This window comes from Schistocerca piceifrons, chromosome 1, assembly GCF_021461385.2.
Source record: "Schistocerca piceifrons isolate TAMUIC-IGC-003096 chromosome 1, iqSchPice1.1, whole genome shotgun sequence".
NCBI classification, from domain to species: domain Eukaryota; kingdom Metazoa; phylum Arthropoda; class Insecta; order Orthoptera; family Acrididae; genus Schistocerca; species Schistocerca piceifrons.
The window spans coordinates 822454885-822526973 of NC_060138.1; positions in this window are offsets into that span (position 1 = coordinate 822454885).

Sequence of the window (72089 nt, forward strand, 5' to 3'; positions counted from 1 at the left end):
TCAGTGCCTTCTCAAGCTCCATGTTAACACGCCTAACAGCAGCATTAAGATGAGACTGATCATGACGCTGAAACGTTGCACGAAATGCACATTTGTACCACCAGGTTGAGTAGTTATCTTTTCCAGGTCAGCACCTACATCATACTCCCCGGCCCTATCGAAACTATTCCCGCTCCACTCACAACCACTACCTGATCCTCTTTCGTAAAATTCCTACATTACTTCACTAAGTTAATAGCCAACTCTACACTACGCTTCGCAATGCTGGTGACCTGGGACTCACTCCCAAACACTTCCTGCAAATGCTGACCTATACCTCTGCCACGTGAACTACCTAATCGCGGAATCTTCTTCTTTCTATTTGAAACTGCACCTAGACCTGCAGCAACGAAAGCTCCTCTCCACTAAATTCTGGCTGTTGGTCAAATCTATTGATGATACGCAAACTGCAATAGTCTGAATATCTTCTGCTTCTAGCAGCCTTGTTTCCAACTGTCAGTTCCCATTCCCTAGTGTCCTTCTCCGTCGCTCGTCCTATCTAGTTCGTCCTTTGCGTTCCGTAACTACACCTGATAGGCACAGATCTTATGCTCCTGCTACTCTGTTAACTTATTTCTGGTACAAATTCTGTATTTCTTGGAGATGATCTCACTAGAAAATACTGTGATCAAATGTCACACCGTAATCCGCTAGTTAAAAACCTACGACAGAGCTCACACTTCTCACTCATAGTAAATTGTTAACAGTTACTGAAGAAACGAAACGTCCAAGCTACCTGATTTTCGTTACTACATTAGAACGATTTAAAGAACTAACAACAGTGATCTCGAATTTCGCTCTCTACCAAGAAAGCTACTACTTTTATTAATACCACCAAACCACAACTGATACCAATATCACGAAAACTTCACTCTATTACGTACCTAAATCAAAAAATTCAGACGTCCACTAGAACACTCGACGAAATTAAACACAGTGAGCGAAAGTTTCCGAAAGATAATTCAATTTTTAGTTCACCACAAACTGCATGTGACACCGTTGAAGCCGGCCGGAGTGGCCGAGCGGTTCTAGGCGCTACAGTCTGGAACCACGCGACCGCTACAGTCGCGGGTTCGAATACTGCCTCGGGCATGGATGTGTGTGATGTCCTTAGGTTAGCTAGGTTTAAGCAGTTCTAAGTTCTAGGGGACTGATGACCGCAGATGTTAAGTCCCATAGTGCTCAGAGCCATTTGAACCATTTTTGATAATTAGTGATGCATTGGCTGAACGGGAATGGTCGATGCAGAGAAATGTCTCGCCGGATCCATCTGGTTTCGTGTGCATTTTGACAGGCTTGGAGCGCACCTTCGATATCGGCTGCAATGCGCGGCGAACATATATGACCTTCGAGATTCTTCAGTGAGTCTTGTGAAATAACTAGAGGATGTAAGGCTGCAGCACAAAGTAGTAGTCTCTCTGTGATCAGCAGATGTACCCCATGATCGACGTTGAATACGTAGCGCACACACACACACACACACACACACACACACACACACACACACACACACATACACATACACACACAAAAATATCCGTAGCGACGGTTCTATAGGTTTCAGCAGATAATTTGGTGAACAAAGATTTAGTAACGTGCTGCTTTATGGAAGATCGGCTCGTGACCTGTGAGTTTAGCGATCACCCGAGTTGTACAGAAAAAGTGTCCCTAATGTTTCCATCAAATGTGGAAACATGGTGTTTCTTGCCTATCAGACTCATAATCAGGACCAATTGGCTTGACACATCGGGTGTTCGGGTGATAGCATATTTGATAAAACTAGTTGTTCAGAGTTATTGGCCGTCACTACAATCTTTGCGTCATGTTATCCAGAAGGTTCCTTCGAGCGCTAAAAAACGAAAGAAGCGGCTTATGGTATGTATCTTCGAATAAGAAAACATGAAATTTCTTGATATCGCAAATAATAGTCAGTTCCTCATTTCATGTTTGGCTGCACTCATCTACACCACTGTCAGTGTTTTCGATGTGTACTCAGTTCTTTTCCGTGCCCTCGGAGGACTTATTGGAAGCTTAGTTCCTTTCCAAATCACTTATTGACAGCGTAGTTCCTTTTCCATATCGCAAAGCGTTTATCACTAACATTAAAAAAAAATTCTGGCGTAAATGTTGCCTACTGTGTGGCTGGTCCCGGCGGAGGTTCGAGTCCTCCCTCGGGCATGGGTGTGTGTGTTTGCCCTTAGGATAATTTAGGTTAAGTAGTGTAAGCTTAGGGACTGATGACCGTAGCAGCTAAGTCCCATAAGATTTCACACACATTTGAACATTTTGAAATGTTGCCTAGTAGGTAGCTGGCTTCGAACACTTTGTTAGCTTTCATATTACTTATTAATGTCCTCGCTTAAACTAGATTCAGACTTTCTAAGAGCACTAGCCCGGACGTTTTCGTCGAAGGTTACATACACATCCCGAATTAAAGACGTGTTACGCTGTGAACACAGAAGCCTGCAGCGTCCTAAGACCCTGTAGGTTGGCGAGCCAGAATTTATGCAGGTGGTTCGCTTTCTTCTGACAGTGCTTCAAATATAGTTTATCGGCCTCTAAATGCTTTTGAAAATTAACGGACAAGAAACTACACAAGACATCAAACGTCAGGAGTCAAAATTATACGAATCTTTTTAATTTGTAAACCAGCGTTTAAATGTGACCACTAGAAGGCAGTAACAAATTAGGATGGACCTGAGTGTCACAAACTTTACTAGCCATACACAACACCAGAAACATTTAGAGATACGTATTCCAAGTTCCTACTGACTCAGCAAACGCAGAAAACTTAGTTGTTGACAACGGTGAAGTAGATACTAATTGTGTTGATGCTCTTGGCGAAACATTACCTCTTTCTGCTGTGCAATACAGCTAGATGCTCTGCTGTTTCTGTAGTACCTCAGTTTTTTGTTGTTCTTCTTGTTGTTTCTAATGTTGCAGCAATAGCTGCTATTGGCGTACTTCAACAAACTATGCATCCATGATGAATCGATAATACGTAAGTTATACGTCAATTACGTTATTTCAAGAAACTGTAATGCAGAAACTAGTTTCTACACTCTGGGATGCTGCTTGCATATCTTTTATCATTTATCTTTTAAAAGAAGGAAATGCTACTGTACTTCTATCATAACAAGATCTGTGTCACTTTTCTCTCTGTTCTCATTTTGGCTATTTTAAGTGTTACTCATGTAAAATGTTTACTTGAATAATTTTTGGGTCACATTTCTAAAACGTGTTTTATTTAATAAAACATCTGAAACGCTCATTCTCTACATGACTTTAAATAACCAAAACTGTAAGTTATTATCTCACAGGACGCCGTTTTCAAAAGGGGTACATCTGCCATTGTTAAATGACGAAACGTTTTCAGCTTCATATTGGCCTTTTCGTTAGTTATTCACTCATTAGAGAAAGAATCTATTTTTGTATGAGCTGAAGTTCGATCATAAAAACTTTTTGTTTACACTTGCACGATGTAAGAATTTTATGAAAATCTCACGGTCAAAAGCTCACTGAACAGTGCCGTGAGCCTTCCATCACGCATTGGCTTAATATTCAGCAATGGGAGAAAAGAAAACACTCAAATTTTTCCTTTGCACAAACTATTCAGACAATGAGAAAACAATCCCATCGCAGTTGGAACGTGCTTTCATGACGCAGCGAAATATGTGAGCGAAATGTTTGTATTAACGAGCGAGGTGGTGCGGTGGTTAGCACACCGGCTCCCATTCGGTTCAAATCCGCGTCCGGCCGTCCACATTTAGGTTTTCTGTGATTTCCATAAATCTCCCAAGGCAAATGCCGGGATGGTTCCTTTGAAAAGGGCAGGGCCGATTTCATTCACCGTCCATGATACAATCCGAGCTTGTGCTCTGTCTCTAATAATCTCGATGTCGACGGGACGTTAAACCCAGATTCCCTTCCTCCCTTCCTTCCTTCCTTCCTTCTTCCTTTTGAATTACTCGCATCTTTAAACGTCCCATGATTCGAGGACTTTCCTTTGATGTCATTTCCTCTAACTGGTACGCACATTTCAGTAACTCACAAGAGACAGCATCCAAATGTTTGTCATTTAGGGGTGATAGAAGCTAATGCCATATGTATCACCAGTCCATCATTTAGTAGGATACGCCCAAACGTTGCCATGCTCCAGCAAAGGACTAAGAATTTAGATGGAGCTGTAGGAAGCGTCAAGTCCGTGCGGGCTATAGAGTAAGCTTCACTATCGTACAGCAAGCAGGCATACTGTGCAAGTCGACAGTCCGGTGCCATGCAGTCCGATAATTCTGCACAGCATGATATCACTGAAATTCTGTCTTCCAGTTCGAAATTTTGCGCCATGAATTACTCAAACAGCAAACGGACGTTAAAGTGTAATCTCTCTCTCTCTCTCTCTCTCTCTCTTTGTGTGTGTGTGTGTGTGTGTGTGTGTGTGTGTGTGTGTCGGGAACTCTCTCTGTACCTTTTTGATGATTCAGTCTGTGAAGTACTACCAGAGAAAAACAATCATTGGGGACTGATTTTTTTTAATATGTCAGGTAGATAAAACTACGAAAACATTCATCGACCCACAACAGTATGAAGACGGTACAGTTGTCTATAAGTATGCCATAATGGTTAACAGCATTGGGATATTTTTTGTAACAGGCTGATATGAGTGTGAGCATAAAAGCTGAGCGAAAAGAGTTCTGGTGTCACGAGAACAAAGCTCGGCCAGTAACAGTGCGACTGTGTGAGCGCCAGGAGTTCATAACCCAGTGGAGGCGGTTAGGCTTTCACCACAGCCGAAACCACGGGCACGCCGTGAGAACGCCGAACGCCCTAGCAAGACAGGGGCGAAGCCAACTGGACCGTTCGCTTTCCTGCGGGCGCACTTCCGCCACGGAAAGTCGCAACCAGTTATGGAACGAAGACTTCTGGCTGGTCGTGCGGCGAATTTTCGTGACGAGTGCAGCAAAGCGGCCGGCCGTCACGCCTGGCGAGCAGTAATCCGCGGAGCTCGTGTTCCGGGCCCGAATCAGTGTGCTCAGCTAAGCGTTCACTCTAACACGTCCAGTACCCACACCTCACTTTCTCTTTCTCTTCCTTCACTCAATGTGTATGGTCCTTCACATCAGTAATCGTGATCTGTTGGGCGTATGACAAGACACGTCGAATTAAATCCTCGGCGTGTCATCTATATAGTTACAACACTTGCGAGTGCAATGGCCGCTGTCTCTTCAAATCGACTTTTTGTAGTGATACACTATAAGACCAAAAAAACGACGCACCACGAAAGAGTTAACCTAATGAAACGGAAATCGGTAAATTTGATGCACGTGTACAAACAAAGGATTAGAATTTCAGAAATACTGGACGATTTATTCAAGTGAAAGAGTTCCACAAATTAAGCAAGTCAATATCACGTTGGTGCACCTCTGGCTCTTATGCAAGCAGTTATTCGCCTTGGCAATGATTGATAGAGTTGTTGCATATCCTCCTGAGGGTATCGCGCCAAATGCTGTCCAATTGGAGCGTTAGATCATCAAAATCAAGAGCTGGTTGGTTGACCCTGTCCATAATGCTCCAAACGCTCTTAATTTGGGGGTGACCCGGCGATCTTTCTGGCCAAGGGTTTGGCAAGCACGAAGTCAAGGAGTAGAAGCTCTCGTCGAGTGCGGGCGATTATTATCTTGCTGAATGTCATGAGGGGCAAAAAAATATCGTCGATGTACCGATGTTTTGTAAGGGTGCTGCGGATGACAACAGGACACGACTTTCCTGGTCATCGGGGCTCAGTTCGAAGCGGGAATCATCACTGAAGACAATTCTACTCCAATCAATGATATTCCAGGCTGAAGAAGTATATGGAGACACCCCGGACAGCGGGTGGGATACCAACCTGACTATTGTCCGCCATAAGGCCCGACAGCCAGGAGTAATGGTCTGGGTTGTCATTCCCTTTTATAGAAGAATCTCTTTGGTTGTCATCCGCAACACCCTTACAGCACAGCGGAACGTCGACGATATCCTACGCCCTGTTTTGTTGACCTTCATGGCAAGCTCTCTTGGCCTTACATTTCAGTAACATAATGGCCGCCTGCACACGTCGAGATATTCTACTGTTTGTCTTCGTAGTTGCCCAGCAATGTCGCCACATCTCTCCTTAAGAACGTTTGGGGCATTACTGGCAGCCCCCCTCCCCCCCCCCCCCCCCCCCCGACCATCACGATATTTTGACGATCTAACACGCCAATTGGACATAATCCGACGCGATATCCCTCAGGCGAACTTCCAGCAATTCTGTCAACCAATGCGAAGCCTAATAAATATTTGCGTACGAGCCAGAGGTGGTCCATTGCGTATTAAAGTATATTACGGTGTTACAGATTACGGTGTGCACAGTGTAATAGCATATTGGTCCACCTATGACACTAAATACATTTCCAGTTCCTCGGGGACACAGGTAGGCGCACGAGATGTTGGCGAAAAGATCACGCAAATTACTGTAGATCAAGAGCATAAACTTTATGATCTCTCTGCTGCCTCTTGATGACATCTCAGATATTTTAAAAAGAACAGACAGGAAACCACAATGGGTGGACTGGTTGGCTGCGATGTACCGCCATATGGCTTCAGTTGCTTAATCGGAAAAGCTTTTTTTCCACATGATGTGTGAAAGTTGTGTCTCAAACGTATCTTTAGAGTTACTTAACTGTAACAGATGAGTGTATACGTTGTACTTGTATGATGACGAGAGTATGGAAAGAGTGAAACCCGATGCCGGCGCATACCATACTTCTTTCGAATAACACCAGAGGGGCTACCGAGCTTATGTCTACATCCGACGTACGGATCACGATCAACAGCTCACATGCATTCTCTCCTTCAGACACTGTAGAGAGGTTTAGAATTTAATCCACGACAATGGCTTTATGCCAGCACCTCTCATCGCCTTGGCTAAATACTGACGGTGAAAATTTCTTCTACCACCAGGATTCGAAGCAGGTATCTCTGAGACGAATGACACCACACACGCTTGTATTATTCACCTCGGCTATGGAGGAGGTTCTAAAACGCAGAAATTATGTGGTGTTCACATAGATGCTCGTATCATCGCAATACGGTTATGTATTTGTGGCGAGGACAGCAATCTTCCTGCGAATGTCATGTCTGATGGGAAATACAGTTACTGAAACATGTGGTCATTGATAATATAGGCCTCAGCACTGGTGATGCCTTCTCTAACAACTTCAGATATGTGGAAGAAACATATTAATGTGTGCCACAGCATAAAACTAAAACCATCGGCCTGTGTACACCTGCTCGTTCAGGTGCCGAGTAGGTGACTGGAAGATGCCATTATCAGTTTGAATCAGTTGGAAGTATGATTTATCTGCCCAAACAACACGTTTATCAGAGTGACGTGAATGAATGAAATTTTTATTGTTATTATTTCAGTAGCCCTACGTATTGCCCAGTAACATAACTTGATCTACAGGATAGTTAAGGAAAAAACCTGTCTGAAGCCATTTATATGGAAAAACTGGAATATTGTGACAGAGCAATTTTTTGGAATGGTTTACATTGGTCAACAATATTTCAGTTGCACTGCTAACAGCAGCTATTTTTACCTTATTTAAGGGTGCTGATTTCAGATCAGAGGACTGTTATTTTCTGCATTAAATCATAATGGAAATGGGTAAAGATCTGATTTAAGTCTACTGAATTTAGTTAGGTAACGCAAATTAAATAGGAACACAGTCTAAATCTACTCAGTGGAACATTTTGAAACACATACCATCATGAAGAAAGCTACAGTTAAATAGAAGTGAGATACCTAAAACAGTCCAATGAGGGTCTTCCGTTTGTGGACTACATCAGGAAAAGCTCGTTTAGTACTCCAGCGTAGTCTTCCATCACATCTCCCTTCATAGCGCTCTTCCGTCCTGACTGAACCGTTCGCCTTGCTCGTCACTGACGTCTCCTAAGTTGTCAGGGAATGTCAAGACGACTGTATAGGAAATGGAGTTCACACTCATATTTCATTCCAGGACACTAAATGTTGCAACGTGTCGGCTTTGAGACTCTCATTTTTTTATAACCAAGTAAGTTTCCCATCACCACCGCGAATTTATTGATGTTCATCTTTGTGATAAATTCTTTATCACGTACAAGTATCTGAATCTGGGGACCATTAAACATTCCTATCTCGATCTTCTCACGAAAAAAGCAAGAAGAGCACTGACCGTATGTTTGTAGCATTCACCGTCAACATATAGTGCTTAAACTGTTTAATCGAACACAGTTGGTATTTTTCTCGCTTTCAGTTGGATCCCTGAGAACATTTCGCATACCGTTTTGCAGACTCTCGCATATGGGCCACTCCTTCTGGTTCCGGCGTCTGTCCCACATGCAAAGACAGTAGGGGTACTTTGTAAACCGTCTCTATTGGCCTAGCAGCAAAGTAACCATTTTGAGATCCACTCACACTATTCAGTCGTGCATCTGTATTTTAGTAGGCTAATCACAGTCTTCGTGTCATTATGTTCCTCTCATAAAGACACAGTTCGGCGAATTGGAACAAGTGTATAGACATTTCCATACCCTTATATTGCAAATGGAGGGGACACGTAGTGCATCCAGGAATATTTTAGAACATGATCGTTCTGGTGTTCCAGAACTATGGTGTCGTTCGTCTTAGAGTCTCTGAGCATCGTTTGTTTCCTTTCTCATACTTTTCCCATGCATCTATGTCAGTCTATTGAATACCATGTATTTATTTCACTTTAAAGCATTCTATCAATGTTCTCGTTTTCTCACTTGCCTCTACCTGCTTACCTCCTTGCCCTCTGCTGGTCTTCCCTGCGTTTGTTTCTCTTATTTTAAGTACCACTTCCTTGCACGTCTGAGAAGTCGTTCTTGAGAAGACAAGATGCCTGGAATATTAGTTCGTATTACATTTATCGATTTCTTAGACTATAAATTAGTTTATACGATATTTACGTTATTGTGATGTTTTCCTAAATCCGCTGGAAGAATAAGAAACTCTTTATCCGGATTTAAATCTAGGAGAGATTCCTTCTTTTCTGTAAGACATCTGTAAGTCTCTGTTAGCAAGTTTTTCCTAAGCAACGTCTTAGCAAATTCCCTGCTGCGATGCAGACACACCTCGATAACAGTATATTTTCTGATGGCGGCGCATCGGATTTACGATCGCACGGTCATTGCTACTTCGACACACTTTCATTACACTCAGCATACCTCGCTCTGAACTATATCTTACTGAAGCTACTCAATCTCCCCAGTTTGTGATAATATTCGGGATAAAATCGCTAATTTAATGTAGAATGAAGATTCCGCAATTACAAATAATAGACAGGAGGAGAAAAAGGAGAGTTTCTGTCCTACCTTGAAATGTTGATCCTACTGTTATTAATTTTGCGGACAGAGAGCTGACTAAGAATAAAATAGCTATGTCTTCCAAAGTAGGAAACTATGAGGCTCCACCGCCTGGAGTCCTGGAGCCCTGGAGTACGAGCAGTAGATAAACTGCTAACATCGAACTTGGAATCCGTATTATACCTAAACCAGCTCTAGACAAAACATACGTGGAAAATTCTGATAGATTTTATTCATTTCTATTGCAAGGCTATTAAATTTCTTGGGTATTATTTCAAAGAAGGTTACAGTGCCATCAATATCTACACTCCAAGAGAGAGAGAGAGAGAAACACCACGAAGGAATTATACGAACCAAGGGAAATTGGTAGATGTGCTGTACTTGTGCAAACAAATGATTACAACTTCAGGAACACTGGATGATTTATTCAAGAGAAACAGCTTCGGAAATTGAGCAAATCAAAAAAGCGTTTATCCACCTCTGGCCCTTATTCGGCTTGGCATTGATTGACAGAGTTGTTGGATTATCCTCCTAAGAGATATCGCGCCAAATTCTATCCAATTGGCCCATGAGATCATCAAAATTTCGAGCTCGCTCGTTGGAGGGCACTGCCCATAATGGTTTTCAAGCGATTAGAGATCCGGCGACCTTGCTGGCCAAGGAAAGATTTGGCAAGCAGAAGACAAACAGTAGAAACTCTCACCGTGTGCGGGGGGCCACTATTTTACTGATACGTAAGTCCAGGATTGCTCGCCACGAAGGGCAACAAAAAGGGAAGTACAACACAGAGGACATATAGTTCTGTTGTAAGGGTGCCGCGGATGACAGCCAAATCAATACTGCTATGAAAAGAAACGCCACCTCAGACCACCATTCTTGTTTATTGTGAAGTGAAACATAATGTAAATATACACACACACACACACACACACACACACACACACACAAAGCCTTCCACATAGAATTAATTAATTAATTTCAGGCTTAGCCATAACAGTTTCCAAATCGTAATTCTTGCTTAAATAGTTTGTCTACATTAAGTTGTGTATGGTTGCAGATGACAAACTTCGAAAGAAAACAGGCACTATAAGAACATACTGTAACACCTCAGGAAAACCTCGTAATGTAGTACAAAGGTGTGAGCGCATAACTTTACATTCTCTTCAAAAAAATTGTAATTACGATTTTATAGCTAATATTTACGTGTGTACAAACAGTAAAGAATATTCTTTATGTTTAACAGCCATAAAATATAAGCCCATTGATCCTGCTGCAATTGTAGGGAAATATGTTTGTGATATAAAAACAAAATTGTGTTTTACTAAAGGCGGACATAACATATGAATAACTTTCAAGCTAAATAACAGCATTCAGAAACGAATATAGATAAACAACTTTATTAGTAAAATTAAAGACGGTATGGGTACGCTGAGTGACGTCACAAAATTTCTGCAGTTACATAACAGTTTTCTACCGATGAGATTTTGTTGTTCTTTGACTATAACTAATTGACTGCCGTGAGTTGCTACTTAGCTGAAAGGTATTTACTCATTGTGACATATCCATTTGAAATTACGCCATGAAAACATTGACCAATATTGTGCTGCTTTCCCCTTGAAACAAAACAATGCATTCTTACGTACCTTATTCACCATACAGGAAGTGATTATAATGACCGTAATTTTGCTCACCCAGTAAGCTGGTGACCACTAATTTTCTTTAATTAATTAACTAAACTTACAAAGCTTTTCAAATTTGACAACTAACTGCTCTAATTCCAGCCAGCTAAATGTTGTATTCAGAATGAGACTTTCACTCTCCAGTGGATTGTGTGTGCTGATATGAAAGTTTCTGGCAGACCAAGACTCGAACTCGGGACCTTTGCCTTTCGCGGGCAAGTGCTCTACCATCTGAGCTACCCAAGACGACTCACGACCCGCCCTGACAGCTGCAGTGCCGCCAGTACCTCGTCTCCTACCTTCCAAACTTCACAGAAACCCTTTTTCGAACCTAGCAGAACTAACACTCCTGGAAGAAAGGATATTGCGGAGACATGGTTTAGCCATAGCCTGGCGGACGTTTCCAGAACGAGATTTTCACTCTGCAGCGGAGGGTGTGCTGGTATGAAACTTCCTGGCAGATTAAAGCTGCGTGCCGGATCGAGACTCGAACTCGGGACCTTTGCCTTTCGCGGAAGTTTCCAATTTTGTATTCGTTTAACATTAACCGAGTTTTTACTTTTTGTCGCCATTGCTGTAAGTACAGAGCATTGGCGATTCGATTATAACTGCGCCTACATTTCATGGATTTCATTTATTCCTCGGAGTTGATGTCTTTTCCTACAACACTGAATCTTAGGTATACGTTTCATTTTAAGTCTTAATTAACTGGAAATGTAGAGGGTGGTTATAAGATATCTGCACTTTATACTTTTATCATCTTTGCAACCAGGATTGTTGCCTTATTTTAATTTCTAATCATTTTAAATTGACCCTTCTTCCCGACAAAACTTCGATTTCTTGCCATTTTCATTTAGGATCAAGTAGATGTATACCGCCATCTTGAATTTTTATATCGAAGAAGTGTGATCCCATCCTTTTCTTCGAAACTGGAGGGGATGTGTGACGTGCGCCTGCAAGGCCACCGGAAGTGAACTCGTTGGTGGCGGAAATCGGAATTTACGCAACAGAAATGTCACTAATACAGCTAATAATAAGAACAGACACCACTGAGTGACACTGAGTCAGCACTTCTCAGGCTCAAGTCCCCATATTCGTAGACAGACGGCAATTGAGAATGATGTAATTAATAACCTCTTTCAGAGGTATCTTCCAATGGCTGACTCACTCCAAATCACTCAAGTCTCTCCTACACGAATGATGCGTCAGTGAATAAATGCAACACACGAAGCGATCTATTAAGCGCGAGCTCTAATACCCAGTAATGTCGTCAGTAGCTCAGTTTAAACTGAACGTCGAATCTCGAATCCTCAGCAACAGAAAAAGGAAAACACATCCAACATTAGGTCGGCAAATATCGTTTTTAAAGGAAAAGTCGAGTTGCTGGACAAGCATCAGAATTCTGGAGCAATTTAAAAGAAGTAGCGGAGTGAAACTGTCTACTAACGCAGAAACCATGCTCCCCCGACAACAAGTTTTTTAGGGAAGTGCATTAAAAATTCTCCTTCTACAATGTTTCTTTTTACAATGCGTCAGTAAGATTTCATTTATAACCGTGATAGAATCATAGTACACACATCGAAAAAAGTTTTGCATCACCCCCGTTCCGAGAGTTCCGGAAATTGTACAGAAAATTGTAATACAGATCAACATAAACATAATTTCCGCCATTTTTATTGCTCTTCAACACCACACATTGCATGTTGTACCACCATACAGCGAGACGTTCAGAGATGGTGGTCCAGATTGCTGTACACACCGGTACCTCTAATACCCAGTGGCATGTCCTCTTGCATTGATGCATGCCTGTATTCGTCGTGACATACTATCCACGAGTTCATCAAGGCACTGTTGGTCCAGATTGTCCCCTCCTCAACGGTGATTCGGCGTAGATCCCTCAGGGTGGTTGGTAGGTCACGTCATCCATAAACAGCCCTTTTCAATCTATCCCAGGCACGTTCGATAGGGTTCATGTCTGGAGAACATGCTGGCCACTCTAGTCGAGCGATGTCGTTATCCTGAAGGAAGTCATTCACAAGATGTGCACGATGGGGGCGAGAACTATCGTCCATCAACACGAATGCGTCGCCAATATGCTGCCGATATGGTTGCACTATCGGTCGAAGGAAGGTGTTCACGTATCGTACAGCCGTTACGGCGCTTTCCATGGCCACCAGCGGCGTACGTCGGCCCACATAATGCCACCCAAAACAGCAGGGAACCTCTACCTTGCTGCAATCGCTGGACAGTGCGTCTAAGGTGTTCAGCCTGACCGGGTATTCTCCAAACACGTCTCCGATGATTGTCTGGTTGAATGCGTATGCAACACTCATCGCTGAAGAGAACGTGAGCCAATCCTGAGCGCTCCATTCGGCATGTTGTTGGGCTAATCTGTACCACGCTGCATGGTGTCGTGGTTGCAAAGATGGACCTCGCCATAGACGTCGGGAGTGTAATTGCGCATCATGCATCCTATTGCGCACGGTTTGGGCCGAAACACGACGTCCTGTGGCTGCACGAAAAGCATTATTCAACATGGTGGTGTTGCTGTCAAGGTTCCTCTGAGCCATAATCCGTAGGTAGCGGTCATCCACTGCAGTAGTAGCCCTTGTGCGGCCTGAGCGAGGCATGTCACCGACAGTTACTGTCTCTCTGTAGCTCCTCCATGTCCGAACAACATCGTTTTGGTTCACTCCGAGACGGTTGGACACTTCCCTTGTTGAGAGCCCTTCCTGGCACAAAGTAACAAGTGGACGCGATCGACCCGCGGTATTGACTGTCTAGGCCTGGTTGAACTACAGACAACACGAGCCGTGTACCTCCTTCCTGGTGGAATGACTGGAACTGATCGGCTGTCAGTCTCCCTCCGTCTAATAGGCGCTGCTCTTGCATGGTTGTTTACATCTTTGGGCGGGGTTAGTGACATCTCTGAATAGTCAAAGGGTCTGTGTCTGTGATACAATATCCACAGTCAACGTCTGTCTTCAGGAGTTCTGGGAAACGGAGTGATGCAAAACTTTTTTTGATGTGTGTATATTATATATTACGTGTACAGTAACACGTTTATGTTTTCGTCAGCGAAGTTTCGCTGAAGTAAAGCAACGTCCAAAATAAAACTGCTTTAAGGATAATGGCCATGTAATGAATTGATTAACAGCCACATTGTAGTTGATATGTAAGTCGTGAACAGATCACAATATTTAGATTCTGAACGTTCTGGAAAAAAAAACCGAGAACTGTTTGACGCACATATTGCATCTAGTATTTGCGTTTGAAATTACATAGTCTAGTACAAAAACAATTTTAAAATACTGCTTATTAAACAGACAACTTCATTGTACCGATTTCATTCAGGTTTCTTTTCTGTGTTTCTTATCTTCTCTTTATTTCTTTTTGTAAAGCTGCGCTAAACGGAAGTAAATGCATGACAAAATCACGAATTCAACGGTAATTACAATACGAAATGAAAAGAATAATCACGAACGTTTGCACAGTTGTATATCATCTTAACGTGAGTGGACACAAATAACAATGCATCGATATGTCAGAACTTTAACCTCGCATCACTACACAGCAACGTTTATCACGGATTTGCTCAAGTTAACACCACAGCTCGTTGCCACCTGATATACTCGTCAGCAAATCTCAAATCTCAAGATTATTAAAGTTAATGCCAAAAAAAAATTCTTTCTTCACCTCTCCCTTCAACAGGAATCCTCCATTCTGACCTCGAAAACTGCAGCTGGTTACACAACAATGCGCCATGATTTCGGTGGGAATTTCTAAAAATGTATAGCATGTCCCATAACACGTAACATGTAACAGGAGGGCCCAATATAGCCGGACGCGTTACGTGACACAACTTCAGCCACTCAAGAAACAGCACAGCGTGGCATAAGATGTTAAGAACCGTGTCTCGTCTTTTGTAATTTACGGGGGCCACCATAAATCGCGGAGACTTCGGTGTAATTATTGCATTTGAATAACCGTGTTGCTTCTGTTCGTATCATTGAGTATTTCTTTCAGTTGCCCTATGTGCTATACAGCAGCAGTTCTTTCTATGTATCGTCCAAGTTTCATCGAGCTATGTTATTTGGCAGTGACTGATCTTGCAGAAGTTACTTTCGTTCTTGTGTTTTATGCACCATTGTAATATCGGCGCCACATCCCTAGTCTGTCTCCTGATCGCTGGAGTGATTGGATATTGGAGAAATGCAAGGTGATGCTTCTTTAGGCAAAGGAAAAAAAAGCCTCCTCATATTGCTATTAGAAGGGAAACGCACTTCCATCAATGAATAATAGATCCCACGTTAAGCGGAAAACCAGTAAATTAAAAGTGAACTGTAAAGAAAAATGCTGTGACAGCCTCAGAGATTAATCGAGTGAAAGCTAAGCTGAGGTAACGGCGTAAAGGTCACGGTAACCACGGCACGCGTGTAGGGGAGGGTGCGACGTCCGTGCTGCCTGCTCACCACCACTTTCTACGACAGCTCACCCGTGACGCTGCGCACGTTCCGTTAGACGTTGGTTGGATACACGTGGCGCGTGCTGTGCCTGAACGTCTTTAGCCTCACTCAAACTGCAGCCAGTTCCAAATACGGCAAGCATAAAAAAAGGCTTATTTATTTGTCGCCTTTTCCGCGTTGAAAGTTTTGACTATGGTCCGTAAATTGAAAAGTGGTCGCTGCTCTTAGTCCAAGTATAGCAAACACAAGTAGAAATTTGCCTTCAAAGTCATATTCCATTGCATCAGGTGCAACACCTTTCACGAGTACTTCTAACCCATTTCAAACTGAAACTTATGCTGTCAAATTTTCGTTGTTACCCTTACACGGGGTAATGGAATTTCCGTGTTGCTTTATTGGGTCATGTCGATATCCCACAAAGATCAATATTGGGCCCGTTACTTTCCTCACTGTAGACTGAAGAGCCAAAGAAACTGGTACACCTGCCTTATATCGTGTTGGGGCCCCCGTGAGCACGCAGAAGCGCCGCAACACAACATGGCATGGACTTGACTAATGTATGAAGTAGTGTTGGAGGGATTTGACACCATGAATCCTGTAGCGCTCTCCGTAAATCTGTAAGAGTAAGAGGGGGTGGAGATCTCTTCTGAACAGCACGTTGCAAGGCATCTCAGATCTGCTCCCTTGCCACGTTTTGCGCGACTCCCCCCGTCGGAGGTTCGAGTCTTTTCTCGGGTATGGCTGTGTGTATTGTCCTTAGCGTAAGTTACCTGAAGTTAGATTAAGTAGTGTGTAAACCTAGGGACCGATGTCGTCAGCAGTTTGGTCCAACAGGAACTTACCACAAATTTCCAAAAAAATTCCAGATCTGCTCAATAATGTTCATGTCTGAGGAGTTTGGCGGTCTGCGGAAGAGTTTAAACTCTTCTGGAACCACTCTGCAGCAATTCTGGACGTGTGGGGTGTCGCATTGTCCTGCTGGAATTGCCCAAGTCACTCGGAATGCACATTTGATATGAATGGATGCAGGTGATCAGGCAGGATGCTTACGTACGTATCACCTGCCAGAGTCGTACACAGACGTATCAGGAGTCCCATACCATTCCATCTGCACACGCCCCACGCTACCACAGAGCCTCCACGAGTCCGAACAATCCCCTGCTGACGTGCAGGGTCCATGGATTCATGAGGTTGTCTCCATACCCGTACTCGTCCATTCCGACCAGGTAACATGTTTCCAATCATGTGCTGGTGTTGACGGGTCCACCCGAGGCGTAAAGCTTTGTGTCGTGCAGACATCAAGGGTATCCGAGTGGGCCTTCGGCTCCGAAAGTCCATATCGGTCATTTTTCGTTGAATGGTGCGCAGGCTTGTTGATGGCCCAGCAGGAATTTGCGGAAGAGTCGCATTTCTGTCACGATGAACGATTCTCTTCAGTCGTCGTTGGTCCCGTCCTTGCAGGATTTTTTTTCGGCCGCAGCAATGTCGGAGATTTGATGTTTTACCTAATTCCTAATATTCACGGTACACCCGTGAAATGGCCGTACGGGAAGATCCCCACTTCATCGTTACCTCGGAGATGCTGTGTCCGATTGCTCGTGTGCCGATTATAACACCAAGTTCAAATTAACTTAAATCCTGATAAGCCGTCACTGTAACAGCAGTAACCGATCTAATAATTACGCCAGATACTTGTTGTCTTATATAGATACTGCCGACCGCAACGCCGTATTCTGACTGTTTACATTTCTCTGTATTGGAATACGCATGCTTATATCAGATCCTTTTGCGCTTCAGAGTATGTTAATGATGTGTCGACTATTATCTCCAATTGCAACTGTCATTTATATGCTGATGACCTTGAGTTATACCTCAGTGCAAGTCCAACGAATCTGCACACTGCCATCCACAATGTAAATGCTGACTAACTCGCTTTATCAGAATGGACACACAATATAGGTTAGAAATTTTGCCCATCTGAGACGCAAGCAATCTTAGTCACTCAACAAAGACTTATTACTCCTCAGTTCAGAGAATCTCTTCCACCCTTAATCATGTAAACAGTATTTCTTCTCGAGTTTAAAAAGTAACTCGTTGAGTCACTAGTAATACCCATGCTCGATTATGGTGATCCTAATCCACAAGTAGGGGTAAGATACATACTGCCTACAAGAAAATTAAAGAGACCTTTGGAAAAAAGACAACTGCTTGTATGAATATCAAGAGCTCAGATGGAAACCCAGTTCCAAGCAAAAGAAGGGAAACCAGATAGGTGGAAGGAGTATATAGAGGGTCTATACAAGGTCGATGTTCTTGAAAACAATATTATGGAAATGGAAGAGGATGTAGACGAAAATGAAATGGGAGATATGATACTGCGTGAAGAGTTTGACAGAGCACTGAAAGACCTAAGTCGAAACAAGGCCCCAGGAATAGACAACATTCCATTAGAACTACTAATAGCCTTGGGAGAGCCAGCCATGACAAAACCCTACCATCTGGCGAGCAAGATGTATCAGACAGGCGAAATACTCTCAGACGTCAATAAGAATATAATAATTCTAATCCCAAAGAAAGCAGGTGTTGACAGATGTGAAAATTACCGAACTATCAGTTTAATAAGTCACGGCTGCAAAATACTAACACGAATTCTTTACAGACGAATGGAAAAACAGCTAGAAGACGACCTCGGGGAAGATCAGTTTCGATTCCGTAGAAATGTTGGAACACGTCTTATCTTAGAAGATAGAGTAAGGAAAGGCAAACCTAAGTTTCTAGCATTTGTAGACTTAGAGAAAGCTTTTGGCAATATTGACTGGAATACTCTTTTTCAAATCCTGAAGGTGGCAGGGATAAAACAAAGGGAGCGAAAGGCTATTTACAATTTGTACAGAAACCAGATGGCAGTTATAAGAGTCGAGGGACATGAAATGGAAGCAGTGATTCGAAAGGGAGTGAGACAGGGTTGTAGCCTCTCCCTGATATTATACAATCTGTATATTGAGCAAGCAGTAAATACAAAAAAAAAGAAAAATTCGGAGTAGGAATTAAATTCCATGGAGAAGAAATAAAAACTTTGAGGTTCACCGATGACACTGTAATTCTGTCAGAGACAGCAAAGGACTTGGAAGAGCAGTTGAACGGAATGGATAGTGTCTCTTGAAAGGAGGATATAAGACGAACATCAACAAAAGGAAAACGAGGATAATGGAAAGTAGTCGCATTAAGTCAGGTGATGCTGAGGGGATTAGATTAGGAAATGAGAAACTTAAAGTAGTAAATGAGTTTTGCTATTTTGGGAGCAAAATAACAGATGATGTAGAGTGGCAATGGCAAGGAAAGCGTTTCTCAAAAAGAGAAATTTATTAACATCGAGTATAGATTTTAAGTGTCAGGAAGCCGTTTCTGAAATTATTTGTATGGAGTGTAACCATCTATGGAAGTGAAACATGGACGATAGATAGTTTGCACAAGAAGAAAATAGAAGCTTTCGAAATGTGGTGCTACAGAAGGATGCTGAAGATTAGATGGGTAGATCACATAACTAATGAGGAGGTATTGAATAGAAATGGGGAGAAGAAAAATGGTTCAAATGGCTATGAGCACTATGGGACTTAACATCTGAGGTCATCAGTCCCCTAGAACCTGGAACTACTTAAACCTAACTAACCTAAGGACATCATACACATCCATGCCCGAGGCTGGATTCGAACCTGCGACCGTAGCGGTCGCGCCGTTCCAGACTGAAGCGCCTAGAACCGCTCGGCCACACCGGCAGACTGGGGAGAAGGTAAATTTGTGGCACAACTTGACTAGAAGAAGGGATCGGTAGGTAGGACATGTTCTGAGACATCAAGAGATCACCAATTTAGTATTGGAGGGCAGCGTGGAAGGCAAAAATCAGAGAGGGAGACCAAGAGATGAAGACACTAAGCGGATTCAGAAGGATGTAAGTTGCAGTAGGTACTGGGAGATGAAGAAGCTTGCACAGGATTGAGTAGCATGGAGAGCTGCATCAAACCAGTCTCTGGACTGAAGGCCACAACACAACAACCACTTCTTGCAGCTCACTCATCAACTCTCCCTCCTCTATCAATTTTCCCTCCTCCCCGTCTACAGAGTTCTGTGTTGAAATTTTCTTCTTTCCTAGAAACCTTTGTCACTTTCATTTCAATCCTCTCCTGTTTCATTTCCCTTCGACGTCTTCTAATACCACACAAAGCTTCAAAAGTGCTTAACTAATCAATATCATTCTTCATGCCTTGATTATTTATTATTAGTATCATTATTATTATTCTTCTTTCTTTCTTTTCTCAGACGTTATGTCTGGTCAAAAATGGAAAGTGACGTGGACCTTGATCAAGCGTGACTTCCTTTTAACTGTACAGTATATGTTATATTGCATTTAGGAACTTTCGGGTAATTGGACATGTATCAATAATTACGGATTTCTGTAGTTGTATATATAAGTTTGGATGTAGCTGTATTGCGTTGATGTACTGGTGGATATTGTGTGGTACGACTCCTGTAGTTGATAGTATAATTGGTATAATGTCAACTTTATCCCGATGCCACATGTCCTTGACTTTCTCAGCCAGTTGGATGTATTTTTCAATTTTTTCTCCTGTTTTCTTTTGTATATTTGTTGTATTGGGTATGGATATTTCTATTAGTTGTGTTAATTTCTTCTTTTTATTGGTGAGTATGATGTCAGGTTTGTTATGTGGCGTTGTTTTATCTGTTACAATGGTTCTGTTCTAGTATAATTTGTATTCATCATTCTCCAGTACATTTTGTGGTGCATACTTGTATGTGAGAACGTATTGTTTTATAAGTTTATGTTGTAAGGCAAACTGTTGATGTATTATTTTTGCTACATTGTCATGTCTTCTGGGGTATTCTGTATTTGCTAGTATTGTACATCCGCTTGTAATGTGATCTACTGTTTCTATTTGTTGTTTGCAAAGTCTGCATTTATCTGTTGTGGTATTGGGATCTTTAATAATATGCTTGCTGTAATATCTGGTGTTTATTGTTTGATCCTGTATTGCAATCATGAATCCTTCTGTCTCACTGTATATATTGCCTTTTCTTAGCGATGTGTTGGACGCATCTTGATCGATGTGTAGCTGTGTTAGAGGATATGGGTGCTTGCAGCGTAGTGTTTTCTTTTTCCAATTTACTTTCTTCGTATCTGTTGATGTTATGTGATCTAAAGGGTTGTAGAAGTGGTTATGAAATTGCAGTGGTGTAGCCGATGTATTTATATGAGTGATTGCTTTGTGTATTTTGCTAGTTTCTGCTCGTTCTAGAAAGAATTTTCTTAAATTGTCTACCTGTCCATAATGTAGGCTTTTTATGTCGATAAATCCCCTTCCTCCTTCCTTTCTGCTTAATGTGAATCTTTCTGTTGCTGAATGTATGCGATGTATTCTATATTTGTGGCATTGTGATCGTGTAAGTGTATTGTGTGCTTTTAGGTCTTTGTTACTCCATTTCACTACTCCAAATGAGTAAGTCAATATTGGTATAGCATAAGTATTTATAGCTTTTGTCTTGTTTCTTGCTGTCAATTCTGTTTTCAGTATTTTTGTTAGTCTTTGTCTATATTTTTTCTTTTAGTTCTTCTTTAATATTTGTATTATCTATTCCTATTTATTGTCTGTATCCTAGACATTTATAGGCATCTGTTTTTTCCATCGCTTCTATGCAGTCGCTGTGATTATCCAATATGTAATCTTCTTGTTTAGTGTGTTTTCCCTTGACTATGCTATTTTTCTTACATTTGTTTGTTCCAAAAGCCATATTTATATCATTGCTGAATACTTCTGTTATCTTTAGTAATTGGTTGAGTTGTTGATTTGTTGCTGCCAGTAGTTTTAGATCATCCATGTATAGCAAATGTGTGATTTTGTGTGGGTATATTCCAGTAATATTGTATCCATAATTTGTATTATTTAGCATGTTGGATAGTGGGTTCAGAGCAAGGCAGAACCAGAAAGGACTTAATGAGTCTCCTTGGTATATTCCATACTTAATCTGTATTGGCTGTGATGTGATATTATTTGAATTTGTTTGGATATTACGTGTGGTTTTCCAATTTTTCATTACTATGTTTAGGAACTGTACCAATTTAGGATCTGCTTTGTATATTTCCAGTATTTGTAGTAACCATGAGTGGGGTACACTATCAAAAGCTTTTCGGTAATCAATGTATGCGTAGTGTAGCGACCTTTGTTTAGTTTTAGCTTGATATGTCACCTCTGCATCTATTATCAGTTGCTCTTTACATCCTCGTGCTCCTTTGCAACAGCCTCTTTGTTCTTCATTTATAATTTTGTTCTGTGTTGTATGTGTCATTAATTTCTGTGTAATGACAGAAGTTAATATTTTGTATATTGTTGGTAGACATGTTATGGGGCGATATTTAGCTGGATTTGCTGTGTCTGCTTTATCTTTAGGTTTCAGATAAGTTATTCCACGTGTAAGTGTATCAGGAATGTGTATGGGTCTGCAATGTAACTGTTAAATACACTCCTGGAAATTGAAATAAGAACACCGTGAATTCATTGTCCCAGGAAGGGGAAACTTTATTGACGCATTCCTGGGGTCAGATACATCACATGATCAGACAGAACCACAGGCACATACACACAGGCAACAGAGCATGCACAATGTCGGCACTAGTACAGTGTATATCCACCTTTCGCAGCAATGCAGGCTGCTATTCTCCCATGGAGACGATCGTAGAGATGCTGGATGTAGTCCTGTGGAACGGCTTGCCATGCCATTTCCACCTGGCGCCTCAGTTGGACCAGCGTTCGTGCTGGACGTGCAGACCGCGTGAGACGACGCTTCATCCAGTCCCAAACATGCTCAATGGGGGACAGATCCGGAGATCTTGCTGGCCAGGGTAGTTGACTTACACCTTCTAGAGCACGTTGGGTGGCACGGGATACATGCGGACGTGCATTGTCCTGTTGGAACAGCAAGTTCCCTTGCCGGTCTAGGAATGGTAGAACGATGGGTTCGATGACGGTTTGGATGTACCGTGCACTATTCAGTGTCCCCTCAACGATCACCAGTGGTGTACGGTCAGTGTAGGAGATCGCTCCCCACACCATGATGCCGGGTGTTGGCCCTGTGTGCCTCGGTCGTATGCAGTCCTGATTGTGGCGCTCACCTGCACGGCGCCAAACACGCATACGACCATCATTGGCACCAAGGCAGAAGCGACTCTCATCGCTGAAGACGACACGTCTCCATTCGTCCCTCCATTCACGCCTGTCGCGACACCACTGGAGGCGGGCTGCACGATGTTGGGGCGTGAGCGGAAGACGGCCTAACGGTGTGCGGGACCGCAGCCCAGCTTCATGGAGACGGTTGCGAATGGTCCTCGCCGATACTCCAGGAGCAACAGTGTCCCTAATTTGCTGGGAAGTGGCGGCGCGGTCCCCTACGGCACTGCGTAGGATCCTACGGTCTTGGCGTGCATCCGTGCGTCGCTGCGGTCCGGTCCCAAGTCGACGGGCACGTGCACCTTCCGCTGACCACTGGCGACAACATCGATGTACTGTGGAGACCTCACGCCCCACGTGTTGAGCAATTCGGCGGTACGTCCACCCGGCCTCCCGCATGCCCACTATACGCCCTCGCTCAAAGTCCGTCAACTGCACATACGGTTCACGTCCACGCTGTCGCGGCATGCTACCAGTGTGCGATGGAGCTCCGTATGCCACGGCAAACTGGCTGACACTGACGGGGGCGGTGCACAAATGCTTCGCAGCTAGCGCCATTCGACGGCCAACACCGCGGTTCCTGGTGTGTCCGCTGTGCCGTGCGTGTGATCATTGCTTGTACAGCCCTCTCGCAGTGTCCGGAGCAAGTATGGTGGGTCTGACACACCGATGTCAATGTGTTCTTTTTTCCATTTCCAGGAGTGTAATTTAGTTAGATGTGAATGTGTTGAGGTGAACTTCTTTAGCCAGAAATTTGCTATTTTATCTTTTCCAGGGGCTTTCCAATTGTGAGTAGAATTAATTGCTTGTGTGACTTAATGTTGCAAAATTATCACTTCAGGCATTTGTGGTATCATCTTGTATGTATCTGTTTCTGCTTGTATCCACCGTGCATGCATGTTATGTTGTACCGGATTTGACCATATGTTGCTCCAGAAGTGTTCCATGTCTGTTATGTTTGGTGGATTGTCTATTTTAATGTGCGTGTTATCTATTGTCTGGTAAAATTTCTTTTGGTTTGTGTTGAATGTTTGGTTTTGTTTCATTCTATTTTCACTTTTTTTGTATCTTCTAAGTCGTTTGGCCAATGCTTGTAATTTCTGCTTCTTTTCATCTAACTGCCCTATCGCTTCTTGTTGTGAGATTTTTACCTAACCTTTTTCGTTTTTTGTCTGATATTTCATTTCTTATAAATTGTGTTAGCTGTCCGATGTCTTTTCTCAGTTTTTCTATTCTGATTTGTAGCCTGTGTTGCCATGCTGGTTTTGTGGGTTTCTTCTGTGTGTTGGTTGATGCTGATCTCTGCCTAGTGTATATATTTAGTGTAGTGAGTGCTCCTATATAAACCAGTAGTTGTAGCTCTTCCATAGTTGTGTTTTCATTTATTTTGTTGTGTATGATTGTGTTGATAGTTGTTATTGTTGTTTCGACTTGTGGGTTATTTGGCGGTCTATGCAAGAATGGTCTAATGTCTGTATTTGTGTCTTTGTATTCTATATATGTAAGCTGAAATTTTTCTTCTATATCTAACATGTGTGTCACTTCGTGTTCTATTTGTGCTTGTTCTGGTGGCTGTCTTAAGATTTTGTTTTCCTCTGATTGTTTAATTTATGTGTGTTGTTCTTTGTTTGTTTGCTCTGGGATGTTTGAGTCCATTACTGTATTTTCTTCTTTTTCTGGTTGCACATTATTTTGTTCCAGTATTTGTTGTACTTGTTTGATGTGTTCTAATTCTGACTGGGATATCCTGTTATTTTTTATTATTACATGGATTTGATCAGCTAGTCGTTGTTCTGTTAAAAATTTTAATTCTGGGTATCTGGTTATTATCATTATCATTATTATTATTATTATTATTACTATAAATTATTACTTTTGTTATAATGCGAATTATTATTACGGAGTTTGTTATTTAACAACTAATTAATATCATTCTTAGTTCCTCCATTATTTTATAATCACTATTAGTGATACTATTAGCATTATTTTTATCATTGCGAATTATTATTTTTGTTAATGATGCGAATTGTTATCATTGTGATTGCTGTGTAATAGTTACTTTATGTGTTGTTCCTGGTCAGATGTAAGAGAGGGCTTTCAGGCCCTGTCTGGTCAGGCAAAATAAGTAATAAATAAATAAATCGTTAATGATTCGCTTACTAATTCGCATTTCATATGACAAGCATGCGACGAAATATGGTACCGAGAGTTCATGTCAGTCAATCAATGGACGTCAAGATGAATGCGGGAGCCCGCATTGCAGTTCTGAGCAATCTCCTATTGGAGGCTATTTTCCATCATTATGTTGTTACTGTTATGAAGTTTCAATCTTCTGTCTGTACCGTATAGACGTTTGGGATGAAAGCGTGTGTTGTATTTATTTTGTTACGGGGTGACTACGGAAATGAAATGAAGCGATTTGTATCCGCTACCCGGACATGTTCTGTCACCCTCAGATACCGCGAAGGCGACAGCCGATTTTAATGACGTCATTTCTTTACGTGTGCAATCCTGCGGGATACACAAGAGTCAAGTTCGTACTCTGGTTTTTGTAAACTGTTCTCATGTTCTGTCTAGACGGTGTCTTTAGACCTGCATAGATATTCAATTCTCTTTCCGTCGCTATTGAAACAGTTCTCATCCGACACAAAATAACAGTTTATCGTTATTTTAGATATCTAGTCATTAATGTGGCCTGAATTGAGAATGTACCAACGGCGATTTATCATGTCTTATTGTGTTACTGGTAGGATTGTTTTGTGTCGAATCAGTCCTTCGTTAATCATATGTAACTTCGTAACGGGGTACAACTTAAAATAAGTTTATCATGAACTGTCAAAGCAAATTGTAATATAACATTTCCTACGTTGAGATGGCTGTGTGAGCACTTTCTGAAAGCCAACAACTTAAAAAAGGTCTAATCGACACCTAGTCAGGTGGCAAAGTTGTCATGTGCTTAGTACAACCAAAAACAAATCCAATGAATAAATCAAGTTCCTAAACAGCACGAGAAACTCATTTTTGAAATCTGATCAAAATTCTCCAACCTGAATAAATTTTCTCCACCTCTTCTTTTCACCATAAGACCATAGCTATCAGTGTTGTCTACTGAGGTTCGTATATCTCCTTTTATTTTCTGCACGTTGAAGCTTTCCCACTTTTATACGTAACATTTCCCTTTAAACATTTTAAAACTATCTCTCACCAAAATACATTAGTAATATATCCGTTTAATGCATTTATACGAATATAGTGCCCATAGAAACATTCACTAAATCTTACGAGGTACTTTTCTGTGTAAATGTGACGTCTGAATTAATGTTCTCGGAGTGATATCACAACTTCCACTCAAAACTCAACTGAACAGAAAACTACTCACAGTCAACTAGCACAGCATTACGATAGTCAATAAGTTCCTCTCCATGGTCCTGAAGGGCATTACTTTCTAAGAGGCGATAGTGGGGCCGCCTCTATATCCCCTTCGAAAAGCGGTTGAGAGAGTGACTGAATCCCTGCTCCAGCACTGCAAGCGGTAGGGTACCGGCAACTTATTTTCCCCAGTCAGTTTCAGAACAAACTGTCTCAATGATTTTGCCTCCTATAGTAAATTTAAAAAAAAAGATACTGTCTCCTCCAGTCAAATCTGTGATCTCGAAGTGATTGTAACAAACAGAAGATATTTCTACTGATCCCAAAATAATAATCTCTGTTGTCTGAGCATCGTAAATACTTTTAGTGAAAAAAGTGAAAATTCAGTAATGACTTTGGAGTAAAGATATTTGAGTTTGTGCAAAAAAAGAGTATTTTGACATTTGGAACCAGAATGTAGCACGAACGTTCTTAAATTACTCACAAATAACGCAGTTAAACAAATAATTGTCACTCGTCATAGTGTATTTAGCAAATATGCTAAAATATTTATTATATCTTTTTTAATAATCAACTAATAATATTCGCTCAGTGAGTGGAAGATAAAAAATCTCTGTGAGTTTAAAAAGGAAATAGGTTGATCAAATAATTTAAACAATTACTCATGAAAGTCGATAAATAGTGAAAAAACACAGTACATTTATTATTCTAACCGCGAAATGAGTCTTTGAACTAATTAGTTACTTTCCAAAAGCAACAATGTGGTAATCTGAGCTTACGTATCTCTCATACAACAATTTAATTACAAAAGGAAAATAAATTAAAACTCTTCTACACGTTTTTACACCAAGTAAGTAATTTTACTGACCTGTCTGCATCTTGGAGGGTCTCCTCGCTATGACTCCATTGGAACGAAAAATATATTTGATAGCCCTCAAAAGAAGAAAATATTAACGAATTGTCTGCTTTTAAGTACTATTTTCTAAAGAGATTATTTACCTTTCCTTAATGTTAAGTAATAATACCAGAGTCTTAAAATACAGTATTAAGAGTTTTCGCCTTATTTCATGCAATACTTTTAAATTCCGCTACTGTTGTCTGATTACATTGCAACATCTCGTGTCACCAGTGATTTAATGGTTCTTCCAAGTTCCAACAGAATGTGCATTCAGCAAGTTCCTGTATTTCCTCAGGACATGTGCATAAAAATGAACTGAAAATACAGGGTTTTCGGAAACTAGCTGTGCCGTTACAATTGTTGGACAGGGCGCCCACGGGCGGCTATATAAGTCTCAACCTGGTTAATTTTATTGGAAAACACATTCCGCAGATCTGATTGTGATATGTTTCTCACGTACAAAGTCATTTCAGTTTTTAAGTCACAGAGCACGTGTCGACACTTGTGATACACTACAGATTTTGCTGTGCCCCAAAGAAAAAGTCTGATGGCGTAAGATCCGGCGGCCGAGGTGGTCACAGGTTTCTTGGGATGATACGTTTCCCAAAAACTCTTCCAGAAGACTCTTATTGTTGTTAACTGTGTGTGCAGTGTCACCATCTTGTTGAAACAATAAGTAGTTGATTTCGTTTTATTTTAGCTGGTCAATGAAATCGTGGATCATTAAACTAACGTTCACTGTTCACGGTTTCTTCAAGAAATAAAAATCCAGTAATGCCTCGTCTAGACAGTACCACCCACACTAGTTTTTTGATTATCCAGTTGCGTTTCGAGGAAAAAAAATGATGCTCCGTTGACCATAATCGTCGGTGTTGTGCATTAACATTATGAAAAAGGCAAAACCAGACCTCGTATGTATAGGTGACATCAAAAATATCTATGATATTCCTCTCAGTAAAATATGTAAATCATTTGCAGTAACGGATTCGCTTTTCATGATCCGCATCTTTCAATTAATCAACTTATCACTTCACACGGGAACAATGTTATTGTTTACCTAACCGCTCTACGCCCGGTTGCAAACACGGTCTTTTGTTCTTTTGCCATGTAACAGGATGAGTTCTCTGAGCTCTGCCGCACTGAGTCAGGAATATTCAACAACTTACCTTTATTTAGCTTCGTGGTCTTTAGTACCTCTAGCATATAACACTGAGCCTGTGCCTCGAAATATCTCAAGTCGGTGAATCGTGCAGCTGTTTCTAGGAATGTCTCAGTAAATGTCTCCTGCAGTATATCTGTATTTATCGCCTTGTCTAAACAATTATTCAAAAAGAAAATACGTTCCTTAATTGAAGTCTCCATAATTTAAAAAAAATTAAACATCTAAACACCACATATTGCATTTAATAACTTTCATCAGCTGAACCAAACAGTTATATGTTACCCAACAGAAGAACAATTTTAAAAAAGGACCGTACATCTATGACAAAATATGTTTACCAACATGGGTTTTGCCAACTTATGTTCTGCCAATTTTGTTTCAAACTTTCAACGTTACCTACATCCGTCCTCCAGCACACAGCGACTTTCCGAAAGCACTGTGCAATTGTGTTAGTATCTGTTCTTACTCGCCACTACAGCTTTTATGATTCTTATATCAACTGCCAAAATAATTATATTGTGAGATATATTAAAAGCTCAAAACTACTTGAACAAACTGAACTCCATTCCATTTGAATTGTATGCGACACACATGACGTAACTGTCTTGCAGGTCCTCTAATCTCTTTTCGGTATAGTTGTTTGACTATACAAAATGGTTACTACAAGAGACCATTACACAACTTTGCTCAGTATGGCAACCAATTAAGGAGAAAATTAATACCTCGATAATGAAAATATCAGGGAACACTTTGTTTGAGATGACACAGCCTTTACCCATTGCAAAAACAAATTTATTACAATAAGTAATTTTTCAAAAAGCAGATTACTGCTTGAAATTACATAATGAAAATTTTGTACTAGAACAAGGACTCGGGACTCCTATCGAGCAACTATTGTTCCTGTTAACTAACCACAGAAGACATTAAATATGGTTTCCGGCACATATAACAAAGTGTGTACATGGCTAAACTTGAAAAGATCTGGCGCCCAGTTTTGTGTTTTGCACGGGTATTCGAACCCAGTAACTTACCGATTATTTAATAAGTACCATCAAATGTTAGATATGGAAATTATTCATTCATAACCGGATGACAGAATGTGAAATGGAGAGACGAGAAAGCTTTGCTTAACCGCTAGCCTTTCCTAGCCACCTATCGCCACTCTTTTCTAGCCACGAACAAATGTTAAGTATCGGTGTTTCTCCCCTGTAGAGAGATGTGACTATGTTTGAACCGGAAATAGCGTGACGAACAGATTATCCATCCAAGATTCCGTGTTGTGTCCTCCATACCAAAAAGTCCTCAATCCAGTCACAAATTTCACGTGATACCCCACATTATCGTCAATAAGCGTAGGTGCGGTACTGAGCCAAATGCTTTTCGGAAATCAAAAAACACTGCATCTACCTGGTTCCTTTGAATCAAAAATTTCATTGTGTCATGTGAGAGAAGTGCGTATTGAGTTTCACATGGTCGATGTTTTCGAAAAAGATGCTGGTCGGCATTGAGGAGGTCATTCTTTTCAAGATACCTCATTATATTTGAGCTCAGAATATGTTCTAAGATTAATGTTGATGGTGTTGGGACAGCAACCAGCCACAAATTTACGTTCAGTTCCTTTATTCAAAGGGTACCGTTACCGGTTTCGAATCGTTGTGATTCCCACCTTTTCCTTATAACATGTGGTGTGTTTTTTACCGATTAATTGTCCTAAAATATAAATAATACATAATTATAAGCACGCCACACACAGATGGTTGCGTTACAGATTTTCGTTGCATGTGACTTACGTGAGATGTCGGTTTGGGGTGTTTGTTTTTATAACATTCGTCCAACAGATGTGAATACATTCCCACTGCATTCTTATTGTTGCACACGTAAATTCTTCTCACTGAACATTTTAGATTTGTCAAAGAGAAGATTTCTATCACTCAAGACATGTTTAGATACATACAAAGAGCTTACAAACATATATCAAAGACGCTATGATATATCGTAGCATTTTAAGATGTCCTATGTTTGAAAAGGATCATATTTTTACTTACACAACTGAAATGCATTTTACACTAGTACAGCGACATTGATATTTGAGCTGATACTGTAACATTGATTATAAAGTTGTTCCCTATATTTTTTAGTACTGTATAGGTTAAAATAGTACATTATTTAATTACATTTAGCATCATGAGAATTATAGTAACATATAAATTTGCTACTTGATCTGCAGATAGGCGTACTAATATTATTTGCTTTGGAGGTAGGAAAAGAATTTTTGGAAATTTTTCAGGAAAGGGGTGTTAGCTGACTGTTTGTTCATTAAGGACATAGTCTGGGGTGCTGTTTTTGTGTGTGTGTATTTCTATTTCTTCTAATATATTCATGGTGGCTCCTTCTTCTGCTAGATGTAAAATTTTTAAGTTGTTCTCAGCGTTTCTCACTGGATGGTTTTCTTCAGCGATATGGGCTCCAAATGCAGATTTGTTCAATTCTCACACATCCTACAGCACATAGAAGATAAAGTACATAAAGAACAAAAGCTTATCTTATCCAAACACGAAAATAAAATAGAAGCCTTAAATCTATGAACAGTTCAGAGTGGGATAAAAACAAACAGCTAACCCAACACAAATTTTTTGATAGAGTCATTAATAGAACTGACATCCAGTTCTGCAGCAGTTAACTCACTTTATTAAATAAAGGTCTGAAGCATATTCTTGGAACAAATCTCAATAATCACAGTGTTAAAAATCTCATAGCCTGCACAAAACTTGCTTGTGACCCAGCAAAACTAGACACATGTGAGAAAAATGCACTTGCACCCAAGACAAATAAACTGACAATGAAACAACTACAAACAAATAATACCCGCAAAAACACTGAACTTAAAGATTTGGAAAATGTTAACAGCAAACTGTCTGAAAGTAAAGCATTCATACTAAAAGCTGACAAAAGAAATTCTTTAATCGTAATACATGAAAAGAGAATACGTAGAGAAACCTTGCAATTTTTCCATAGCAACAATATTACTGAAATAAAGTCAGATCCTACAATAAAATTCCAAACTAAACTCCGAAAGCTACTACAAAACTAACTTTTTACTGAGCATATATGAAATATGTAACTGCATAGCAGTGAATCCCTCAGCACCAAAAGTGCATGCACAGCCAAAGGTTCATAAAGAAAATTGTCCCATTCACCCGACTGTTAACTCAAGATACTGCCCTGCATACTTTATAAGCCACAAACTAAAAGACCTCTTTACCAAATACTATACATTTGAAAATAACTACACCATACATAACACACATGAACTCATAAGCTTAATTAAAGACATCCACATCCCACCAACAGCTAAATTAGCATCACTAGATATAGTCAACCTATACCCAAACATCCCTGTCAAAGAGACTATTACCATCGTAAGAAACAATCTGCTTCAATATAAGAAAAGTAGTGTTGCAGAGATCTGTGAACTCATAGAAATACTTTCACTTACTCTAGAGTATAATTACTTTAGCTTCAACAACAAACTGTACCAACCACATGAAGGTTTGGCAACGGGATATAGCTTAGCTGGGATATTGGCTGACATTTACATCAACCATATAGAACAAAAATTCTTCTCAACCAACCAGCACATCTCAAACAAAATAATTTACTACAGAAGATATGTTGATGATACAATCTTGCTTTTTGATGGTACAAGCACTGAAATAGATAAATTAGCACCAGATCTAAGCACAATGCACAAAAATATTAAATTCACAGTTGAATATGAAACTAATAAAAGCATTAACTTTCTTGACCTGAAGATCTGCAATAGTAACAATAAACATCAATTTAGTATTTACAGAAAACCTGCCACCCCAGGTGTCAGTATTGACAACTCATCTTGCCACCCCCGCCAACAAAAATGGCATATTTCAGAACGATGCTACACCGAAATAAAAAAGTACCAATGAGTGACACAGACCAACAAAATGAAATCAATATAATTAAAACAGTTGCTCATAATAATGGATATAAATACATAATAATAGAAAAACTCCACAACAAAATGCAGACAAAAACCACAGATCCACTTCACAGCAGTCACCTCAAGCCGAATCAGTGTGCCACAGAAGCCAAACCTAAATATGCTGCTCTCCCATACATAGGCCCACTATCATACCAAATAGCAAACTTATTTAAAAAGAAAAATATCACAATCAGCTTTTACACAAACAATAAACTACAACCGAGCGAGGTGGCGCAGTGGTTAGCACACTGGACTCGCATTCGGAAGGACGACGGTTCAATCCCGCGTCCGGCCATCGTGATTTAGGTTTTCCGTGATTTCCCTAAATCGCTCCAGGCAAATGCCGGGATGGTTCCTTTGAAAGGGCACGCCCAACTTCCTTCCCCATCCTTACCTAATCCTATGAGACCGATAACCTCGCTGTTTGGTCTCTTCCCCTAACCAATCAACCAACCAATAAACTACAACAAAAAGTAATCCATGATATAAATACTTCCAATAGTCCCTACCGTAAATCAGGAATATACAAACTCAAATGCGATAAATGCCAAAATTCTACATTGGACAGACAGGCAGAAGTTTGGAAATTAGATACAAAGAACACATTGATGCTTTAAGACTTGGTAACTTGAACAAATCTGCATTTGCAGCCCGTATTTCTGAAGAAAACCATCCAGTGAGAAACGTTGAGAACAACTTAAAAAATTTTACATTTAGCAGAAAAAGGAGCCACCATGAATATATTAGAAGAGATAGAAATACACACACACAAAAGCAGCACCCCAGACTATATCCTTAAAGCTGGTGAATTGGGTCCCCCTGGCTCAGTTTCAGCTAAAGACAGCACACCAGACCTGTTGTGCAGGGGAATAGGTACAACACCCTGAGTCCCCCCTAGTCTCCATCCACCCTGTATAGGACGCCTAGATCTACCATTAACACTCCACTCACAGCCAAGCAGACGGGTAATGGCAGATCCTGCTGAGGAGACAGGATCCACAGGAGAGGATACTACCTGAGGTACCTCTAGCGCAGGTATCATAGGTTCACAACTCTCGGCAGCTCTTCCAACACACAGCAACTGTCAATCGTTTGACAGCAATCAGGGCAATTTCTAGCTGCTTACAAACGTCAACCAACTCATCCCGTGTTTGAGAAAAGTCTTCGCAGAGGGGCTGCATTTTGACTGGTGCATTGTATTACAAGGCAGTGAACGTAAGACTTTAAATTAAACCTGCTGATTATCTGTTAATCTGTTAGGCTAAAACGTTGCTAATTCCCTGTAAAAATTGAAGCAGATACACAAAATGAGCTTTCTATCGAGGCAACATAAAAACCAGTGATGAAAATTACTAGTTTCCTAAAACGTTTTCATGTTATTTATAGTTGTAGGCAAACTCGAAACTCGAGTTAATTTGCGTTAAATGCAGATAATATATAGGCAGCACCTCTTTAAGGGAGAATCAGATGTACGAAAACATGTCAGTTAGAAAGTCTGCTACAGTAACTAAATCGCAAACCGCGATTTGTTACAGATTCATGAGGGCATTTTTGATCCGTCGTTGCAACAACAAAAATGTGTGGTTTTTTCACCAGACGCGTTTCGCTTTATTGAGGTCTGTAATTTATTTATACTTTGATTTGCTTTTAGATCGAAAAACAGTTCGTTAAGAACAGGTTGATTTGTACGCACAGTGATTTTTCCGCTGATTTCTCCCTTACATCGGGAAATGCCGTCTGCTAGCACATCGTTATTTTTCTGTGTTAGACACTGACAATTTTCGTCTAATTTTTAGGTCTTTTGTAGCACTATGCATTTCTCACAACACACTTTTATGCACTCCACTGTATTCTGTTTGTTACAGATTGGTCGTAGATTATGCAAAGGATAATGGCAGCTACAGAAAATTCTCAAAAACGCTAGTTTGTTTGGGTTGATATATAATGAAATTCAGGAGTGCTGTACACTTTGGCTGAACTGTGAACCAAAAACGCTGATTTGCTACGAATTAATTTACGAAAATATAGTTTTATAAGCGTCCGACAATTCTGAAACTAACCTATTTCTCACGTAATTGTACTATGAAATTACAGAAAGATTGCTTTGAACGAGGATAGGCCTACTGTCTTTCAAAATTTTAAAAGAGCATAATTTAGTTTAAACCTACTGCGGCGGCGCGATTCCTTTTTTCGTCCTTTTTACCAGCACCTACCTGTGAACTCGTCGCAGCACATCGCCGGTAGGAAAGCAGAGCAGAAACCTATAGTACGGCGGCTCGCACCAGGCTGCATACAAAGAAACTATTCTAAAAATCGGTAAAAGGTCTTAATTTTGAATGAAAGGTGGAAATACTGCCAAAACTTCAGTCTATTCTGAAATTGAAAATTACAAGTTCGCTGCCAGGCTCGTGCTAATACTAACACAGTCATGCACAAATCCTTTCATTCACGTTAGCAAGTTTATGGTAAAGTATTTCCCGATATCTGAACAGCTACTAAACACGGATTGTTCTTAAATGAAAATGCTCGCCACACTATTAAGTTTATCGGCGTCTAATGCACATGCACAGCTGCTCAATATGCCACGAGCAATTACTGTCCTTTCTCATCCACACAGTTACTTAAAAATCTGTACTTTCTAAAAGACACACCGGACTAAATATACCTTCACTATGTATGTTTTTGGATACGGTCCGCCTTTAGCAAAACACAATTCAGAACAACCCTCATGAACACCTTCAACCGTTCCACTATCAGCCACCTTCAACTGTTCCACTGCCCGCCATGTTTGTTTTTACAGCTGGTAAACACTAAAACAGTGACAGTGACAGTGGCAACTCAATATATAGTGTTTGACAGTAATTAAGATGATGAAAAAGAAGACGTAAGTGAAACGTAATGTAAATAGACACACACATACACACACACACACACACACACACACACACACACACACACACAGAATTAGTTAATTTCAGGCATAGAAATAACAATTTTCAAATCGTAATTTTGGCTTAAACAATTTATCTACTTTAAAATGTAAGTGGTTGCAGATGACAAACTGTGGATCAAAACAGTCACTGTAGAAAAACCACACCATGTGGTAAAAAGGTATGAATTCATAATTTTATGTGTTTTTTTCATATAATTATAATTACTGTTCATATAATTGTAATTACTGTTTAAAAACTAATAGTTATATGTATACAAACAGTAAAGAACATTCTTTATCTTTAACAGCCATAAAATAAAAGCCCACTGACGATGCTGTAACTGCTGTGAAACATGTTTCGGTTAAAAAAACAAAATTGTGTTTTGCTAAAGGCGGACCCTATCCAAAAACATACGTATTGTTAAAGCAAAAAAAGAGCATCAACCCCAAGATGATTAATATGCCTTCACTTTAAAGCACTGTTGAGGAGTGTAGAACAACTAAAACCGGCAAACCGTAACTTCCTTCGGGCCGTACTATTGAAAGGTTGGGCTCCGATTACTTTGAACTGCTGTAAGCATTCTCTATCTCCAAGAGAAAAGACGCGAGAAGTATACTCCGTTCTGATGGGGTAGTTTTCTTAAAGGCCAATAGAAAAACAACATTCACCCGCTTTTTTTTTTTTTTTTGACTGACCGATCAACAAATACTTTCGAACTGTACTGTTTTCCGAAATAAATATTTAACATTCTCATATTTTGTTTATACTTTACGTTATTAACTATTTTCATTTGCACTCGAATTAGCTTTCCTTTTACCATAAACTTACTTAACATATTGTGATACAAAATTCCCCGTCGTCGGTATTCACACTGTCTTAAAACTTTCTCACACTACAGAGTTCATTAATAGAACAATGATCTACATATTTACTTTAGACCACATTCACGCATCATTCACACTACTAAAAGCATATACAAAATTGTACAAACATAAATAAACGAAAAAGCCTTCAGTAAATAAACAGAACAATTCACAAAAAATTCTCTTGACCTGTCTCTTGAATGTCTCTGTCCGCTACTGTCCTCTGGTGGATGAAAATTAGAATTACGTACTCGACTGAACCCGCTTCAGACCATCTGTCACTGTGCACGCACGAGACATTCTCCTGATACACAGGCTCTAAACAGGAGTGATTTAAGGCGCCACGCCTCACTACAATTGACGATAACAGTACTAGTTTACGGCGGCATTCGTGAATATTCGAAATTCCACAATATAACACAATACCAACGAAAGATTCTGCAGACGGAGCGACGTGAACAGTAAAATATGCGAATATTGAGCTTTAAATCGACACATTATCTTGCACAAGCGGCCTCTCACAAGGGAAAATTCCTAAGTCGGCTTTTATTCATAAATAAACGTGCGTATTGCACGGATTTTTCACTTAGCTGATTCTGTGCACACTTCTACACTGGCGTTCGGAAGAAGAACACTGCAGCGTAAGTTTATCTCGAAAAAAATCGCTAAAATGTGCAGCACCAACGAAGCACGTCGTCTATCTGTTGCAGCTAACGATGTACTGTGCGACTGAATTCGTGATTTTCTATCAGAAAGGTCACAGTTCGTATGATTAACGGTGGGTTACCACGTAAAACAGAAGTAATATCTGACGTTCTCCAAGGAAGTGTTGTGGGGCCTTGCTGTTCCTGGACTACATAAACTATGTAGGAAACAACCTGGCGAGCCCTCTTAGATTGATTGCAGATGACGCTGTCCTTTATCGTCTTGTAAAGTCATCAGAATATCAAAATAACCTGCAAAATTATTTACACGATATATCAGTACGGTGCGAAAGTGGCAATTGATTCTAAATAATGAGAAGTATGAGCTCATTCACGTGAGTACTAAAAGGAATCCGTTAAATTTCGGGTACGCGACAAATCACGCAAATCCAAATTCAACTAAATACCACGAAATTCCAGTTACGAAAAACTAAATTGTAACGATCGCATAGTTAATGTTTAGGGCAGCAAACCAAAGATTGCAGTTTATTGTCAGATCAGAAGACGTAACAGATATACTAAAGAGACACCCTGCACTACGTTTGTACGTCCTCTGCTAGAGTATTGCTGTGCGGTATGGAATCCTTAGTAGATGGGATTAACGGAAGACATCGAAAAAGCCCAAAGAACGGCAGCTCGTTTTGCATTATCGCGAAATAGAGGAGAGAGTGCCACGGATATTATATGCGAGTTGGGGTGAAAATCATTAAATCAAAGGCTTCTCCGCTGCGGCGAGTTCTCTTCACGAAATTTCAATCTCCAGCTTTCTCCATCTCTTGCGAAGATGTTTCGTTGACGCCAGCCAACACAGGAAGATACGATCACCGTAATAAAATAAAAGCAATCAGAGATCGTACGGAAAGACTCAGGTGTTCGTCTTTCCGCGGTGTTCGAGAGTGAACGGCAGATAAATAGTGTGAAAGTGATTCGATGAACTCTCAGTCAGGCACTTAACTGCGAATTGCTGAGTAGTCATGTAGATGTATATAATGTTGTTGTTGTTGTGGGCTTCAGTCCTGAGACTGGTTTGATGCAGCTCTCCATGCTACTCTATCCTGCGCAAGCTTCTTCATCTCCCAGTACCTACTGCTGCCTACATCCTTCTGAATCTGCTTAGTGTATTCATCTCTTGGTCTCCCTCTACGATTTTTACCCTCCACGCTGCCCTCCAGTACTAAATTGGTGATCCCTTGATGCCTCAGAACATGTCCTACCATCCGATCCCTTCTTCTAGTCAAGTTGTGCCACAAACTCCTCTTCTCCCCAATTCAATTCAATACCTCATCATTAGTTATGTGATCTACCCATCTAATCTTCAGCATTCTGTTGTAGCACCACATTTCGAAAGTCTCTATTCTCTTCTTGCCTAAACTATTTATCGTCCACGTTTCACTACCATACATGGCTATACTCCATACAAATACTTTCAGAAACCCTGACACTTAAATCTATACTCGATTTTAACAAATTTCTGTTCTTCAGAAACGCTTTCCCTGCCATTGCCAGTCTACGTTTTATATCCTCTCTACTTCGACCATCATCAGTTATTTTTCTCCCCAAATAGCAAAAGTCCTTTACTACTTTAAGTGTCTCATTTCCTAATCTAATTCCCTCAGCATCACCCGACTTAATTCGACTACATTCCATTATCCTCGTTTTGCTTTTGTTGATGTTCATTTTATACCCTCCTTTCAAGACACTGTCCATTCCGTTCAACTGCTCTTCCAAGTCCTTTGCTGTCTCTGACAGAATTACAATGTCATCGGCGAACCTCAAAGTTTTTATTTCTTCTCCATGGATTTTAATGTCTACTCCGAACTTTTCTTTTGTTTCCTTTACTGCTTGCTCAATATACAGATTGATAACAAGTACATATGCGTCTTGAATGAAGAAGAAGTAGGGTGTAAACATTAAAACATGCCTAACTGTCATATGCGTATGCGTATGTAAGAGGGAATGTTGCAGACCGTTATGCAGACAACTGGGTGCGTTCTTGCTCTTCTTCCTACAATAGGATATTTCATTCGCGTTGGTCATTTGCGTAGCGGCGTCGACTTGGATCGGATAGAGCCGCGCAGCACTCCACTGCGGCCGGAGAGAGCGAACGAGCGAGGACTCGGGGGCAGGCCTCGACGTCCTGAGCAGGTGGCTTCCAGATAATGTGGGAGCAACTTTAACACATATTTAGTTGGGTGCAAATTTCACTGGGTGCAGTTTTCATATCTCCCTCCCGTTGACAAGTGGCTCGCACAATCCGTGTCATCGGCGTAATTATAATACCGCGCCAAACGTCCCTCCTAGACGCGCCATAAGGTACTCTCCGAACGGGAAAGCTTGTCACCAAAACTATGAACACCCCCACAACGAGTTGTGACGTCAACGGCGGCCCTCCAGTCGCTCTGAGATGTGAGCCCACGCGCGCGGAGAACATCACGCGTTGTGGTGGGCATTCGGCTCACACGCTACCCCGGCGCCACCGAAACGATCGGGAATTCCTCCACATAGCACACAATGCTCTTCTCCCCAGAGCGATGGTTCAACTAGGCGCCATATTGTTGGACACGGCATCCTGACCTTGTCAAAGCCGAAGCCCCGCCCGAGCCGGACAATACATCCCGCAGAGGAAAGCAGGGCAGCGGTCAGTGCCCTGCGGCTTGCCGGCACCCGGATTCCCAGGGACGCGAAAACATCTTAGGCAAGAGATGCCGCCAGTCTCCACAATGCGGAGCGGCCCCCGCTTTTCTCACAGCCTGAGTGTGTCTCCCGGGATCTGTAACTCTCCCCCATCTCGGCCATGGGTCCTGTCCCACAGCGCGATGCCTACATTCCTCGGCGCATTCAGCGATACGAAAAAGATACACAATTGCCCCCAACTATTAATCCTTGCACCGAGAGAGGTGGCGCAGTGGCTAGCACACTGGACTCGCATTCGGGAGGACGACGGTTCAATCCCGCCTCCGCCCATCCTGATTTAGGTTTTCCGTGATTTCCCTAAGTCGCTCCAGGCAAATCCCGGGATGGTCCCTTTGAAAGGGCACGGCCGACTTCCTTCCCCGTCCTTCCCTAATCCGATGAGACCGATGACCTCGCTGTCTGGACTCCTCCCCCAAACAACCTAACCTAACCTATTAATCCTTGCAGCAAACAAACTCTGTCATTCAAATGGTTCAAATGGCTCTGAGCACTATGGGACTTAACTTCTGAGGTCATCAGTCCCCTAGAACTTAGAACTACTTAAAACTAACTAACCTAACGACATCACAAACATCCACGCCCGAGGCAGGATTCGAACCTGCGACCGTAGCGGTCGTGCGGTTCCAGACTGTAGCGCCTAGAACCGCTCTGCCACTCCGGCCGGCTCTGTCATTCCACGTTATATATTCATTTAATTGCCCTGATAGGCCACTATATAACTGAGATAGCTTTAATGCCGCTGTTCCGATTATTTAATCATCAAAGACGAAAGAGAATCAAAGGCTTAGTTAGCTCCCTTTCAGCGTACGAGTATGTCACAGAATACTAAATTTTATGTGATCAGTTTCGAGAAGTAAAATACTGGTAGTCATTCAGTGTCCATCTACATGTCCGATACAGAACATGTCAAGATTTGTAGAGTGAACAAATCAGTATTGTAATTTAACAAAATCCGCAAAATACAAGTTACAATACAGCCTTCGTTACCCGAAAGCAAATCGAGAATATGGAAGATGCGTCTCTGACGTACAGAGCGAGGTGGCGCAGTGGTTATCACAGTGGACTCACATTCGACAGGTCGGCGGTTCAAACCCGTGGCCGGCCATCCAGATTTGAGTTTTCCGTGATTTCCCTAAATCTCTCCAGGCGTTTGCCGAATGGTTCCTTTGAAAGGGCACGGCCGATTTCCTTCCTAATCACTGACAGAATCTGAGCTTATGCTACGTCTCTAATGACTTAGATGTCGACGGGGCGTTAAACCCAAGTTCCCTCTTCCTTTTTTTGTGTCTGACCTGCGTAAAGATAAAAATTCTTCCCCCTCCCTCTCCCCCCGACTCCGAGTTACTTAGAAATGAAATCAGCTGGCAACTTGCAACGAACTGTTTAATATTTAACGCATCAGTCTCGGACTCATGTAGGGCCACGCCAGCCCTGAAAAATATGAGTGGTCGTTGTTTCCTGCTTCAGTCTACTAAAGTCCATGAAATTACCTCATTTCGAATCTTAATATCTGGTCCTGGGAGAAGCGCTCCCATGTTGATATATAAACATAATAAACTCCTATCAGGGTAGATTAACAGAAGTGACAGGGAAGACCCAACAAAGAGCAATAAGTTTCGGCACAGGATTGTCAGCCGGCGCGAGACTGGTACGGAGATTCTCAACAAACTCCAGTGGTACACGCTACGAAAGAGATGTTGAGTATCATGGAAAAGTTTGTTATTGAATTTCTCGGAGTGTACTTTCCTGAAACAGTCGGACTTCATGTAACCTTCTTCAACATACCTGTCGCAAAATGACCGCAGTGTGAAAATTCGAGAAATAAGAGCTAATACAGAGGCTTACCGACAATCATTTATCCTCCGCCCTATTCGTGAAATAAACAGGAAAGGGGGGGGGGAGATCAATTAGTGGTACCAGAAATAGACCTACATTCCACAGCACACCGTCTACACTTCCTAGCACTATGAAAGGGCGTCACGTACTCTTGTATGTCTTCGGCATAGCGATAACGAGCTCGTGATGAAAACAAGCAAGCTACTTTGAAAGTGATCGTTAAGGCGTAACAGAGTACTCACTGTACCGCATGTGGCATTCTTAGATACCCAAAAGTGCTCCAACGAGCGCTGCGCTTACCTCTTATTGATTACGTTAAAAAGTTGGTGGCGACGAATCTGATGCCACATCAGTTGGGAATAGCCTCGTAGTCAACTTGACAACAATATTCAAAGGGGGCAGTAAAGGAAGTCGGCAAAGCACACTAAAATGGCTTCTTTCGCCTTCTTTTGATCCATGGAACAATGTTGTTGTTGTTGTTGTTGTGGTCTTAAGTCCTGAGACTGGTTTGATGCAGCTCTCCATGCTACTCTATCCTGTGCAAGCTTTTTCATCTCCCAGTACCTACTGCAACCTACATCCTTCTGAATCTGCTTAGTGTATTCATCTCTTGGTCTCCCTCTACGATTTTTACCCTCCACGCTGCCCTCCAATACTAAATTGGTGATCCCTTGATGCCTCAGAACTTGTCCCACCAACCGATCCCTTCTTCTGGTCAAGTTGTGCCACAAACTTCTCTCCTCCCCAATCCTATTCAATACCTCCTCATTAGTTATGTGATCTACCCATCTAATCTTCAGCATTCTTCTGTAGCACCACATTTCGAAAGCTTCTATTCTCTTCTTGTCCAAACTATTTATCGTCCATGTTTCACTTCCATACATGGCTACACTCCATACGAATACTTTCAGAAATGACTTCCTGACACTTAAATCAATACTGGATGTTAACAAATTTCTCTTCTTCAGAAACGCTTTCCTTGCCATTGCCAGCCTACATTTTATATCCTCTCTACTTCGACCATCATCAGTTATTTTGCTCCCCAAATAGCAAAACTCCTTTACTACTTTAAGTGCCTCATTTCCTAATCTAATTCCCTCAGTATCACCCGACTTAATTAGACTACATTCCATTATTATTGTTTTGCTTTTGTTGATGTTCATCTTATATCCTCCTTTCAAGACACTGTCCATTCCATTCAACTGCTCTTCCAAGTCCTTTGCTGTCTCTGACAGAATTACAATGTCATCGGCGAACCTCAAAGTTTTTATTTCTTCTCCATGAATTTTAATACCTACCCCAAATTTTTCTTTTGTTTCCTTTACTGCTTGCTCAATACACAGATTGAACAACATCGGGGAGAGGCTACAACCCTGTCTTACTCCCTTCCCAACAACTGCTTCCCTTTCATGTCCCTCGACTCTTATAACTGCCATCTGGTTTCTGTACAAATTGTAAATAGCCTTTCGCTCCTTGTATTTTACCCCTGCCACCTTTAGAATTTGAAAGAGAGTATTCCAGTCAACATTGTCAAAAGCTTTCTCTAAGTCTACAAATGCTAGAAACGTAGGTTTGCCTTTCCTTAATCTTTCTTCTAAGATAAGTCGTAAGGTCAGTATTGCCTCACGTGTTCCAGTGTTTCTACGGAATCCAAACTGATATTCCCCGAGGTTGGCTTCTACTAGTTTTTCCATTCGTCTGTAAAGAATTCGTGTTAGTATTTTGCAGCTGTGACTTATTAAGCTGATAGTTCGGTAATTTTCACATCTGTCAACACCTGCTTTCTTTGGGATTGGAATTATTATATTCTTCTTGAAGTCTGAGGGTATTTCACCTGTTTCATACATCCTGCTCACCAGACGGTAGAGTTTTGTCAGGACTGGCTCTCCCACGGCCGTCAGTAGTTCCAATGGAATATTGTCTACTCCGGGGGCCTTGTTTCGACTCAGGTCTTTCAGTGCTCTGTCAAACTCTTCACGCAGTATTGTATCTCCCATTTCATCTTCATCTACATCCTCATCCATTTCCATAATATTGTCCTCAAGTACATCGCCCTTGTATAGACCCTCTATATACTCCTTCCACCTTTCTGCTTTCCCTTCTTTGCTTAGAACTGGGTTTCCATCTGAGCTCTTGATATTCATACAAGTCGTTCTCTTATCTCCAAAGGTCTCTTTAATTTTCCTGTAGGCGGTATCTATCTTACCCCTAGTGAGATAGGCCTCTACATCCTTACATTTGTCCTCTAGCCATCCCTGCTTAGCCATTTTGCACTTCCTGTCGATCTCATTTTTGAGACGTTTGTATTCCTTTTTGCCTGTTTCACTTACTGCATTTTTATATTTTCTCCTTTCATCAATTAAATTCAATATTTCTTCTGTTACCCAAGGATTTCTACTAGCCCTCGTCTTTTTACCTACTTGATCCTCTGCTGCCTTCACTACTTCATCCCTCAAAGCTACCCATTCTTCTTCTACTGTATTTATTTCCCCCATTCCTGTCAATTGCTCCCTTATGCTCTCCCTGAATCTCTGTACAACCTCTGGTTCTTTTAGTTTATCGAGGTCCCATCTCCTTAAATTCCCACCTTTTTGCAGTTTCTTCAGTTTTAATCTACAGGTCATAACCAATAGATTGTGGTCAGAGTCCACATCTGCCCCTGGAAATGTCTTACAATTTAAAACCTGGTTCCTAAATCTCTGTCTTACCATTATATAATCTATCTGATACCTTTTAGTATCTCCAGGGTTCTTCCATGTATACAACCTTCTTTCATGATTCTTAAACCAAGTGTTAGTTATGATTATGTTGTGCTCTGTGCAAAATTCTACCAGGCGGCTTCCTCTTTCATTTCTGTCCCCCAATCCATATTCACCTACTGTGTTTCCTTCTCTCCCTTTTCCTACACTCAAATTCCAGTCACCCATGACTATTAAATTTTCGTCTCCCTTCACAATCTGAATAATTTCTTTTATTTCATCATACATTTCTTCAATTTCTTCGTCATCTGCAGAGCTAGTTGGCATATAAACTTGTACTACTGTAGTAGGTGTGGGCTTCGTGTCTATCTTGGCCACAATAATGCGTTCACTATGCTGTTTGTAGTAGCTTACCCGCATTCCTATTTTCCTATTCGTTATTAAACCTACTCCTGCATTACCCCTATTTGATTTTGTGTTTATAACCCTGTAGTCACCTGACCAGAAGTCTTGTTCCTCCTGCCACCGAACTTCACTAATTCCCACTATATCTAACTTCAACCTATCCATTTCCCTTTTTAAATTTTCTAACCTACCTGCCCGATTAAGGGATCTGACATTCCAAGCTCCGATCCGTAGAACGCCAGTTTTCTTTCTCCTGATAACGACATCCTCTTGAGTAGTCCCCGCCCGGAGATCCGAATGGGGGACTCTTTTACCTCCGGAATATTTTACCCAAGAGGACGCCATTATCATGTAATCATACAGTAAAGCTGCATGCCCTCGGGAAAAATTACGGCTGTAGTTTCCCCTTGCTTTCAGCCGTTCGCAGTACCAGCACAGCAAGGCTGTTTTGGTTATTGTTACAAGGCCAGATCAGTCAATCATCCAGACTGTTGCCCTTGCAACTACTGAAAAGGCTGCTGCCCCTCTTCAGGAACGACACGTTTGTCTGGCCTCTCAACAGATACCCCTCCGTTGTGGTTGCACCTACGGTACGGCTATCTGTATCGCTGAGGCACGCAAGCCTCCCCACCAACGGCAAGGTCCATGGTTCATGGGGGGAGGCCATGGAACAATAGCGAACTCAATTGTTATGGAAGACAGAGTGACATGCAAACGAATGACGGTCGCGCTGCATAATCCACTGGCTGGAACCACTTTTTCTAGAGAGAAGATGGTAATTGCCGTAGTATTATCTCACTGTGCTCAGCCACATAATGCTACAAATTGGTTAAATGAGAGGTTTTCCGATATTACAGGTAATTACTTCTAGAAGTGTATGAGAATTCTGTAGTGAATAAGAACTTTGTACTCCAGATTCCCCGCTCATCCACATTCGGACGCCTATCGTTTGTCATGACAAAAAATCTATAAAGGAAAGGCAAATGTGAAACTGCAAAATATACTTTTATGTTTGTGGTGGCATAAAGAAAGTGGCATCCCAGGGATATGTCCATCGTAACTGGCATAAGAACCTATCCAGTACCCTGGCTGGAAAGCAACCCCTACCGCACTTATTCTTCGCCCTCAAACGTTTATCTGTATCACTCGATATCGGACAACCATCAAGAAAATGTCTTTGTCGACGGAAATGATCTTTAAACGTGGAGTAACAACATTTTTATTCTTGAACCCGTAGCCTTCTACAGGCGTGGAGCTCAAAAGCTGCCCGAGCACTGACTTTTGGTTAATGTTGGGGTATATATTGTTAATGATTATGTCTTGTGTTTCTCTGTTATATGCGACGAGAAATGCTATAAAAATATACAATACTGCAAGGACTTCATGTTCTATTTACAGGTGTGGAATTACACCAGCAGTTTCCTGTGTTTCTTATGAAATTTCAGGGTGCTAGTTGGAGGTTATATGGAGACGAAACGCTGGATGTTTACGGTTTAGTAGCACTAATTTGGAATTTATCTGAAGATAATCTGCCTGTTATTGAGAAACCGTTTTCACGGTTTACCCCTACATTCCACGCGACTAATTCAAATCTGATGAACTGCGGCCATAAAGTTTCCGTAAGAAACTTGCATTCAGAAGGCAACGAATGGGAAAAAAGAAATCCCACAGACAAAAAGGTCATTAGGGACGAAGAGACGCTAGGACTGGGATGGATGAGGAGGAAAATGGACAGTACCCTTTCGTAGGAAACATTCCAGCATTTGCCATAATCGTTTTAAGGAAATTATGGAAAACAAATTAGGTTGGCCAGGCGGGAATTTATACCATTCTGTGTTAACTACACAAAAAGAAATAGTATTTGGCCCTAACAAAAACATGTGGAGAAAAGACCCATGTGGATCCTCAAAATGTAATTATATGCTTGTGGTTCCACATACATGCTATGAACTGTATACTAGGGGTGTCTCCATCGCAGTTGGCATCTGTTCCCAACAACAGAGACATCTGCGGTCGCCAATAAGGAAAGCCACGTTGGAAACTGCATCAAGTGTTCCTACTGGACGAGAACGCCCCCCTGCACTTTGCTGATTTCACTAAAGAACCTATCCAGGGGTTTGGCTGGAAAGCAATCCCTGCCGCTCTTTCCTTCACCCTCAAACGTCTATCATTCTCGCTTCATAATGGACAACCATCAAGAAAATTTCTTTGTCGATGGAAATGCACTTTACTCTTGCATTGACGACGTCTTTATTCTTGAACCAGCAGTTTTCTACAGGCGTGGAGTCCAATAAATGCCTGAGCATCAATGTTTTAGTTAATATGAGAGAATATATTGATGATTATTAATTTCTTTCTTGCATTTTCCTGTTATACTAAGTGAACCAAAGAGAAGCGCTATAAAAATATACACATATCTAATACAAATGAATTATAACTTATCATGATGTTGTTGTTGTTGTTGTTGTTGTGGTCTTCAGTACTGAGACTGGTTTGATGCAGCTCTCCATGCTACTCTATCCTGTGCAAGCTTTTTCATCTCCCAGTACCTACTGCAACCTACATCCTTCTGAATCTGCTTAGTGTATTCATCTCTTGGTCTCCCTCTACGATTTTTACCCTCCACGCTGCCCTCCAATACTAAATTGGTGATCCCTTGATGCCTCAGAACATGTCCTACCAACCGATCCCTTCTTCTGGTCAAGTTGTGCCACAAACTTCTCTTCTCCCCAATCCTATTCAATACTTCCTCATTAGTTATGTGATCTACCCATCTAATCTTCAGCATTCTTCTGTAGCACCACATTTCGAAAGCTATCACTTATCATGATAAACTTACGAATAAAGTCCAACTTAATAAGAAAAATGGTATCCGTAATACTGGCCTGCCCGTAAGATGTTACGGATTGTTGATCTCGATGTGATCTTCGTCTATGTGAAGTCCTGTGTTCTACCTAAGAATCATTTCATGGCTAACACGAAAATATGTAACTCTATCAGTGAGACCTGACCCGAAAAGAAACCCAGTTAAATTATATAACGTCACACATAAATCAACGAAATTTTGTATTCACAAGGAACTAAAAATTATGTCGGTACACGCAGGAAAATGTAAGTTTCAACAATAACGCAATCTCGCAATTTCGTAAATTTTTCACCTTTATGTTAAGGTGTACGAAATCAAGATAAAAAAGAAGACTTAAGGTGTAAAAATTAAGATTTCCGTACCGATTTTCGAATTGGGAGCTTGCAAACGGTGAGAGACGAGGTAAAGAACTGAGAACATTTCTAGGTCTGGAGCGAGCTTAAAACTAGGAGCTAAGGCATCTTCCCCTTCACAACCTACCACATTACCACCTAGCTAGTGAGTTGTTAATGCCTGCGGTACGTTCTCATTGCTATTGTAATTCATAACACAGACAATTCTCAACATAAAATATATGATTAGTTGTAGATTCTGTATGGAACAACTTTCTTAGAATCTAATCACAAATTTAATAATGCATTATTACAACTATAGTAGAAACATTAACATTATTTATTCCAAAATGGCAAAAAAATACCAAATGAATTGAGCAGTATAATTATGAATCACTCCAGGAAGTAAGCCGACGGTCATATAATTGCCAAACGTATTTTGTATTTTTGGCAGATCGTACGATGCCAGTAGATGCACCAACTCTAGAAAGTTTTGGCGTAAAAGTGATCAAGCAGTTGCTGATCTTGATGAACCTAAACTTCTATGCACTAACGGACACATCAAATTCATACCGCTTCATGAATTTTTTTTAGTAAATATGTTTTGCAATTTTTTTAATCACCGGAAACTTCACTCTTGAACATCCTTTATTACATTGATCGAGACGTTTTGGAGTTTAGAGCTGACGCAGAAGTTCATCAAATCAGCACCTGCTTGATCATTTTTACGCCAAAACTTTTTAGAGTTGGTGCATCTACTGGCATCGTACGATCTGCCAAAAATTGTAGGAGAGATTCAAAAGATAAAGAATTATTCTATGACATTCGACATTGGCCTGGATATTTCGCATAAGGATCAAATAAGTCAAGTATTAATATACGAACGTGATGATTAAGAATCGGGAAGTACGAGAAGTGGAATCTTTTACAGGTTTCATTGAAACAAAAAACAAAACAGCCGAAGACATAAGTGAGATGGTACTAAGTAGGCTCGATGCTGATGAACATGGCATTATAAATTATGTAAGGCATTATATAAGGCAAGCTTACGATAGTGCTGCTACAAAGGCCAGAAGACAGATAGGTGTGGAGCAACGAATAGAGTAACCCAATGCCGAATTCGTGCCCTGCTCAAACCCCTCACTGAACCTAGTCTCCTTGTATGCGGCTTCCGTAGAAGCGAATCGGGCGACTTCCTTTTATTATAATTTCTGTATCATCCTACTGTAACGAACAAAGTTTTTCTCTTTCAGGTCCATTCAAGTCTTATTTAATATCAAAAATGTTGCAAAAAAATGGTTCAAATGGCTCTGAGCACTATGGGACTCAACTGCTGTGGTCATAAGTCCCCTAGAACTTAACTACTTAAACCTAACTAACCTAAGGACAGCACACAACACCCAGCCATCACGAGGCAGAGAAAATCCCTGACCCCGCCGGGAATCGAACCCGGGAACCCGGGCGTGGGAAGCGAGAACGCTACCGCACGACCACGAGATGCGGGCAAAAATGTTGCAAGATCTACTCAGTCTTGTTGTTATTTTACACATTTACTGCGATATTACCGATAAACTTGATGTAGATGACTTGTTAACTACATTTACTTCGTAACACGGCAAAGTACAGCATAGGTTTTATATTATGGGACTGAATTCTTGTACTGAACAACATTTAATAAAATAAGTGATGCTTAATAACTCCTTTTGAATTATATTTACAAGAGATTGAAGCTTCTTTGGACAACGACTCGCTCACACGAAACATGAACTGCTGAGACTGATATGTTTTTCTTCAAAGTGAATCTAAAAAGATCTTTCTTCACAAGTTTTGGACATTTCATGTTTGCAACAATGTCAGTCTATTTGTACAGCAAAATATCCTACGATGTTGGCCATTCCCAGACTTTGTTGGCGGGCTTTATGCATTCGATTAGTGCATCCTCGACTTATGTTTCGTAACCACTCGAAAAACCTTCATAAAACCACATTTTTACAAACAAAAATCTAGTTTCGCAATCAACGTTATTTTATAGGCAACTGGAGCCCACTGTAATATCCCACTTGAACATTAGAAATACAATTCAGGGCCACTTTAACCCAAATCAAATGACAAAAACAATGGACTCAAGTAGCCCACTTTTGCATTTTATGTTGAGAATTTTCAAATCAACCTGTTTATATGGTACACTTTATAAAAAAAAATTAACTGAGTACGTATAAAGTTGTAAAAGGTAAGAAATTTGGAAAAAATCTGTTTCCACAATCTTTATCCTTTGATGGTGGCCTATAGACGGTAGTTGATAGAAATAAACGAAACAATAATTCCAGAATGAGATGTTCACTCTGCAGCTGAGTGTGCGCTGATATGAAACTTCCTGGCAGATTAAAACTGTGTGCCCGACCGAGACTCGAACTCGGGACCTGGCAGAAGTAAAGCTGTGAGGACCGGGCGTGAGTCGTGCTTCGGTAGCTCTGATGGTAGAGCACTTGCCCGCGAAACGCAAAGGTCCCGAGTTCGAGTCTCGGTCGGGCACACAGTTTTAATCTGCCAGGAAGTTTTGAAACAATAATTATTCACTGTGACAAACGAGATAGAACCGAGCCTCTGGTGGCCAGTATATGAACTACACTAAACTCTCGCAAATACGGCCCTCAGTACTCCGGCCTCTCAGTAATCCGGCACACTTCTAGTCGTTCAATCTGAAATGACACCTACAATAATGAAAATTCGTCTGCAACAATGTTGTTAGTTAATTATAATGTTCAACATGCCTGTACCCTTTGAAATTGTGGCTTTCCTTACGGAGCATTATCGTGGCTTCTAAAAGAAAACACTTTATGCTAGACCTCAAGCAGAAACTCGAAATTACAGGTAAACTGAACTGAGTTTCTTCGCAGAAGACGTGTACTGCTGGGAACGGTGCTGGACGAGCAACTATTTATGACCAAACTTCAGTAGAAAAGGAGTAAACATAAGCTTACAGGGAAGTTACGATGAAACTGATAAAGAAGAAGACGTAGGAGGACAGGACATGAGGATATCTGAAACTGCTGGTGCTGAAGCTGGAGACGTCTTCCTGGAGTGCATTAAGCAACAATCAGAAACATGGCAGCACCTACGAAACGCTTGTAAAGCCGTTGTGTGATAAAGCGTACTGCCGTCGCTTATCATCATTGTGACAACTGAAAGGTTGGGACATGTTTCATAGTGAGTGTCGAGTGAGAAAATGAATGTATCTTTGGATTTGGTAAAGTGCAATCCCCATGTGTTTTTACTAAATTGAAGGCACTCTCAATAATCCGGCACTTACGCTAATCCGGTACCCATATGTGCGAGGAATGGCCGGTTTAGCAAGAGTCTAATAAATCTAGTCCTACTATTGACACTGCTACTACCTATCGAAAAATCATAGTACTAACAGTGTCATGTCAACCACGGTAGCTGCGCGGTTAGCGCGGCGGATTGCTACGCGAAGGGAACCGGGCTCGATTCCTGGCGATTCGGAGAACACTTTTATCACTAACTGTTGCTTGGCTACAAACCGACACTTTTTTTCCTTTTTGGCCTGAAGATAACCCTGACGGTTCAAGTAGCTCCAGTTTACGGCATATCTGTTCAGGTAAAATCTTACAACGCTATTTTGAACCACTTTCATTTGTCCACTTGCCCTGGAATTCTGCATAAGTGCGTATGTAGTCCCGATGACAAAACAGTTATCGCTTCTACTGACATTGTAGACTGGATTACCCAAAATGGCTGCTACATAACGTCCCGCCAGCCCCCTTTCTGCCCCACTGCAGTCCAACGATCACTGTTTTCGATGACAACATCCCACACTTCTTATCAATCTCTACACAGTTCAGTTGAAATGTTCCTTCATTTGAACTGCTGTGATCACTTGAAAACCTTCGAACATTAGTGTTAATGAGTCTCGCGTTGTCGGTGTGCGTATTTTAGCGTACAAAAACTGTATGACTGTGGTGTGATTCAATACCAAGAACATACCCGACATAAATCATACTTGTGGTCTTTCTAAAGCCAACTGGCAATTTCGTGGCCGCGATGGTGTAGGATGAATTTGTTATTTTAAAAACTACATAATGTTTTAAAAATGGCCAGGTTGTATTTCATTGTCTTTAAAAAACTACAAGAACTAACGTGATTTTGGCTAATAGAAAATGTTGCTGGTTAGAAATTTAGAAAAAAACACGTGGACACTATTATTTTTCCGCGACGTGGATGCCCTTGATTTCATGTATAAGCACCACAGTGTAAAATAGGGTAAATTACATAATAATATTGATTAGTGGGTTAATGCTCTAAGTCATTTTATATAGAAAAATTAAAGTAATAAAAACATGTTACAAAGTTTGGAACCTAACAACGGTAACTACAAAATCTACGATAGAAATTTGGCTGCTTATGAACTTTAAAGCTAATTATCCCTTCAAGTGACTATTTTCTGATAATTAGAAGAAGTTTACAGGAAAGTGGGACTGCCATATTTTCTGTTGATGTGGGTCACCTTTCTAAAATTGCTCTAAGCACTATGGGACTTAACATCTGAGCTCCTCAGTTCCCTAGACTTAGACCTACTTAAACCTAACCAACCTAAGGACACCACACACATCCATGCCCGAGGCAGGATTCGAACCTGCGACCGTAGCAGCAGCGCGGTTCGGACTAAAGCGCTTAGAACCCCTCTGCCACAGCGGCCGGCTCACCTTTCTAAAATGTACTAATTAGCTCATAGTGTTTTGCATGTTGCGAGCTGTAGTATTAATATCAGTCAACAGTATTTTCTAACTAAGAGTGTTCCAAAGAACGTTAATTACATCAGGGTATACAGAACAACCAAAATGATAATCCGAACAATAAATTCAAATGAAATCGAATCTACACAAAATCTTGAGATTTTCGTGCGCACGTCATAAGCCCATAGACAAATATATTGAAAAGAAGATACAATTGGCAAAAAATAGTTTTTTTTAGAGTTGAAAAGACAGGACATATGGGAAGAATGCACCAGCTATGTCACAAATACTAGCAGCAAATATATTTGGAACATGGATGAAAAACAATACACATTGACTTCAATATAGTATTTCTCATACCACGCCTTAAATGAGTGATCGGTAAATGTGGTGTTATATTTACCAGGTTACCAAAACACAACGAATACCACTGGTAGGGTAATACCCTCTTTCTCAGAAAACGTTCGTCTTCCTTTATACGTGGAAGAATCACGTCAACAAATTACATTCACTTAAAATTGTTAACTGATCTAATTGCCTGTGCCTGTTCCTACAAGATGTCATGGACAAGGTTTGTGCATCTGTCTGTGTGTGTGAGAGAGAGAGAGCCAAGAAACTAGTTCTTAAATGTGTTGAAGTTTTTCTGTTGGGTGCGTCTGATTTGGTTTCAGTGTTTCATTTACCACATTTACCATTGCGCTGGTGCTGTTATACAATGACGTGACAAAAGTCCTGAGATACCTCCTAATATCGCCTCAGACCTCCTTCTGCCCGGTTTAGTGCTGCGACTTGACGTGGCGTGGACTCAGCATGTCGCCGGAAATTTCCAGCAGAAATATTGAGCCATGCTGCATCTATAGTCTTCCATAGCTGCGGAAGTGTTGCCAGTGTAGGTCTCTGTGCACGAACTGACCTCTAGATTATGTTTCATAAATGTTCAGTGGTATGCATGTTGGGCGATCTGGGCGGCAAAACCATTCGCTCCAATTGTCCAGAGTTTTCTTCAAACCAATCGCGAACAAGTGGCTCAGTGACATGGCACACTGTTATCCATAAAAATTTCGATGTTCATGGATGGCTGCAAACGGTCTCCAAGGAGCCGAACATCCAGATGACCCAGTCCATTCCATGTAAACACAGTCCACACCATTATGGAGCCACCATCAGTTTGAACATTGTCTTGTTGACAACTTAGGTCCATGGCTTCGTGGAATATGAATCACACTCGAGCCTACGTACTGCTTTCCGGTCAGGAAGGAGCGCCGGTCCCGGCACGAATCCGCCCGGCGTATATGTGTCGAGGTCCGGTGAGCTGGCCAGTCTGTGGATGGTTTTTAGGCGGTTTTCCATCTGCCTCAGTGAATGCGAGCTGGTTCCTCTTATTCCGCCTCAGCTACACTATGTCGGCGATTGCTGCGCAAACAAGTTCTCCACATATGCGTACACCACCGTTACCCTACCACGCAAACATAGGGGTTGCACTCGTCTGGTACGTTCCCTGGAGGGGGGGGGCGGGGGGGGGGGGGGGGGGGGGGGTTCCACCGGGGGCCAAACCGCACAATAACCCTGGTGTGGGGCGGCGGAGGGGTGAAGTGGACTGCGTGGACAACTGCGGCTGTGGTGGGGATGGAGCCTCTCTGTTGTTTCTAGGTCCCCAGTTAACATAACATAACATAACATAGTATCAGCTCTTACCAACTGAAGTCAGGACTCATCTGACCAGGCCAACGATATGTATACGAGCCCAGGAGAGGAGCTGCAGGCAATGTCGTGCTTTTAGCAAAGGACTTGCGTCGGTCGTCTGTTGCCATCGCCTATTAACGCCACATTTTCCTAAAGGATATGTTCGCTGTACGTCCCACATTGACTATTGTGGTTTTTCACGCAATATTGCTTGTCTGTCTGCGCAAATGCTGCAACTCTCGGTCGTTAAGTGAAGTCTGTTGTCCCCTACGTTATCCGGTATTCTCTGCAGACTATTGACACTGTGGATCACGGAATGCTGAAATCCCTAATGACTTCTGAAATGGAGTTTACTATGCATCTAGCTGCAACTACCATCCCATGTTCAAAATCTGTAATTCCCATCGTGTGGCCATAATCACGTCGGAAACATCACACATAAAGCACCTGAGTACAAATGACAGTTCCGACAATGTGTAAGATGGCAAGAACTATGACCCTTACACAAAGTCATTAAAGATCACCGAACTCACGTTGAGCAAGCAGTAGGGCTGAACAAAAATCACTGACAAGGCACAATGCATCTTGTAGAGGGTATAGTATGGATGTATTGGAAAAATTAATGTTGGGTGATGGTTTTAAAGTAATTCATGCGACATGAAAACTTTGCGGAAACGCGTTGATCTACTGGATGCTAGTGTATCTCAGGGAAGTATTCAGAGTTGACCGCGGCCAGGTGGCGGAGCACGGCTGGGGAGCGGCAAAGGGAAGTGACAATAGGCAGCTTAGGGTGGCCCAAACTCTGAGAAAGCGGTAACGGGGCATGGCCTCCGGCTGCCTTAAGATGAGTGACAGTGAGGGGGTGGTTGACCCCATGCCGGTATACCGGGAAGCAGACGGAAAACTTGTACACCTGTTGATAAATGTCTGTCGTCCCGTTTTCAGTGAAACATGCGAGAAAGCCGCGCGAAGCTACAATGGAGCGGTCAACAGAGGCCGAAATATGCGTGTTCGTGACTATAGCAACTTCACGCTGAATTCACGGTCCGCAGAGTCTGAAGTAAATCAGGTGAAGAGCGACAGAATGAAATATGTCGGCCTCTGATGGGAACGTAGGACCAAGGAATTCGAAGTACTCTCCTGGGAGTCAGAATTTCGGAAAAATTGGTGTTTTATGCCGATGCTAACCTTGATGGGTGGCCTGGGAGGAGCTAAATAGCAGAAGTTGAGAGGAAGGGAAATTTTGTGAGAATTTATTCACTTCCCAGAGCAGGCATTGGTTGGCGCTGGGAAGCGGCGCCTAATTAACGCGACTTGTGCTGCAATTGGCATAAGTGATTTTGCTGGAGGGGAAACCGAGGCGAAGAGCGAACTGGCAGAAGTCTCCATAGAGGTTTTCCGTTCGCAGCTTGCCTAGAGTGAAGACGTGCGTTCTTTACTCAGCTTGCCTGAGAGAGAGTAAGCATCTCTGCAGTTTAGGACTTAGCAAACAGAACGATTGAGCTTGAAGATAGAAAGTTTTCATTCAGCTATGTACTGAGCAATAGTGAATAGACGAGTGCAGCCTTGCACCATCATGAGGCTGGCCGACATCCACACAACGACGACGCCCACCATGCTGAATTTGGTGATATTGCGCCCAATTCAGCTTGAGTTAGGCCACTGATTAATTTGTTGGATCACACCGGCAAAGTTTCCAGGAGGGTTTCATGGGCCGTGTATTGTAGAATTATTCTTGCACTGGCATTACGCCTGGGTCATTCGATAGGAATTGATTTTGATTTATCGTGTTTTACTCCACATAAAAGCAATTTATTCCCACTGCATGTTAGGAGAGTCATGTAATGTGATGATTGAAGGTCGTGAGTTAAAATAAATTTGTGCTAATCGACTGCATCTGTTTTCAATCAAGTAGTTGAAATCCCAAGTCACTTTTTCAGTAATTTTATTTTCAACATTTGCATCTGGTGTTCAATAGTTGAATATAACATCAATGTGCACCCCTTTTTAATTAAAAGGGATCAATTCTGAATCAATTAATGTCAACACTGCCACCGCAGTTCAATCAGGAGTCACAGGGCCTTATAACTTTCTTTGTGTTATCTGATATTGCGGTAATTTTGCACTCTCTGTTTATCTGTTAGTCAATTAGCTGGGGTGAACACACGCGAAAACCAGATAAATGACAGGTGGGGTGTTACAAATGAACTGCCCTTTTACACTACCGCCATCTGTGTAAGTCCATATCGCTATCCCATGACGTAAGTCACATCTGTGTATGAGGACCGACCACAAAGTTTCCATTTGTGGGCTGAGATCCACCTTGCCCTCCTGCCAACTTTAGCTCTTCCCCACCTATCTCACTCCACATGAGGTCTCGTCTCCCATTTTCCTCTTCATCCCCCCCCCCCCTTTTCTCTTGCAACCACTACTCCTCACCCCTTGTCTTTCCATCCGACTTTATTAATCACTACCCATCTCAGTTCCAACCTCTCATCTCCACAGTTCTTTATATCTAACAGACCCCTATCTCTACCTGAACCCCTCAATCCCAGAAAACATACTCTTTTCTCCCCTCTCATCCTAGTGCAGGCCCTTCAGTGTTTAAGTTTTTCAGTTTTTGTCAGAATTCCATCTTCCTGCAAAGTGTCTCCATTTTTTAACTGCTTGTCTTTGATTTTTAATTTAAAATAGAAAAAAACCCAAAATGTTTACATTTCCTTACTGATTTTTTTTTCATTTGCTAGACGGAAGAGCTGAGAATTGTACTACTAGCAGCCCCTCCCCCTCCATGTGGGGGATGGGGATGAAATAACAATAAAGGGAAGAAAATTTCCGTTTGATGGCGTTGCTGCAACATATACGCAACGTAGCGATACTCCGACTCAGGTACATAAGCAGCGACATGTAGACAAAGGCTGTACGTGGGTAAATGTAGAAATGTAAACTACAGCTACGTTCTTATCAAAAGCATTCAAACTGGACCAACGTTCTGTTATTATTCTCTTGGCTGCCAAAGGATACACAGCAGTGGACATCTGTAGGGGAATGAAGAATGTGTAAGCGGTAGTATGTCTGCCAAAAACCACTGTTGTGGAATGGTGCGCCAAGTTCCGTGCTGCTTCATGATAACGCACGCCCCCATATCGCAAATATCCTACCACGTAAGTTACGCCAACTCAAGGGGAAGATACTCGACCTCCCGCCGAGTACGTCAGGCAAATGGTTTGAGAGGGACGCATGATACCTTCGTGCAGTCAACCGGTGGATAGGAGTGCAGCCCATGCTCCTGCAGCACGTCAATGACCGTGCATTATGAGACACGCAGCTGCGTTGTTATACTACGTGTACTCCCCTTGGGTTCTTGACATATGACCCACAGAATAGCTTCCTCAGTAATTACAATACTGCGAGTCCATTGGCAAACTGTGTCACACGATGGTGGAAGGAGAGAACCTGTCTCCCGAATTTGTGTTTCCGTGGCGATAATACATACAAATCTACTAGTGAGGTAAAGATCTAACGAAACGTAATAGTCCTGAACGTGGCAGAAAAATAGTTGGCACTAATCGAAGGGACCATTGGGGGGCGGGGGGGTAAGGGTACACAGAAAGCAGGTTTGGAATCTAGTTAGTGGTGCGAAACAATACGTATCCACGACATGCAGAAAGCTTCTTTAAAAGATAACCAATGAAAACGGTTGTGCTCCAATCTCTTTGTTGTAGTACGTAATTGCAAATGTTTTGTGGAAGACCCATTATAATCGCTGTATGGCGATTAACACACCAGATACCGTATGACGCTGATTACACTTAGCAATCGAAAACAAACACGTCTCGGCCCCGAACGGAACCGTCGATCTCCTGCAGATTAACCCAAAACGCTATCCGCTACACCAACTGCACAGCACTGCTGTTGTATTCTGACAGAGATAGTTACCGTACATGTGATTACAGAGTTTACAGATTGCCAACGTCCATTTACTGTCCGAAATAGGTGAAGGACGAAATTTTGTGACAGACGGTTTTGTATTGCTAGTATGTGAGGAATCGCGCTGTGAAGTCCGAATGCGAGAATTTTTCTTCACCCTGTATAAATAATATGTTTTATTGCTTGTAGTAACACGCTCGCTGTTTTGGAGACACAAGTGTCTCTGTCTAACGTTCTGCCGATTGTTCTTTCCAGTTTATGTACAGTATTTCGATGACCGACCCAGCCGCCATTCAGGCGCTGCGAGATTTGATGTCATGTGTACTCGCTGGCTGGACTTTAATCAGACTGTAACCTATTTCGCGCTAATATTTATTTCGACATTTTGTTAGGAAGGTCAACCAGAAGAAGGTGGTTGGGCCGGCAGTTGAAATATTGGGCATAAAATGGATACAAGAATTCGGCAGAACTCGCAGAAGCACGTTATGAAGCAGTTAATCAATAGCGGTGAGAAAACCACGTCTCTGTTTAGCTTCCACACTTTAAAAAATGGTATGTCATGTGTGTTACTTTCGATTAGATCTGATTCCTTTAAGCGGTAATATTTAATGGTGGCCTACCGTTCACCTCTTGCAGAAAGATGCTGCATCGACATGAACGAACGATGTTAGCATTATTTCGGTGATTCTTGGTCAGACTGGACACGTATCTGTTTCATCCCCGGGTAAAATTTAGCCACAATATTGCGAAGACCAAGGCTTGAACGTTAATCAACGTTATAATTCTAAACCCACCACGAGAATAGGTAAGTGACCAAGTAAATACATCGTCTACACCGTATCGTCTAGGGTGACAATTAGTCAACTATATGAAATCGTCATAACTTATGAACGGTTTGCGTTAGGATGTTTAAACTGCACGGTTGGCCGCGGGACATGATGGGAATTAGTATGCGCATTATGGTTCGATTTAGGGACTAAGTCCACTTTCATTTGGATGAGTTCGTCAACAAGCAAAATTGATGCATTTAGGGGATTGAGAATCCACATTTCGCTATCGAGAAGTCTCTTCACCCTCACCACTGTGTGTTGTGCAATGTCCAGTCACGAAATAATGGGTGCGATATTCGTTGATGGTACGGTGACTACCGAACGGTACGTGAATATTTAGAAAGATAATAAACTTGCCATTATCCAGAGTGACCCTGATTTCGACAAGATGTGGTTCATGCAGGACGGAGCTCGACCCCACAGAAGCAGAAGAGTGTTTGATGTCCTGCAGGAGCACTCTGAAGGACGCATTCTGTCTCTGGGGTACCCAGAGGCCACTGGTATAGGCCTCGTATTGGCCGCTATATTCTCCGGATCTGAGCACACGCGACTCCTTTTTGTGGGCCTGTATTAAAGACAAGGTGTACAGTAATAACTCCAAAACCATCACTGAGCTGAAAACAGCCATTCAGACGTCATCGGCAGCATCGATGTTCCGACACTTCAGCGGGTCATGCAGAATTTCGCTATTTGTCTGCGCCCCATTGTCGCCAATGGTGGCAGGGATACCGAACATGCCATAACCTAAATGACGGTCATTTGTACTCAGGTGATCCATGTGAAAAGTTTTCCGACTTGATTATGGCCGCACTACGGAAATTAACAGACTTTGAACGCGTGATGGTGGTTGGAACTAGACGCATGGAAGATCCCATTTCGGAAATCGCTAGAAAATTCGATATTCCACTACCCACAGTGTCAATAGTGTGTAGAAAATAGCACATTTCAGACATTACCTCTCACCACTGACATGGCGGTGGCAGACAGCCTTCATGTAACGACCGAAAGCAGCGGCGTTTGCGTAGACTTGTCAGTGCTAACATTGCGTGAAATAATCGCTGAAATCGATTTAGGAAGAACGACGAACTGGGCCACAACTGTCCGCGATTGCTTTGAAAAAGAACAATTGTTTGACCATCCTAGCGAACATTTCTCTTTTTTTCTTTTTCCAGATAACGACGTCCTTCTGAGTAGTCCCCACCCGGAGATCCGAATGGGGGACTGTTTTACCTCCGGAATATTTCACCCAAGAGGACGCCATCGTCATGTAATCATACAGTAAAGCTGCATGCCCTCGGGAAAAATTACGGCTGTAGTTTCCCCTTGCTTTCAGCCGTTCGCAGTACCAGCATAGTAAGGCCGTTTTGGTTAGTGTTAAAAGGCCAGATCAGCCAATCATCCAGACTGTTGCCCCTGCAACTATGGAAAAGGCTGCAGCCCCTCTTTAGGAACCACACGTTTGTCTGGCCTCTCAACAGATACCCCTCCATTGTGGTTGCACCTACGGTACGGCTATCTCTATTGCTGGGGCACGCAAGCCTCCCCACCAGCGGCAAGGTCCATGCTTCATGAGGGGGATCGAACATTTATGGGACGTAATCGAGAGGTTAGTTCGTGCACAAAATCCTGCACCAGCAGCACTATCATAAGTATGGACGGTTATAAAGGCAGCACGGCTTAGTATTTCTGCAGGGGACTTCTAACGACTTGTTAAGTTGATGCCACGTGGAGTTGCTGCCCTACGCCGAACAAAAGGAGTTCCAACATGACATTAGGTGGTATCCCACGACTTGTGTCGCCTCAGTGTAGTTCTCATGTGAATGTTTTTAACGCTCTCAAGTCTAGCTCAACGAACTTGTAATATTTCCAGTAGATTGTCATATTTGTATCAGGAGGAGTATTTTCTCGCAGTAAGATTTCTAACCCTTCAATACAGGACGCAACGCCGTGCTGTGACATTTTATTGGATCAGTTAATGAATTGCCTCTTGGCGGTTCTCAATGGCGTGGTTACACCTGTTTCAGATGTTGGCATTTACTGTTGACGATCTTGAAAAGGTGAGTTGTGAATTTTTAAATAATACTATATAAAATAGGTAATATTGATATATAGGGCGGTCAGAAAACCTCTGAAAAGCATGTAAGGCTGTTGCAGGGTGGGTTGTGCTGAGAAATAATTGTTGACAAAGAAATTCGATACGTTGTGACGTTTTCGAGGTAATTAAATTGAATTTAACCAATCACGCCGTTGTGTGCCAATTCAAGTGGCCCACGGGAGACGGAGTCACCCGAACGTATTCTTCGTGCGATTTCATAAAAAAGAGCAAGACAGCAACACAAAAATTCGACACAGGGCAGTAGTAAGACTAGAACCCGAGCCAAACGATGAGCAGTCTCGCACGCTGTCATCTGCACTATGAGGACAACTGACATTAATATCATCTGGCTGGCCACTTGAATTTCCACTCGCAACGGCCTGTATCCGAGTCTCTCTAGCTCAGATGACATGATACTCCGCAACATATGTAGCTGTCTTGCCGCAAATGTTTATTGAAGGTCATGCCTATTCCTTGTTGAAGTTTAAGATTCATTTATTTTATTTAGCGTATGGCTTACAGAATTATAATTTAGAATTACATACAATTAAGTTGATATAAGTTAAGATAGAACGATATTAATCAGTACGAGCCGGTACATCTATATATACGGATGTAAAATGTATAGGTAGTAAAGAAAGCTGAAGAACCAGTAGTGGACGAAAGAAGTTGAAATCCATTTTTCATCACAGTTCGATAGCCAAAGACTCCAACCATTTAACTTCTGGAGGTGTAGCGTCTACAAAACCTTTACAGATACCCACGAATTTTCTTTTTGGCGCCGGCCGCGGTGGCCGTGCGGTTCTAGGCGCTCCAGTCCGGAGCCGCGCTGCTGCTGCTACGGTCGCAGGTTCGAATCCTGCCTCGAGCATGGGTGTGTGTGATGTCCTTAGGTTAGTTAGGTTTAAGTAGTTCTAAGTTCTAGGGGACTGATGACCACAGCAGTTGAGCCCCATAGTGCTCAGAGCCATTTGAACCATTTTTCTTTTTGGCCAGTCGTGCAAAAATGTGCTCAATAGTTTGCTCCGATGTTCCGCAGTCACATTGGTCGCCATCGGCAGTTCTCCATTTGTATAGCACTTCTCTGGTAACGGTGTGGCCAGTTCTGATACGTTTGAGGGAGCGCCCTATTTTTCTTGAGTGGTTCGCACCCGGGATTTAGATGGTCGGATCAATGTTGCCTAACATCTTATGACCATAGAAGGGCGTTTACAGATTTGTCCACTCAGCTCTTACGTAGATTACAGTTTTCTAGGATGAACTGGCCAGTGTTTATCTAGATTGGTTCTTTAGATTTCAATCGGGTGCGTCGTAATTTGTTCAGTGTTTCGTATGTAAATCTTCGGATCTTTTTAGTTTCATCAGAATTGTTCAAATGTGTGTGAAAACTTATGGGACTTAACTGCTAAGGTCATCAGTCCCTAAGCTTACACACTAGTTAGCCTAAATTATCGTAAGGACAAACACACACACCCATGCCCGAGGGAGGACTCGAACCTCCGCCGGGACCAGCCGCACAGCCCATGACTGCAGCGCCTTAAATCGCTCGGCTAATCCCGCGCGGCTGAGTTTCACCCATTCATGTGTTATTGCTTGTTTGTTGGTGTGGATTTAAGACTTCCTGGCGCGATTCTCATCGCATCAAAAATGGTTCAAATAGCTCTGAGCACTATGGAACTTAACATCTGAGGTCATCAGTCCCCTAGAATTTAGAACTACTTAAACCTAACTAACTTAAGGACATCACACACATCTATGCCCGAGGCAGGATTCGAACCTGCGACCGAAGCAGTCGCGCGGTTCCGGACTGAAGCGCCTAGAACCGCTCGGCCACAGCGGCTGGCTCATCGCATCATTTAGATGGATATTTATTTTGTTGACATGGCTCCTCTATTCTAAACAGGAAAACACTATTCGTCGACGGTGTACACAAGTGCTTCTGCTGCAGTTCTTAAGATGTTTGCATTACATACCCATCTAGCACCAATCAGTTTACTTAATATGTATTTCTGGATTTTTAGCTTCTATCCTCTTAGTTCTAGGCGTTTGCTAAAAGTCGAGGATATTTCGAGAGTCACACCCAAATATTTGGGGTGAAGACTCGGTACTTTTTTTTCTTGTTTTCTCTTTTATTGCGGAAGATTACAATTGTCTGACATTCTGTTGGTCAGTTTATGTGAGACACAAAGCCTGCCCAGTGAATAATCGTGGGTGGTCTCGATCGCTATTTGCATCTTCTCGTCGCGACTCGGCAGCTGGTGTGGAAAAAGGTGCGAGTTCGATGACGGGGAGCGTGCTGAGCGGCCGGGTGCCGGTTTCCCGGATGCGGGATGTGCCGGCGGTGGGCGACCCAGTTGCGGGCGGATCCCCGCCCCCGCCTGACCTGGTCCACTGCGCAGGCGCGGCCGGTGGTGCACCACGTGCTGCCCTCGCATCCGGCTGTGCCTGCCTGCTACCTGCACCTCACCTCATCTCGCCACAATGCGGCCCGGCCCGGCCCGGACCAGCTCGGCCCACGCGCCGCTCGTCGCTGCCGGGAGCCGTTGCTGGCCCGAGCAATACACGCACGCTTCCATAGCGCTCTTTGTTCGCTTTACCTCTAAAGGGGTTCTCGCTCAGGCACTAGGTGCATATGAGGCTTTGACACAAATGCACGGTCAAACCTAAAGCACCATTCTACTAGAACTACAGTTCGGTAGTTTTGCTGCACTACATAAATGACGCAGAAAATGGTGGCAGTACCGGTAGTAATGGTGGCCCTGGTAGAGAAAGAAACATAAATGACGTGTATGTTCGAAACTAGGAGCCGTCGGCTTCTCTTTGGTGTTTTATTTGTTTGGTTCTTTGTTTTACACGTAATTAGATCCGCACATCACTCAGTGTTAGTCCATTGCGTATTTTATATCTCTACAGCATATAAATTTCATTTTATAAGCAACAAAAATTAGTTGATCACGTAACTTCTGCGTTTTTATGTAATCAAGGAAATCACTTTTTGTGGAAGTACAATTTACATTCACACACACACACACACACACACACACACACACACACACACATATATATATATATATATATATATATATACGATTAAGAGAAACGTGTTTTCTATAATTTCGACGAACTGTTGAAACGATGTTTGATATATTTTTGTTTTGCTGTTAGTTCTGCAGTTTACCTTTTTGATAACGAAATTGTATTTTCTAGCGCTATATGATAAATCTGTATTGTTTTCTTTATAGTTACTGCAATTTACCTCTGTTTCACGTTACAAACAGAGAATTTTCGAATAAACCTGAATGAACCATTGACAGTTATAATTAAGTTATAAACACTATTCACTTTTAAGTAACACACAGCAGCATAACTACGTAGAACAAAAATGTTCCGTAGGTTACTAGCCCTTTATATATACTAATTCAGTTTCTAGATGGATCGATGCAGCTGGTTTTTAGGGGAATCTAGTAGATTCTGATCACATTGCTAAAGAAAGCGATCGGTTTGCGGTAACGCCCGAAAGGTATGCAACACACCTACTTTAATGACAGCGCGGGTACGACCTTAACTGACCAAAGCTACCTCTAAAACTACCATAGTCTACACATACTAACGATAGTCTAGGTAGCCTACAGTAGTTTTACAACTCTAGTCAAACCACATGTACAGTAGGGGCAAGTACAAATTTTCTCAGCCAGGGAATGAAAGATTGTATTACTCATGGTATAAATGCAGTTAGTCTTTGACGAAGTCATCTTTCAGTGAGTGTATTACCGTCTGGCGTTTTTCCGATAGCTAGATTCAGCCCAGTGTGTGAGATTTTGTAGGATCCATCCATTTTTCCGTGTATAGCTATATAGTACATTCAAAACGTTTTCCACTTGCGGCCTTTCAAATAAAATGAAACGATGTGGTGGCCCTCAACTACGTACCCTCAGACTCAGTGTTGAAATATTAAAAGGTTTGGCTGGTTTCGCTGTCTAGGGGCTGGGATACGTAGTTGCCACATTACAGGCCAAATACTGCTGAGTCTACAGTATACAATATGAATATACACATGAATCGAATGGTCGAAGGTCCGTATCACTCGGCAATTGCGAATTTTGAACGTAATATAGACGTTTATAAATGAAAGATTGCAATTAAATAAAATCTGTAGGTACTATTTTAACGACTTTAAACGATGAGTATGAGAGCAGATGTACTTTTGAGAATGCTATATTTTTCTTCCGAACACTTATTGGTGTCGATGGCCGAGCAATTAAACAAAATATAAGTTGAATAACAGGGAAACAGTAGATTCCTACTTCACGTAATTAGTTATGAACAACAACATAACTCGCGACATATTCACTTCTAAATGGATACTACATCTTCACTGCAGAGGCCATAGAAATCTCGTAAGTGCACAAGTTGGCACTACGAAATATTTCTATCTCCCGCTAACACGTGCAAAACTACTCCAATCTCAAAGTCTTTCCCACGACGGTGCCTCCGTCGCGCCGTACTGTCCAGGACCCTCTCTGTCCAGCACATCCCGTGTCCTGTGCTGTACTGTCCAGGACTCTCCCATGCCCTCTCCCGTACTGTCCCTCGCGCCCCACTGTTCAAAACTCTCCCGTGTCCTCCCCCGTACTCCCATACAGTCTCTCCATTAACGAGTGCTGTGATTGGCTAGAGCACACTCACAAACATAATGAAACACATTCGAAACACTGGATTTACATTTAAGTAACCTGAAATTAAATAAATATTCCTACACGCTCTAACACACATTATTAAATACATAAACAAATCAAATTAACATATATCAAAGGAATAGAAACAAAAGATAGGCCAGTAGCCTAATGTCTCTGTGCTTTCTAAAACACAGTAAATATTTAACCAGTTTCTTCATGAATAGTTGATATCGGATATAAACAAGAAAATAGAGGAATAAATATATTTATAAGCATTTTGCTGCCGCTTTTTCGTGTAACTGTGGAGTACTTATGGCCTGACGCCTTTAATAGTAATCGGCCACTTTGGCCTCCAATAACTCATGTACTATTCACATTACATGCCTGTAATTTATACCAATTTAAGTTTACACTAATAGCTTTCTAAAGACACGTCGATCGACAAAATCAGATCAGCCGTTTAGATTTTAAAAATTCGTTGATGGGTGTTACTTGTATAATTTATCGTCAGTTACTAAACTTTAAACTAATAAAGATATTGAAAATCGGATTACACCATCAGAATTGCCGTGCAAATAATGGTAATGTACATGTTTCTTTTTGAGGTACCATGATTCATCTGGCTACTATTAATTTATATACGAACTGTGAAATGTCTGCCATGAGGGTTTCACAAAGTCCGCCATCTTTGGCACTCTCCGCATACAAGTCTCTTTCATCGACATAGCGTCACCAAGGAATTCCCAGCCACGTGGTGGGCCTGGACCCTGGCTTAAGTTCGGCACCACGCAGCCGCCGACGAGCCTCGGCTCGCCGAGAGGCCCCAGCGTGGCCACGCCAACTCCGAACTTACAATATTTTCAGGGCGCCACAACTCGCCCGTTACCTCACACACTCCCTACTTTAATGAAATGGAGAAGTAGATGAAAGACAGAGGGAGCGATATATGACGAGGAGGTCCTAAACCTTTACTTCTGAAAGAACATTCAATTGCTAAGATCATATAAATAAGTCATTATTGTTGAGAACCCGTTTCGACAGTTGTAACTGACATCTTCTGACCATCAAAAAGTTTTCCTATATAACGTGCTTAATTGTGAGTTACACTCCTGGAAATTGAAATAAGAACACCGTGAAATCATTGTCCCAGGAAGGGGAAACTTTATTGACACATTCCTGGGGTCAGATACATCACATGATCACACTGACAGAACCACAGGCACATAGACACAGGCAACAGAGCATGCACAATGTCGGCACTAGTACAGTGTATATCCACCTTTCGCAGCAATGCAGGCTGCTATTCTCCCATGGAGACGATCGTAGAGATGCTGGATGTAGTCCTGTGGAACGGCTTGCCATGCCATTTCCACCTGGCGCCTCAGTTGGACCAGCGTTCGTGCTGGACGTGCAGACCGCGTGAGACGACGCTTCATCCAGTCCCAAACATGCTCAATGGGCGACAGATCCGGAGATCTTGCTGGCCAGGGTAGTTGACTTACACCTTCTAGAGCACATTGGGTGGCACGGGATACATGCGGACGCGCATTGTCCTGTTGGAACAGCAAGTTCCCTTACCGGTCTAGGAATGGTAGAACGATGGGTTCGATGACGGTTTGGATGTACCGTGCACTATTCAGTGTCCCCTCGACGATCACCAGTGGTGTACGGCCAGTGTAGGAGATCGCTCCCCACACCATGATGCCGGCTGTTGGCCCTGTGTGCCTCGGTCGTATGCAGTCCTGATTGTGGCGCTCACCTGCACGGCGCCAAACACGCATACGACCATCATTGGCACCAAGGCAGAAGCGACTCCCATCGCTGAAGACGACATGTCTCCATTCGTCCCTCCATTCACGCCTGTCGCGACACCACTGGAGGCGGGCTGCACGATGTTGGGGCGTGAGCGGAAGACGGCCTAACGGTGTGCGGGACCGTAGCCCAGCTTCATGGAGACGGTTGCGAATGGTCCTCGCCGATACCCCAGGAGCAACAGTGTCCCTAATTTGCTGGGAAGTGACGGTGCGGTCCCCTACGGCACTGCGTAGGATCCTACGGTCTTGGCGTGCATCCGTGCGTCGCTGCGGTCCGGTCCCAGGTCGACGGGCACGTGCACCTTCCGCCGACCACTGGCGACAACATCGATGTACTGTGGAGACCTCACGCCCCACGTGTTGAGCAATTCGGCGGTACGTCCATCCGGCCTCCCGCATGCCCACTATACGCCCTTGCTCAAAGTCCGTCAACTGCACATACGGTTCACGTCCACGCTGTCGCGGCATGCTACCAGTGTTAAAGACTGCGATGGAGCTCCGTATGCCACGGCAAACTGGCTGACACTGACGGCGGCGGTGCACAAATGCTGCGCAGCTAGCGCCATTCGACGGCCAACACCGCGGTTCCTGGTGTGTCCGCTGTGCCGTGCCTGTGATCATTGCTTGTACAGCCCTCTCGCAGTGTCCGGAGCAAGTATGGTGGGTCTGACACACCGGTGTCAATGTGTTCTTTTTTCCATTTCCAGGAGTGTAGTACGTATGCTATGGTGTCATTATGGTGGATAAAGTACAGTATATACACAGGTTTCTCGACAGCAAAACTATTTACAGTTAAAAAGTACCTTGTGCATGTGGGCATGTTTGCATATGTAGCATTCATGCATGATACACAGTAAAATGCACATTTGCACATGTTTGCGTGACTTGTTACATACATTGTGGGTATACTGTAGACGAAATATACGCCGTGCGAACAGCCCTCGAAAGGCCCAATGGTACTGACCGACCGCCGTGTCATTGTCTGCCGACAGGCGTCACTGGATGCGGAGATGGAGGGACGTGTGGTCAGCACACCGCTCTCCCGTCCGTTGTCAGTCTTCGTGAATGGAGCCTCTACTCCTACATCAGTCCTCACAAGGACTGAGTGCATCCCGCTTGCCAACTGCACTCGGAAGATCGGACGGTCCCCATCCAAATGCTAGCCGAGCCCTACAGTGTTAACTTCGGTGATCTGATAGGTACTGGTGTTACCACTGCGACAACGCCGTTGGCCACGAAGACGAAGTATACGTTGCTTTTTTACTGTAAATGGTTGTACTGTCGACAAACCTGTGTCTAATGTTTTGTATGTTATACACCATAATGACAACATGTGATGTATTAACTCACAATGGAACGCATTTCACAACAACAAAATTTTTGAAGTCCTGAAGATGAAAGTTGCAAGTGTCGAAAGCAGTTCTCAACAATAAAGCCTAACTTATGCGAGTTTGGTTATTGAAAGTTTCTTTCCAAGTAAAACACAGATCGCTCCAAGTTCTCAGTATGCGAAACATTCACCTAAATGTTTGAATCGATATGCCTCGTTTTTCCCACGGCGAAAGACACCCTTTTTTCATACACTTTCGATTTCGCCCGGGAAAGCGAAGGTACCTTTCCTCGCACGATACTGACTGTTGTTTCGTTTATACCGTAAAATAGTTAACCTAACCCACATCTAAACCAGCGTACAAAATTTATTTTCGCGTTTTTTTTTCGGTAAATGTTCAACAGGTCTAGCACTCATCTTCCCAAAAGCTTTCTCAGAGTAAATTCTAAATGTAAAATGTTTCTTTCGAGACTTGTCATCTCTGTTCGCAGCTCTGTAGATCATTTTCAACGGAAGCACGGCAACGACTGTCTTCAATTTGACGTTTCTTAACTGTTCAATGTGAAACAATGCAGCAGTTATGAATGTTCACCAACTTTGAAAGCATTCCTGTTGACATTAAACCGTCCCGAAATTATTATCATAACACCATGATCCAGTTTATCCATAAAAAGTCAATAAAAATCGACCATTACTTATTTACGAAATCATGTAACCAAAGTTTTATCATACCGCGTCGGACCAAAGAAATATCTTGTTGCCCTAAATTTTATGTCTAATGTCTATAGATTCTTTGCAAATACTCCCATGTAGTTTGATTTATCTCTAGAATTTTTTAGACTGTGTCCAAAATCTTTGAAGTACCATTCATTTTACCTTTCCGTTTCTTATAGGTGTACATTAATGTGAGTTCCCTCGATTCCATTTACTTGATGTTATTCCTTGTCGTTGGAAAACACTTTAAGTATCGCTTGTGACTGGAACTGTTGCCGTTGCAGGCACTGTATTAATTCTAAGGGAAATTTCGCTTTTTATTCACTTAACGTGTTTGTGCACGAGTAGTGTTTCACGGGACTCTATCAAATGACTCTTGGCTCAACTGAATATTTGTGCTTTGCTCTCGTCTAAAACATCCCCTTTTTTTTACTTGTAACATTTTTCTGGTGGTGTGTTTTATCACTATAAATATAGCCGTTCTTAAAGGATATAAAGAAAAGTAGTTACAATGGAATCACTATTTGGAGCAAAGTTGGACAATCCTGTTAATGCCAAACGCAAACGTTGTGGGGCTATATTATAATAGTGAAAGACAATTAATTTCTTCGACTAGTGAGGCCACCTTCCTGAGTACCTTACGGATTTTATCTATGTAACTGGCACATATCACGCCATAAGAATTCGACAAAGCTGTCTCGGTAACTGTTATTGCTCATACTCAATTTCCATTCTTCTGTGGAACACGCTCGAAAATTAACTGCTATGACTTTTACTAGTACTAATGCTATTCTAATAATCTACTTTTCACCGACCACGTAATGGCGATGAAGAAGGCACTGTACAACGTCATTATAAACTAAGCATAAAATCGTCTGAATCCAGGAGGACGGTTATTTCTTATATGGTTCAAATGGCTCTGGGCACTATGGAACTTAACATCTGAGGTCATCAGTCCCCTAGAACTTAGAACTACTTAAACCTAACTAACCTAAGGACATCACACACATCCATGCCCGAGGCAGGATTCGAACCTGCGACCGTAGCGGTCGCGTGGTTCCAGACTGAAGCGCCTAGAACAGCTCGGCCACACCGACCGTCTCTTAACTCAATCATTTACGAAAAGTACGTCTTGCACTATGTCCATCTGAATTCGAAAATATGTTACTGGCGGCTAAAACTTAAAAAGCATACTTAAAGGAAATTATAAGATTCAGTAAAAATTCTATGTGCCTTTAAATCACTGGGAGAGTGTTTATGCGACTGGATTCCACATGAAATACTAATAACTGTTAGTTTATTAACAATACGCCTGATTCGAGTTGCCTGAGAAACTTGTTACAATTCTGTAACTAACCTTTGCCAAGTGAAGCTATGGTACGTATGGGTTACGAGTTGGACTGCTGACGTTGGATGTAATATTTTATCTCTAATGAGAATGCAGCTTATTCTTGGCAAAGGGCATATTTGCAGGAGCTGATCCGAAGACACTTTTACTCGGTATTAGCAGTTTTACGTACTATAGGTTAAAACTCACAGCTGAGCAAAGCCTTTGTGTACCCGATGTGTAAACATGCTTAAAGACGGCAGACACGTTGCTGGCAGTGGAGGGCTCGCGGCAGCCGCCAACAGCGCCCTCTGTCGCATCGGCGGAGCCTCACAGCAGACCGCTCGGTAAAATTCTGCGCGCTCCACACACGACGCGACTTGAACGCAGGATTTATAAAGCGGACGTGCACTGAAAAGTCTCCAACAAAATTATGGAAATGAAACATGGCCTCAAAATGAATAAATTTCCTCACATCTTACGAACTGCTTCCTCTCCCTCGTGTTCCTGCCAGCGATTGAAATTTATTGCTCTTCCGATGAAGAAATAGAAACCACGTGCTATGCTCATGTCCGATAGTTCCCGTATCTGTGAGAGACGGGATTATTCTTATGCAGCGCCACATTTATAAATTGTATTTATAATATTCAGAATTTTCTTTTTCCTTTTGGAAACACATGATAACAAAAATACATAGTAAAAGACTCCCTTCAAAATTACACCACTCAACAATGAAACAAGTAAACATTATTTTAAAGCGTGTTGCATTTTCTTTCGCTAGAATGCAGTTCTGTCTGTGTCGGCAAGTCAAACAAGAATTGGGCTATGAGACACCTAACATTTCTTTAACTGCAGCATTGTCCATAATGACTATGGAAAACTCTAGATTTCAGATTTTAGAAGATAAAAGTATTGTAGAAGACGCAGCTAAAACTGCGTCAATCGTGATGGAAAATAATCATTTTAAATAAAACGGAAACTTCTTTGCATACCTTTAAGATAAATTATTAAACAACGCCTTCAGTCACACAACTTTTTCGCGTTTTATTAACCACACGATGCATTTCGACCCTTTTGGTTCATCGTCAGGTGTAATTTGTCTTATACATGTTTTATTTCTTCTCTTGAATGAGGCGAAATGCATATTCCTGGTCACGAAAAGGTTTAATCTTAGGTTATGAATTTCTTAAGTCGAACGCGGAAAATATATGCAAAATAGTGGAAAATGAACAGTGTAAACTTACCATCCAAGGAAAGCATTTTTAATGTTTTAAAATGGTTCAAATGGCTCCAAGCACTAAGGGACTTCACGTCTGAGATCATCAGTCGCCTAGACTTAGAACTACTT